Source organism: Dermacentor silvarum, chromosome 11 (assembly GCF_013339745.2).
Source record: "Dermacentor silvarum isolate Dsil-2018 chromosome 11, BIME_Dsil_1.4, whole genome shotgun sequence".
NCBI classification, from domain to species: domain Eukaryota; kingdom Metazoa; phylum Arthropoda; class Arachnida; order Ixodida; family Ixodidae; genus Dermacentor; species Dermacentor silvarum.
The window spans coordinates 67,319,233-67,391,321 of record NC_051164.1 but is presented as its reverse complement, the minus strand read 5'-3'; the positions used below and the strand labels follow the sequence as shown (position 1 = coordinate 67,391,321).

Sequence of the window (72,089 nt, the reverse complement as noted above, 5' to 3'; positions counted from 1 at the left end):
AGCATAGAACACATAGTTTAATGGTAGGTAGTTCATTGTATTGATGCTCTATCAATAAAAAAAGCACACTATTGAGCACATAGTGCTAAACTGTCTGCTTGCTCTTGCTATGGTGTTTGCTGGTTATTGCCAATGTTGCCCGTCAAATGAATTTGATTTCAACTAAACCACACAGAACATTCTGATTGGCTTTAGTGTAATTTTAATAGTGACAATCAACCAACAAACCCTAATTCTACAGCTGTCAACAATTATTTCTAATACTTTGGGTCCCTTTCCATATCTTCTGTTTCATCCTGTGTATTTGGTCAGCACAGCGGGCAGTCAGTCTATTCATTCTGCTTGGCGCTGCTCAGGTCAGAATATGTTGAACCAGCAAGTCCAAATTATAATGATATCTGTAAGACTTCGTTTACTGGGTGGATGAATTGAAAGTATTATATCTAATTCTAAGAGTATTTTTGACAAAAATACCAGTGTCTAGAACAAGCATCATATGCACTGCAACTCATAGTTTTAAGTTAGGTAGGCAAACATCTATAGCTATGTATACTTGTGCATATACTTTCTACATATTAGCTAGTGTTTTAGCTACACGAAACAGCCTATGTTGTCACTACTTAAGTCAAATTTATGGTTGATGCGCCGCTTGTTTTTGTTGTGCCCTTACATTTCTGTGGTGTCTTAAGCACTGTAGACGCCTGACAGCTGAAGTATTACAGCAGTGTCGAAGTTAACTTGCACCTACTATTGCTACAGTATGCCAACAGATACCTATCACTGTATTTGTGCATTTTCTGAGAACCAGCCATGTTTGCTAGATGAAATTTGTAGTGTACTTATGAGTTTGCTGGTCAGTTCATGTGACTTTTCAGGACAGAATTTACACGGGGAGGAAAAGGGTACCATACAACATGACTGCTGCTAACTGACCATTCATTTTGATGGAAGGAATTAAAATAACAACACTGGATGTGTGCTTATATTGTGCACAATTTCTTTCAGAGGGAAGGCGTAAGTTGTAATATAAAGGCATAAAATCACGATAAACTGTATTTGTGTAAAAAGTAAAGTAAATATGGTGCAGACTAACTTCATTCACTTGTCATCCTAGAAAGGACGCCTTTTTTTTTTTTCATGAGTTGATAATGGGGTCTGACTCGCATGTCTTATTTATGTGGTATGCCTCACTGATCTCTCTTGTCAATTTTTCACCATGAGGGAGAACAGATGAATGATCTTAATCCAGCCTGAAGTCCTATCGCGGCAATGCACGGCCAAACTGGACGAGCATGCTGGTCTTTTGAGTGAAATATGGAAATTTATTTGGCACATTTAGTTACCAGCCAGTCTGCCCTGTGTACATTTGACCAGGTGTGAAAGGAATACAGTACACTGCCTCTCATACACACTAGACAAATTTAGTGGTATCTTTAACCAAGCAAACCTCTCGTGCCTGCTCGCCTTTCTCAATTCACTTGTGGGCTGTCGTGCACATCCTGCCTACTTTATTTTTCGCTGGAAATGTGTGTGCATAGCAGTCCACATGCGAATTGAGAAAGGCACCCTTGCAAGCGAGGCTCGCTGAGTTAAAGATGCAACCAAGTTTGTCTTGTGTTCGTCAGGGGTAGCATAGTCTGTTCCTTTGATCATGTATATATTTGGTCAAATTTACACGGGCTAGACTGGCCGGTGCCTCAACATGCACCCAGGAGAGCACCATAATTCACTCAAGGGAGAAGTATGCTCGTGCCACTTGACGATGCATTGACACGACTGGTGCTGCGCGCCAGATTTCGATTGTTCATCTGTTTTGTTAATCTATGGCAACCAATGGACCATCAAAATCAGTGAGGAATACCACATAAAAAAATGGGACACGTGTCAGTTGTAGAGATAGAAGCTGTATTTTGGCTATCACTAATTGCTCAGAGGGTGATTAGAGGCAGTTACTAGTAGAGCTCTTCATCTGGTTGGCTGGCACAAACTGTACCTGTTTCTGCACTTCAAAAAGCTGAAAGACTCTACTTGGGCTCACTGAAACTGCTTATGTGTTGCTTGCATAGTCGTTTGAAACAGGGTAAGCCATATATTTTGTGTGCAGCCCCTACACTAATGCCACTGAACGTACCTGCCATTTCCAGGTGCATTTATTGCACAGTTAGACATACTTCTTTTTGCTACCAGCATTTAATGGCATAAAATCGATGGCATTTGCACAAGCAATAAAAGCACATCAAAAATGCTTGGAGTGATGTCAAATTTAGGTAGGTTCATGTAAACAAGGCATTATTAATTGCTTTAATAAGAAAGTTTTGCAGACTGGGTGGGAATAGAAACTGGAGTGTGAAAGGAGCACGCTTCCCTTATGCCACGGCAGCTCTTTGGTTCTGGCTGACTTAAGGTGTGCCTAGTGCGTGTGTCACATTGCACACGTCAGATTGCAGCCATTTGGTTGACTAAAGGTGCTTTCACATTCCCCCACGTAAGCAGTCTTAATGTGTCTCTGCCATCTTTTATTGCAGGTACACCTAGAAAATGTTGTATACATTGGTAAGGATAAGTGGGACCTGCTCCAGTGCCATGGTCGGGACTCCCTGTTTTGCAAAGAACTGGCGAAACTGGTGTGGGGAGTCCTGGCACTTGGCGTAAGAGCGTCACAGGGGCTCCTTATCGGCGCTTGAAGGACGGCAACGCTGTTGAGAAGCCGACATTGAGCGCCCATAAATTGGAAGCTGTGGGTAGTAAGTACCATTCACATTCTTTCAAGTTAGTTTTTGTAATGTTTGTAAGAATACATGTATTGCACCGAAATGATTAACTTTTCAGATGCATTTGATGCATACCTTTCGAAATGTGGTGTTCCTGAGGAGAAGAAATCATCTCCTCATGCTTGGTTATGGCCAGGCGGTTGAATCGAGTGACAAAGTTTTTTGCACTTAGGTAGCCCAAGAAACACTATCGTCTTTAAAAACAAACAAAAGCAGAAGTAACAAACCAGCTTATTTGTGGCTACCCATGAGTCGCATTTCTTTGTTTAAAAGTGCCTCCGAAGTGGCGCTAACGTACTTATCAGGTCCAGAATTTTCGATTAACGCCGCTTCCAAAAGCTCGCATTCCAATTTGGTTTTTCCACGGCCTACAACTTCCGTATTCCTCATCCACAGATAGCAACCGCAACTTTTGCATTGTAGAACAATATTCAACCCCTCTCCCGATTTGCAACACCTGTAGCGTTGTCGTAGCCAGTCGTTCAGGCACTGGCCGGTCTGTCCCAAATAAACACGACCACAGTGGCACATGGACCACACTTATGCAAATGTTTTGATGTACAACAAATTTATCCTGACTACCCATGATGCATTTGCACAGTTGTGCCAACTTGCATGACGCAGAGAACACAAGATCCACCCCATACTTCCCTGCGACTTTCCTTAACTTGTGCAAAACCTTGTGCATATATGGCACAACCGCGAATGAATACCTCTTCTGCGGGGTACCTGCAACGTTTACCACTGGCTCTTTGTTCAGCTGTTTAAGCAGGGTTTCTGCGACGGCTTGAAGGAGCGGATGCGGGAAACCGGCCTGCCGTGATGCTCTTGCTGCAGGAAATTTTTTTCCAATAAACGTTCACAGTTGACAGTAGCGCTTGTCCCATCCGTCTCGCCTCACTCTGTCCCGTCTTTCGCGCTTCACCATACTCAAATACGCATCACCAACGGGTCCAAAATTCCACTCTTCCGACTACAATTGCTAATCTTGAGGTGAACAAATGAAAAATACACAATTCTGTAATCTCAAAAAGACCATAAAAAGTATATCACCTTCGCACTTCTGGTCTACACACGCCAGTTGCATGTAGCTGCCTCTGCTGAGTATGGCCTCCGAGATCTGATAGCATCCTGAGGGTTGGTTAATGTATACGTAGCATTGTCAATGCAACCGAGTGTGTTGTTGATGCGCAGTAACAGGTACAGTCACCTCTGCTAATTGACGTTCGCGGGACCCGAAGAGTTGGTTGAATTATCCGAAAGAATGAATTAACAGTGGCAGAATAAAAGCAGGTATTTTTGATCACTCGAGTGACCAAAATACCTGCAACAGCGCAGCACACAAGTGTAACAAAAAGCACAAAATTCCATTCGTCACTTATGTTAGCAACATGGTTTAGTGTACCCCTCTTTCTTGTGGTAAACAGTACATAGGTCAAACAGGACGCTGTATCAATGACCGGCTGAAAGAACACTCATACAATGTCAAGAAAAATGTGTGACAGTTGGCTTACATGTCGTTGCAGTTCGTGTGCCTGTGAACCATTGTTTGCTCGGTGTACTGTTGTCAGCAGAAGCGGTGATCAACTAACACATGAAATTATTGAGGATGAAAAGATTGCGCGACTTGGCTGTGTGTGTGTCAGCATCCGTACACTTATCAGACACAGAGTTGACCTTCCTAATGGTGTGAATTACGCTTGTGCAATGTGATGAGTGGCGGCTATAAACATGGGTCGCTGAAAATAAAGCTTTTTGTTGAAAGTTAGCACACGTCTAGTGTCTCGTCTTTTCTGTCTTCAATATCTGTGCTGCAATTCACCAATATGTTGTACCAACAAGTCAAATTTATCACTCACTCAGAACTTTCTTTCATCACGAATGAAATGCGGTTTTGGTACCGTGGTAGAGCATTCACTTCATTTGTTCATTTTTGGTCTCATCCAAGACTGAACTGGATGTAACAAGCAGCCATGGCATTGCAAGGAAGCTTTATGTTAAAGGAATATATTGATACCAACGTCTTAACTGCTTAGTGCAATAAAGGAAGTTGTGGGTATTGTTTCTTGTGCTTTCCTTGCTCTTGTGTCCAAACTTATGGCTATAATGGTCAGGATTTACTGAAATTTGCTTTTGATGTTTTGCATTATTCTCCTGCGTAAGGTCACTATTGTTTGTTTCAGAGTTATGCAAAGCTTAAGTTATTTGTAAGCATTTTTCTAAAAGCCTGTTTTCACAGTAAACTTCAGTTTTTCAGAAGGCACTTCATAGTTTGATGCAATTCATGTCTCTGCAGGTTACCGCATTATTGACTTGGAAACCAGTGAGGTCTCTGGATGCAAGTGAAGCTACCGAGGGAGGCATGTGTGCATCACTTGTGCTGCTGGCCATCCTCTGCAAAAGTGAAGGCTGGCTGTCAGTGCTTGGATGACTTTCTGTTACTCTACCCCCCGGGCTGTGTTGACTACTTCACACTTGCCATGTCTGCAAGCTTAGGCACATGATTTTTAGAGCATGATTTTTCTGTGGCCTAAGCTTAAATGATATGTTTAAGGAAAATGAACATTTGTGGAAGATTTTTACTTTCCTGCTGTGAGAACCTTTATACGAGAACCTCCGCACACTGGACGTGCATGCTGCTCTCTCGCTGTTACAGCCAAAATGAAAGTGTTCTTATGAACCACTTTGCAGCTTTGCATTATGCATTTTTACTTGCAGTCAGCATCTACATGCTGTGCTATGGACAACAGCAAGACAAGTCAGGCAAACCACCACGTGAAACACTTTAATGATTCTGGATTAGGGCGAGTTGGTGCTATATATAGTGCAAGACAAATCAGCTGCCCGTACAGCAGTGCTGTCAGCATGACACGGCTGACAGCACCGCAAACAACAAGAATTGGTGAAAAACAGGATTCTTTTAAGTATATATCTTGTGTATCTTACCACCACAAGGTAAGATATACAGATATCTTGGTAAGATAAGATTACAGCTTGGTATCATGCTGACAGCACTGCTGTTATGTCTACAAATATTCTGCAATGTCATTTGAGTGTTGCTTGAACGTCACATACGTACGTTGCCTAAAAGCTCAAGTGACATTAGGCAACATCCACATTATGTTGTCAGAAAGTTCTGTTAACGTTATGTCAACATCGTGAATGTGCTGCTCAACGCTGCCACAATGTTATGGCCCAACGGTGTCTGGCGATCAAAAAAGCGGACATTAGCAGCATGTAGGCAACGTTATGCACTGACATTTGTGCACATACACAGTAACGTATGGCAACATTTTGTGTTACTAGGGCGACGTGGGTCAGCTTACCCAGCTTAGTGCAACGCCCCCTTAGCACAGGCCAGCTACCATGTTTTAGGCGCTGCGGCGGCGTAGGCAAGCGGCCCTCTGAGTGATGGCAGAGTCCGAACCATGAACCCCAGACCCGGATCACAACAGGGCCGAGATTCAATGCCTAGCTCAAAATTATTCATCATGAGAAAGAAGCCACTACGGTGGAAGAGGCGTCACTGATTGTGACGACGCCACTGCTACTGTTTCAGAACATGCTCAGAAAAACCAGTCACTGCAACACTAGCCGATGGGTTTTCAGTACAAGGTACTACGCGGAGGAGGTTTCACTGCTCACTGCCTCTAAGGAATGTTGGTATCTGCCTATGCTCGGCGTCTGAGAGCCCTGCAAGCTCTCACTCAAGCAACACATTCCAATGGTCTTCTGTCAGCAGACTGGGCGTATTGAAGTACCATTACAAGGCCCAATAAGTAATGCTTGTGAGATGTTTGACATGCTCTTGCTTAAACCGGAGGTCATCAGGATTAATGAAAGCTGAAATGGGTGTAAAGAAAAACCTATGTAAAGTATACTTATCTCTCATCTACAAGTGCGAGCCATTACTTGTAACGCTTGACATTTTTCCACCTCTAAATTACACTTTACTGTAGATCTACGAACCATTACAGCAACACAACATTTCAGTAAGATGAGTACAAGTGATCAAGCATGTAGTACACTTACAAGAATTACATTTGCATACTTGTAGTAAATATGAAAATGAGGTACCAATTTCTTTCAGGGTGCATACTCTCGTAGGTAATATGGTGAACACAGAGAGGTCGTACAAACCTCGTTCATTCGGCAAATTTATGCCGAAAATTGTGTTAATCTTTGTATCAAGCAATGTACCGCTGCAAACAAACATTGTTCGTGTTTGTTCCATGGTGTTTTGTTTTGCTCCTAAGTGAAGTTACGACAAAGAGAGTTTGCCAAAGTCTGGGACCTACTGTGAGCGGCGGGTGTGTTTGTGTACTGTGCCCCTGTGTTTCTCGTCGGACGTGGCGAAGTGATGGAGCAAAACCATTATAAGGATAAATGAGAAAAGCGTGCGCGGATGAAACCAACCTACGAGTTTCTCAACATAAAAGATTTGCGAAATCAACCTCCAACGCAAAGATTCGTTGCTGCCAGCTCAGCGCACAAACGACCGATCGTTGGGAGCAGTGTGATAAGATAGCTGAGCGTCTAGCAGCATCGTTCGAGTGTTGCATAGCACCGTCGATTAATTGCTTTCCACCAATGCTAACAATCAGTGACTAACACGCGCTGCTTGAGCGAATGTCATTGGATTATTAACGGTCAGGCGTTTGGGAGCAGGAGGCTCGTTGGTGGTGTCGTCATCAAGGCGACACACGGCTCACTCGGCAACAAAGGATCGCATTCCGATGTCACCTCACTGGGCTCCATGGCGGAAAACTGGCACGGAATGCTGTGCGCGAACTCAGCGAGATAGCAGGTTCGCAGCCGCAAAAAAAAAAAAATAATAATAATAATAATTAAAACATAAGCCTAACAGATTTTAAAATATAAGCTTGTGCAAACACACAAAAAGTATATGAATCTTATGCTGTTAAGCCAGTGACAGCTTTATAATTACACGCCCGCTGCCGTCGATCTTGCTCCATAGCAGATGACGCACAGCGTTGTAGAAGGCACGGAGTTATGTATTTTTCTCTCGCAATCCGGCATGTGCTGTAGCCATTTCCATCATGATAGTTTTACCTAACCACTCGTCAAGATACACAAATCTTATTTATACCGACAAATACGACAACAGCGTTTTAGAAGCAGTCAGTTTTTTGAGCAGGACTATTTCTTTAGTCGCGGAGGCAATTGGCTGCTGCACTTCGGTGATCTGGGCGGGGCCTCTCCTGTTTTCTGAAGTTGTACCCGACTATAGAGCGAAATGAATGTCCATGCGGCGAGCAGGTAGTAATGGAATGAAATGAATTTTATCGCAGAAACACACACAACTCATTGTGTCTACTTTTTCAGAAAGAACATGCACATATACTTTTGAAATCATATGCCAGCCTTTGTAAAGCAGCCTAGGAACAAAAACGCCAGAGTTAGGAAACCTACTACACTAATTCCTATTCATTATACAGTCGAACCCGGATATATCGAACCCACATATAATGAATTATTGAGTATAGCGAACAGCAGCAAAATCCCCTTGAAAATTCTTGTAGAAAATGTTTGTTTCATGTATCGAACGACCTATATATCGAACTTTTTTGTGATCCCCTTCAGATTCCATATATCCGGGTTCGACTGTATTAGCTACCGCAGAAGCATAACCAAAAACGTTTGCTTCATCAGTCAGTCTAAATACTTTGTTCAAGCAACATTAAATGAAATACTGCCATAATATACCACCAAGCTCGAATTCTGACACATTCAGTAAAATCCAAATCGAAACCAAACGTTGAATGGCGAATGCGATGCATCGCCTCACAACACTGGTAAGCTTGCTATGCCGGTAGTCATCTTAATCAGAGGCCTGTTTTCATGAGTAATTTTCGTTCGTGCATCCGCGTTAACACAACGTTCTCCGCGGTATACGTTTTACTTGTGATCACAATAGTAACGAGTAAAGAGAAGCAGTGGGCGCTTTCACCGACGCGGCTCTCGGCGTCCTCTTTGTCTTGTTGAGCAGGATGTGTCGAACACATGGTTCAACTTGTGATTACTGTGGATGCTCGTTGTCGCAGTGTAGTTATGATTATATGCCAGTGCTCATCATGAAGCTGCACAAACCGCATCACTGATGGAGCTGCCATGTACACAGCGCCCGAGAAGACCTTTTCTGAAGAGAATGTGCACCTGGCAATTGTCATGTGCAGTCCTAAGTTTTACAAAAGGTGCGTAGCTTTCTTTCCCCCTCTTATTCTGTAATATTTGCGTGATTTTGAAGCAGTGTGCGTTGCAATACCTCATATCCTTTCAAATGTATATGGCCCAAAGAATGAAATGTTCTTTACCTCAGTAAGGAATCCATTGCTGTGAGGCCGCCTTATGCCACTCTGAAAGCTTCTATACTGAGGGGCACTCACTGAAGGCTTCCTTGGTGCTTCCTCAGCCTGTTCGGAAGCTACCTTCATGCCTCCTTATGCCGCTCCTCACCCTGAACGAGCGCGTCACCTCACTGCTTGCCCACGTGTTGCTTGCTTGCGCATGCGTGCTGTTGCCAGCCTGCGGAGAAGCGCGAGCACGGTGTTGTCAGCACAGTTAAAAAAGAAATGGCATCGTGGGCGGTCGACAGCGCGGCTGACTTCATGGAATTTTTGAACTATGCCTGTGAGTTCGTGTCTGCAGAAGTGTACCGGTATTCACTGGCAGTGAGGTTACTTGCAGTGAGGTGAACCCCATGGAGTTGTACTGTGAAGAATATTTTGCCTTCAGGTTCCGCTTCACGAAGGCGTCCATGTTGATTATCATGTCAGATTTGCAATTGAAAAACAACACAGACCAAAGGGGAGCACCACTTCCACCGCTGCTGAAGGTGCTCATCACGCTTCGTTTTTACGGCACTGGTACCATGCAGACCGTCCCATTGTGTTTGGGAGATCACGCAAGCCATATGCGTACGTCTGTTTCCCAAATATGTGTGGCTCCCCAGGGCAGCAGAAGCGCAGTCGGTGATGGTCCGCTTCTACGAAATTGGCCGGTTCTCTGGTGTCACCAGGTGTATTGACTGCATACACGTCCCAATCGTCAGTCCTGGGGTTGAGAACGTCGAGGTGTTTCGCCACCACAACAGATTCTTCTCTTCTAACATGCAGGTAAACCAAGTCGACGTAGACTGTTTAAATATCATTCCAGGAACCTCGCAACGCTTGTTTGGTTACAAGAAAAGACTTAGTTACGATAAAATTGCATTTGAAGGGTTCGATTACCTTTATTGCAATTCAAACCTGCCTCCACCCAACCAGGGAGTGGTCACATTGCATTCGCAATCGCCAACATTTCTAGATATTTTTTTTAGTTGAAACTGGCTTCGAGAGGTGGCACCATTTTGTTGCCCTTACGTGAAGTGGCGTGGCATTGCGTTGTGTCTGGTGTAGCCCCGAAATTGACATGGTGGGCAAGAAACCCCAATGCCCAGATTATGTCAGCCCTAGAGAAAGCAATGCTCCAAATGTCAAGGAAGAAGCCACCACCCAAGCGCAAAACACACTCCAAAGACTAAAACCAGTAAGAGTGTGCACACGTTGCAGGCACCGTCATCCCATGAGGGCTAAATCAAAGAATGCTGGCTTCCAGACATGCGTGAAGCGAGGAAGCCAAGCAAATGGGAAGAGCTGCACAGGATGTTTGACTCTAAAAACACAGAGTTGTACGCAGTAGCAGAGACGCATCTTCGTGGACAGGAGGAGCCACCGGTTAATCCAATGTGGCAGTGTGCAGGAAACAATTGCACAGGGGAAGCACGAACAGGCGGGGGGCATTGGAATTCCTATGGTAGAATGGAGCAGTGTGGGAGAAGCTACAGTGCCAGGGCAGTGAACACATGTGGATCCGAGGAGCAAATGTGGGGATTGCCACAATCGGGTGTGTTCTCTACCTTACGGCGACGAATGGACAACATGATGGGAACGTCCAGGTTATGCAATGCATCAAGGAGGACGTCCAGCAATAAGCAACTAACAGAGAAGTGATGATCATGGGACACTTTCATGGCCACATCCAAGAACTAGGTGGTTATCTTGACTTCAACGGAGAACAATTAATGCAGCAGTATGCAAGGAGGCTACACTTGGAAGTGTTAAACCTTTGGCCAGGTTGCGAAGGAGTGTTTACACGGTGTGCCAAAAACAGCAGTATCTGTATCGACTATGTACTTGTGTCACATCGATTGACGCATCGAGTGAAACATGTCAACATTGACGAGGAGGGGGAATTCAGCATTGGCAGTGACCACAACAAGATCAGGCTAACCATCTCATTCTCCGCACGGTGCAAAAAAAACAGCAAGAAAGCCGAGAGCTTGCGCAGTGATTTCTGCCAAAAGCGACCTATGAGAGTATTGCCCAGGAGCTTGAGAACAGCTTCCAGACCTCAAAATCTATGCATAATGAGTATGTGGACAGGGACGTAGCCAGGTATTTTTTTCGGGAGGGGGGGGTGGGGGGGGCTAAGGTTGCATACGCCCCCGGCAATGCCGGAAACAACATAATGGCACCTGCAGCCAAATTCTTTCGAACAACAAAGAGTTTCCTACACGTTCCAACCTCTCGGTGAGAGAGTTCTTAAAGGCCTTCACCTCTACAAGGCCGACACTGAGGCAAGGACTGGACCCATAGATGGCACACAGGAATATTTTAGGTAATAATTTGTAGATTGTCATGATGCTGTTGAATAAGTGAATGAGGCAATCGCACAGCAAGTATGTATGCTGATTTTTATATACGTAAGTAAATGAGTACACTAGTGTATGTGCGTTTTTTACTTAAAGCGAAGTGACGACGATGACAAATTTTTGCTTGGAGTGTCCCTATAATTGTTATCACAATAATATAAGTAAAGTTATAGCACATGTGTTTGGAGGAGCTTACACTTATGAGTCACATGATCTTTTTTTAGAGGAGGATCAGCCGCCTCATCTGTACCATGACATCTCGGGTCCCGGGAGAAGCCCCGAGACCCAACACTTCCTCTCAGGTTTCTTGGAGTACCTGGCAGCTCGGGAGAAGCATGCAGGTGGAGCTGAAGGGTTCTTGAGCGAATCAACAGCGACTGGTCTGTGTGTCCCTATCTCAAGCACTTCCGAGTTCCTTTTGTACCTTGCAAATTTAGGGTATAGGTACCTTATGACATCTCGGCTTATTTGAGACCCTATTGAGAACTTGTTTGGAATCGTCAGACAAGCATCGGGTTGTAATGACCACCCGACACCTACATAATTTCTCATTACAATGAATTGTATGTCCTTTTACAGTTTAGTGAAAACCGTAAGGTGCGGGAATGCAGGCTCATGTGCAGTAAGTGCCTTGCTGGATACCCAAGTGAGCAGCCTTCCCAGCAACAACTTGTGGGATCAGGTGGATGCTCTCATTGCTTCGGGCAATTTACCTGGCGCCACAGTAGCGTTGTCTATAGCGGATCATGACCAACACAGAGAGAAATGACTCAGAATTTACTATGTGTCAGGATAAGTTGCACGAAAGTGCGTAATTAAAACAAACTGCCTCCGCAACGCTTCTGATGCACCCGCTTTCCGACTCACCAACGCGGCTCATGGTTGACGCTTCAACGACGGCAGTGGGAGCAGTGTTGCAACAATACGACGGCAAGGACTGGAAACCAATAGATTTCTTTTCGAAACATCTGAAACAGGCGGAAGTGCGCTACAGCACCTTTGGAAGAGAGATGCTGGCCATTTATTGCTCCGTGAAGCATTTCCGTTTCTTCCTCGAAGGTCGCACTTTCCACATTTTAACGGACCACAAGCCGCTGATATATGCGTTCAAGAACAACAGTTCCTCATATTCGGAAAGAGAACTGCGCCAACTTTCATTTCCGAATTTTCCACGGACATCGCTACATAGCGGGGATCGAAAATCAAGCAGCCGACGCACTCTCTCGTATTGACACCGTTTCCGCGTCCGTCGACGTCGAGGCATTAGCCGCCGCCCAGTGGGAAGACCCAGAGCTAACCAAGATGCAGCAGAATCCACGGTCACTTGTGCTCGCAGAGATCCCACTACCATACACAACGACTATGGTCACATGCGACACATCGCAGAAAGCTCCAAGACCCTTCGTCCCCATCCAGTTTCGGCGTGCAGTGTTTGGCAGTCTTCACGACCTCAGCCACCCAGAAATCCGCACGACACAGAGGCTCGTCCGGACCGCTTTGTGTGGCCAGGAATTAACGCCGACATTCGACGCAGGGCGAAGAAGTGCCGAACATGTCAAGCAGTCAAGGTGACTCGTCACACACGCACAGCACTCCAAGCATTTCGGTCACCAAAGTGTCGTTTCGACCACGTTCACTTGGACTAGGTAGGACCTCTTCTTTCTTCCCAGGGTTACAGATACCTGCTCACATGTGTCGACCGCTACTCACGGTGGCCTGAGGCGACGCAGATTCTGGACATCACAGCCGGGACCGTCGTACAGGCTTTGTGGCCACATGATCTTCACGCTATGGCTGCCCACTGCGCATAACAACTGACCGCAGCCGACAATTCCAGAGCAACCTATTCTCTGCGCTGGCAAGACTTCTGGGAAAGCGGCTCCAGTACACCACGGCTTACCACCCAGCGAGCAATGGAAAGGTGGAGCATCTACACCGCCAACTGAAGGCATCTTTAACGGCCAAATTGGATAGAGCGTACTGGGTGGAGAAGCTCCCTCTCGTTCTTCTGGGCCTGCGTACCGCGATAAAAGAAGACCTTGGATTCAGTGCAGCAAAAATGTTGTACGGCTCTACAATCCGGCTACCGGGAGAATTCTTTGGTGAGAAACCAAGCCCTACGCCGACACTTTCAGAACATATGGAAAGGCTACATTCCTGGTTGGAGCACCTGCAATCCAACGCGTCAGTCGCAACCAAAGAGTGTTTTCCTTCCCAGACATGAATGTGGCAACCCATGTGGTCGTGCGACGGGAAACAGTGAAAGCGTCGTTGACTACTGCGTACGACGGGCCCTTCCGTGTGCTGTCGCGCTCACACGAAACTGTGACCATTCGTGTTCACGACATAGAGGACGTCGTTTCTCTCGACCGCGTGAAACCGGCTCACCTCAACGACGAACTCGCACGTTTGCTTTTTTTTTCCTTGCTCCACGGTTAGGGTGGCTAGAATTCTAGCCACCCTACCGCGGTCTAGGGGAGGAGCCCTTGGAGCAGGCATTGATGCCGGGGATCATGATAATTTTTATTTGTGTGCACATACTGATTCGTACACTGGCGGCACATGGCGCATACGCTGCCAACATGCCTCACGTTATCTCCAGCGCGCCGTGGGAGATACGTAGCCAACACGCCCCTTTGCGTTATCGTTTTCTAAGCATGTTTTTCTTGGCAAATAAACTAGTTCTTGTACCAAACTTCAAGGAGTATAGTCGTCTTCTTTTCGCTCCCGCTTGGGGCGAGTATGCTACAGTCCTTTCCAGGCATTCTATCTTCACCGTACTCAGCTGGAATGGAGCTGTGGTAAAATTGAAGCAACAGAGTTCTTCATGAGAATGAAGTCAGTGATAGCAGTGATGACTGCAAGGTACACAGCCGAAGCTCTCAGACCCAATCCTGCAGGTGAAGAAACCATTAAGGAAATGCTCAGTTTCCTGGACATCTGGGAGCGCCATGCTGATAAGAAGAAATTTCTGAGCGAGTCCACTGCAGAGACCTTAGGAGTCACTAACAAGTACTCTTGAGCTCCTTCACTACTTGCATGAGCAAGTTGGCTTTAGCTACTTATTGACATCCCGACAGAGCCAGGATAAAGTGGAAAACCTTTTTGGAATCGTCAGGCTCTTATCTGGCTGCAACTCACACCCAACGCTACAACAGTTCCTGCTCACTGTCCCTCTTTTTACAACTTGGCACACAATGTTGCAGGCGGGAATGCAGAGAGAGATGTTATCAGTTCTCTTCTTGATGTTGGGGACCGGGAATAAACTGCAAAGCAACAGCTGATTGACGAAATGAAGCTTTGCACAGAAAAACAAGCGGGACCTTCGGGTTTATGTGGCAATGAAGCAGTGGACTTAAGGCTAATTTATTATATTTCTGGATACCTGGCGAAAAAGTGTGCGCTGCCCTCCAAATGCTGTGCATGTACTGACAGCCTCTTACTTCCTACAGAAGAAGGTCGCCGCTGGCGTGCTGCAGAATTCGTGCACCTCAATGACGGAGGTTTGCTCTACCCCTCGGTTGAACTGCTCCGTTTTATCACAAGAGATTTTCACAAATTGCTTTAGTGCACGAAAAGTTCATCGGGAAAGTGTAATGGACATCCTGCTCATGACTCATTGTGCCGCTCCCTTGAAGGTGGGTGTGACAGTGCGCGAAGCCAGTGTAGTAGATAAAGAGAGCGGTGCGGTGAAGACAACATTGACAGCGAATTGGTGCGGCGAAGACAACATCAAGAGCAAGAAGCCGACGACGAAGAAGCGACGCGCATGAAATTTGACGCGCCGTCAAAACAAAATACTAAAAAGAAAGCGACCATTAAGGGCTGTACACGATGGGTGACGTAGGAGAAAAGGGAGGACGAAGAAGAGATGTGGACAAGACCCTAGAACGGCGTGGTGGTGTTCGGATGCAAGCGAGCGCCGAAGAAGCTAGCGTCCGCCGGGAGCGGGAGTAAGCCGTTGGGCCGTGGGCCCGATCTTTCAACCTCCTACCGGCAGAACCTGGTCTGCCTAGCCTCCGGAGCTAGGGACAAGGTGCCACCGCGTGACTGGAGTGAGCTGTCGGGCCACGGGCTCGAGCTTCCAGTTTCCTACAGGCAGAACCTGGACTGCCGAACCTCTTGAACCAGCAGAAGGTCCCCTCTCGTGACAACTGGAGTTCGCTCAAAGAGCGACCAGTGCCTTCCTTCAACAACGGCTCGGCGTTCCTCATCGATGCGACCATGTGTCCAAACTGTTGGTGAGCCGCACCCCGCTCTCTGTACACTGTCCTTGTGTAGTCGGACATACCTAAAAACTGTAGTATTAATTGCCATGACATTAGTTTGTGAGAACCGTCTTTGTTATACGCAGTGTAGAGTGCTCTTTATTTTTTTAACCTTTGTTAATGTGTGTTTTGTTTCCGCTTTCTATATGTAAATATACATTCTTCTTTCACTTCTGAGATCAAACGCTCTCATCCTTTGTCTGAATAGAAAACGTGGATAGCGATATTACTTTAAGTCACTTTCCATAATCGAACCGTGACAAATTGGCGTCCGCGCGACAGGACGTGAGCGTTTGATACAGTTGTTTTTGATAAGAAAAAAATGAGCACGCGAGAGTTAATGACGCTGGCAGAACACATGAGGTTGGAAGGACCGGCACTGCAAGCATGGTTCGATGAGCAAGAGGCGCGAGCGCGCGAGGAGAGAGAGGCGAAGAAGGACCAGCTGGAACTGGAGGGCCGTAACTTACAGTTGAGTCTTAAAGTCACATAAACGGAAGGCCATAGCGGAAAGGCAAGTCAGCGACGCTTGGAATTGGAAGAACGGACGCTTCAACTGCGCCTTAGAGTAGCGGAGACTGATGCCGCAGAGCGAACAGTGGTTGACTCTGGGCTCTAAAGAGGTGCGTCTTGTGGGGATGCGCGGCTCTCACGCGTCTCCTGTAATCCGGCTTCACCGCGTAGCTAGGTGCCGACGGCGGTCGTGGTGGTTGCGGCGCATTGCGAGAGATGACGCGAGTGTCGCGATGCTGGCGCCACCGGGCGGCGGGGTGATTTGGGAGAAAAAGGTCGAAGCTGGGGATCGGCGGCCAACACGCACGGACGCTTCGCGCGTGCGCCGGCCTGCTTCGCACGACCGTCGCGCGAGGCCAAGAGCAGGACACCGGTATGGACGAACACGGATCGTTCGAGCGCGCCACCGTTCGTGTGACTGTACACGTGAACAACTAGGCGATGGTGTCATAGCATGGGGCGAACGTATTCGATCGCTATTGGGTCGCGGTGAGTCGGACTTGATTTGTCGCGCGCCTGTGTGAATGTTCTATTGGTTGTAATTCGGCTAGTGTGTATTAGTGTATGAAAGGTGCAATAAATGCCCTTTTGATTGTTTACACTACTGTGTTGTCGTTTCTTTGTCCCAAGAGCATGTGTGAGATCCCACAGTCTTCAGTCGTGAATCCGCACAATTTTATACCGGTTTTCAACGAGGACCGAGACGACCTTGAAGCCTATCTGAAGAGATTCGAGAGGGTGGCGACAGGTCAAGACTGGCCTCGGGTAAAGTGGGCAACAGCTCTTAGTTTATGCCTAAGCGGCGAAGCTCTGAAAGTATTTGGGCGATTGTCTCCTGATGATTCTCTGGAGTACGACAAAGTTAAGTTGGCATTGCTCCAGCGTTTTCGTTTCACGGCTGAAGGCCACAGGGAGAAATTCCGGAAGAGCAAGCCTCAAGATGACGAAACTGGAAGGCAGTATGCCACAAGGCTTCTAAGCTTTTATTGACCGCTGGATAGAAATGTCCCAGACAGGGAAGGACTTTGATTCTGTCCGTGACTTAATTGTGGCCGAGCAATGCATGGTCAACTGTCACAGTCAGCTGGCGCTCTTCTTACGAGAGAAAACTGCAAGACTCTTCAAACCATGGCAGAAGCGGCTGATATTTTTATGGAGGCAAAAAGATTACGGAACTCACTAATAGTTCGAGATAAGGGAGAAAACACAAGTATAAAGGCGGAAAAAGATAACACGGGTTCAAAGGTGGAGATCAGATGCTTCGTTTGTGGGCGTACGGGACACAAGGCTTCTGACTGTCGCAATAAAGTAAAGCAACTATATTGCCCATACTGTCGCAAAACTGGACATGAACCCAAGAGTTGTACCAAAAAGAACAGCATATCAAGGCCAGCTACCTCTTGTCTGTTGTTGCCTAAGGACGAGACCAGTACGCAGCAACCCACTGACGATTGCGACGCCTTGAATCAAGATGAGGACATCACTGGTACGGTGAAGACGCAACCGCTATCTAGTACACGTCGCATGCCGGTTTTGCCAGGCAAAGTCAATGGACAAAGAGTTCGCGTCTTAAGGGACACCGGAAGTAATACTTTGGTTGTTCGCCGATCACTCGTGCCAGATGAAGCCCTCACTGGCACTACGGCTACTTTGTGGTTGGCGGATGGAAGTAGCATTGTAGTCCCTGAGGCCAAGGTGCAAATTAGGTCTCCCTACTTCTCTGGGACAGTGATTGTCAAGTGTATAACAACACAGCTATACGACGTCATTGTGGGAAATGTAGCTGGGTCACGTGAGGCCAATGACCCAGACGACTCCTGGAAATTTTCTCATCGGAATGATTCCAATAAGAGGGAAGTTCACTCTGTGGACGACGATAACCGGCCAAATTCACTTCTAGTTGGTATAAAAGGCACGAAGAACTTGCAAAGATTGCCATCGGCTAAACTCCCTTTGGGTTTATCATCAAGAAAGGGATTTGATATCGACACTACTTTCTATCCCCTGGCAAAACTTTTCAACAAGCAGTAGTCCCGAAGTCGCTGCGAGGCCAAGTGTTACTTTAAGTCGCTTTCCATAATCGAACAGTGACAGTGGGATGCAGAGCTCATGCAGAGAGTATGACCCCTCGCATAGTCAGCTTTTATGTCCCCATCAAATGTTTTAACAAAGCAAGTATGTTGTCAAAAAGAAAGGTAGCACGGCACCTCAAGCTACGCAGGCTAAATTAGCTGAATTTCTGCATTGCTTGTTTAGTGCATTGAAGCTCTCAAGATTAATCTTGTGCAAACAAAAGTACCTGCAATAAAATTGTGTGGGACAGAGAAAGCAGTTTCGAAGTCGTTTTTCCTTTTTTTTTTTTTGTCTCCGCATCAACGTACTGCGTACCAGACGTGATTCAAAAGTGAAGTGCTTTTATGTGTAAATGTGAAATCTGCTTTAATCGGCCTGATTTCTGTGCATGTGCACCCTCTAGCCGACACTAAACAATGCTTTTTGCGATCGCGAACATCACACGAACATTTGGTCCCACGAATAACCATTGCTTCACACAATTTAGTACTCGCAAAATATTCCGGTATTACGAGCTCGCCTTTGCCCGAATGAGCGACTAAGGGCGAAAAAGAAATTGTTTACAGCGCATCGACTGGCCTTCGTCTGCTACTGGCTTTGCTTACTTTGAGAGGCCCCCAAGATCATACGGCCAGCTTAAAGACCTCTACAATTATAAAATGCCAGCGGAATAATTGCAAACCCAAGCTGAATTACGTTAAAACAGCCGCAGTACATAACTACACAGGCTTTCCATTCTTGTATGCCCCGTACGCTGCAGAGGCGAGCCAGGGCGAGCTTTCAAGAACGGTCGATTGGAGCACTGCCGCTGCAGGTGCCACCACGTGTGTCAGGCAGACAGGCGCGGCCGCGCCACTGGAAAGCATTCTAGTACAGTGTAGCCCTGCCACAGTGATCTGTAATGAGTGGACAACACGATGATGGAGGCTGTTTCAGTCGGGAAAAAAATGGTTGCTGTTGCACTGGACCACCTGTGTTCTACTGCTGAAGACCGCAGAATTACTGAGCTATTCGCATTTGGTCGCTCAATGTGGTCAATGAAATATACGTTGTCTTAAGAAACCTTGAGATGAATGCCTCAAGATGTGTTCACCAGTAGACGTGGAGAAACGAGAGCTCTTTGTTATCCCTCAATTTCTGCATGGTGTTGGGGTTTTGGATGGCTGCCACTTCCCTGTGTCACCTCCAGACTGTTGCTTCCGTTGATCACATAAGAGGTCGTAAATTTTAAAGCGTTACCCATCTGCATTCTTCCTTTCAAATTTAAATCTTAATTTGTTCCATTACATTCTTTTCATGGCTGTCCTTTTACTTTTGTTTTAATGTTTCATATCATTCCAAGTCGCACATTTCTACTTGCACAGGATTTCAAGCTTTCAGCACAGCAAACCGTAGTGAGATTATTTTTTGTCGTTGCTCTATGTTCCGGTACAGCGTGATCCTGCTGGCAATGGTGGATCATCAATATGGATCCCGGGGCATGAACTCCAGTTCCCCAGGGTGGTGTCACGATGCACTTGTGTATGGCAGATGATCACTGTGCAGACTCATTGAAAGAGAAGCGTTTAAACTTCCAACAGCTACCACTTGAGGGCCCCCCTGTGCCTCCAAAGAAAAAACAGGACTGCCTCCTCAAAAACCAAATACTTCAACTTTAGGTGCGCAGTGTCCCCAGTGTATAACGTAGGCGCTTCGGAAATGTGTGCCAATGACCGTAGTTGGGCACAATCGTTCACACGCCAGGTGCAACCAAGGGCAGGGGAAAGAGCATAGGAGATGCGCACAGTATCCACCACAGAGCATTTTTTCCAGAGGGTATGTCTTGCCTGCGAGCTCTGTAGGAAGAAAGCCTGTCCAATCATCACTCCATAGGAACTGCGCAAGTGCCTTCGCTTTATATTGATTTTTCCTAGCGAAGTTCATTTGGCATGACATGATGTTCTGGTAAGTTTGAGCTTGCTGGTGCTTCATATTTGCCAACTAGCACACAAAAAATTACAGTACAATTGATTTTGTACAATATTGTTTGTGTATGAGTACTTTTTTTGTGTGCTAGTCAGCTAATATGATGTTTGTACGGTGCATATTCATTTTTGCCACGAACAAAGTTCTTATCTATAATGATAATTTGAAATATAGTTCATTGGACTACTGGTCGTTCATATACTTGTATATTGATTGTAGTTGTATACTGGTTGTATATTGTTTTGTTGTGCTTCAATTCTGGTTGTATATTCTATTACTGTTATTTATCAATGCCCACCATAGTGTAGACGCAAAACCTACTTATTTTCTGCAGTTGTGCATGTATGACCTGCGTGCCAATTTCAGTCTTGTAAGAGAATACTTTGTGGAATGAAAGCTAATATGGTGCTAGAGGCCTAGTCAGGTGACTATATAACATCACCTTTTGCTCCAACCATCGCGACAATCATGTATTGTTAACCAAATAAATAAATAAGTTGCGCATTGTACCAGGCTGACCAATGTTTGCAAAACCTTCTGAAATGAAGCTCCTCACATCCTGAAAGCCTACACTAACTTAATCATTTCAAGATGTCAAATTAACCTCCTACTACCATCTGCTAGCCTGCTGCAACTCTGCAGTTTTCAAATGAAGGAAAAAGAGGCACTGATACAAAACAAACATGGTACTAGTTTTATTATTCAGATCTACTGGCATGACACTTACCCTAAACAATTTCTCAGAACAGCTGTGGATGCAATTTTTTGAGACAAAATCAAGAGCTTGGCAAAATGAATACAGTAGAAAAATTCCCTAAGCCTACTGAATGTAAAACAACAACCCAAGTGTAAAGAAGATGGTTGCAAAGGCAACAGGTCGCCGCAGTCAGCGTCACAGAAAGTGCACCATCACAAGCGGGTTTGCGTCCGGGGAAGAATCGCGCAGCATTTTCTCCCGCCTAAAAGCTATAACAGGATCTACAAAAAAAAAGTAATCTCTAAAAAGGAAGTGCAGTAATGTCCACAACAAAGTCAACTCCATGAGAGGACACCTGCATTGTCTTAGTAAAGGTCACAACTTGCCCACTCCGTCAAGCAACAGCAGAGGCCAACAATTGTTCAACGTAGTACCAGGGTGATATGGTTGCCATGGCAGATGTGTGCGTCAACAGCGGTGAATGCGTCACTGAGCAGAATTTGCACCACGATTGTGGGAAAGCCGGCAAGAGCAGCTCCTGATCAGGGCAGCACGCATAGCACGATAGTGGGAGAGAAGGTTTACAAGCAAGCATGGTAAAGTGGGTAAGGGGGGAAAGAAAGCGTCTGCTCCAATGCACCCTGGGTGAAATGCGACCAGGTGTTCTCTTTTTTTGAACATACGACCCACTGGCCGAGGGAAGACAAAGGGAACGCACACGATGGAACTTTTAACTTCACGCAGCACAGGCCAGCCTGTGTGCTGACATGTTCTCACGCACACACACACACACACACACGTCCAAAGCTGCACGAGACAAGACAGATACTTGGATAAAAGGTTGTGGACTGCTGACTCCAACAGCAAACAACTACACACTTAGAAAAGTCAACAACTGTCTGCAACGACTGCTGCAATGCCGACGACAAGCTTTGCTTCTCTGCAAGTACCTTCTGCGCACAACAGGTGCAATCCTGTGGCACCGCCATTATATTCCACCACTATTAAAACAGTGCACAATGGCCAGGTGTAGAGAACCTTTTCACCTCTTTGGCAATGGTCAAGGCAACAGGAGAGCATGCACATGCAAAGAAAGCTGTGTGTTCGGTCAAACAATTACCATATTTTAAAGACAATTTCATCTGAATCAAGCTTACATCTGTGGCTGCTAGCTCTGCTAAGGAAGATAAGGTGAAAGTTCTTTCCTTGCTCCTCTGCCATATTGCAGGCATGTAAACATGTGTCATTTGTCCACGGGTCAAGTAGAGTAATGAGCCGTTCGAACCTTCGTTTCGCATCAAAAGCCAAGGTACAACCAACCTAGCAGCACAGCGCTAATTTCATGCAGGCACTTCCAATAAACAGTGCCACTAAAAACCACAAAAAGCTTGGTAGAGGAAAACAAGGCAATAGACCAAACTCTCATGCTTCCCGTGAAGTGCGCTTCTGCTGCCCCACCTGCTGCAGCTCCAAGATCATCACATGAGAAAGTTGCCCTAACGTGGCAGTTTGCTCACAGCCCTCTGATAATTCAGTGTGTGAAACCGAGTCAGTTGGTGCAACCTCACAAAGGCTTAGCTTGTGGTTACTAAAAACAACATTCCGTTTACAGAGGTGTGTGCCAAGCGCACAGACTGAGCATGTAGGCAGGCTCAGCACCAACAACTCGCCTAGCCACTGGCGAATGCGGCGCTTATGCAGACGCCGGCCGCCAGGGCGCAATGACCAATTGTGGTGCTGTCGAAGGCTCTCCTGGTTGTGCAGTAGTGGGCTACGAGGAGCGTCATCCGATTCTCGCCGCGCCCATGGCTCCGGCGAGGCGCTCCTCATCCTCGGGCGACGCCCCCCACGGAGGCGAGGGCCACAGCGACGCCCCTCGCTCCACAGCAGGGGGGAGGTGCGGTCGCTGCGATGGCGTCGACTGCGGCACCGGAGGCGGGCTGCGGACACCACGCACGAGGAGCGGCCCAGAGGGGCACGACGGCGTGACCCGCTGCCGCACCGACGAGCCTGCCCAGCAGTCGCCGCTTCCAGGCGCTGCCTGGTACGGAAGCCCCGTGGTTGGGTCGTAATATCCCGGCGTGTACGGAGGAGGTGGCTCTTCTGCACCAGACAGAGCACTTCGCTGTAGCGCGAGCACCGCACAGGAGGCCCACATGGACCCTGGCACTACCATCCACACCACACGTCAGTTGCTCCTTCACACGAACAGCTTGCCTCGTTAAGCAAGCATGCCGAGCAACGCTGTTTTTTGCTTTGTACCACTGTACCCTCAAGAACAAAAATAACATAAAAAATAAAAATATGCCATCTCTAGAGTCTTCCACTGAAAACACATTTGCCTTGCAAGCCTCGGTCTATGCTTCAATGTGTACAGCAGGGGAAAACCTCCTAACAGAAGGAGCCACACGTGGCATCAAAAGTTCCAGCATCTTGAGGCCTTCAGTTTGTCTGAAATGTACTATAAAGCTGCAGCGATATTCTTGCACCGTGAAGTTCCTCCACTCTAACTTGGCGCCTCTTGCATTCCCTGCAACCTCAAAACAGTCACATGCAGTCCGCAGAGTTGCTCAGTTTCAAACCAGGTCTAAGTTTGGTCTGCAGTCGCAACACTTGTACTTGTGTCTCGACTCAAGGAATGTGTCATTTCAAGGTCCTCTGCATCTTCGTGCCTGCCTCAGAGGCTACAGTTATGGGTATTCTCTCCCAGAAAGGAAGAGCCACTGGTGCGCAGCCCCGTGGTCGGAAACCAAAAAATTCGAGCTTCCCTAGAATGCTGAATTAACTTATGGAAACCAGCGCCTTGGGGAGAGAGCTCGTATGCCAAATGCACAACTAAAAATAGCACAAAGTACAAGAGGGAAACTAAGGGGTAAAAAAAAATCTTAGCTGACACCATAAATGCCTTGAAATTTTTATTTCTCAATATATTTTCGCAACACGAAAGAAGTATGCAACACTATGCTTCAATGTGTACAGCAGGGGAAAATAGGTAAGCAAGAAGGGAGCAGGATGAGTACTAAATGTTTACAATGTGACACCAGAGCCCCCTACCAAATAATGCATTTTTGTGTGCATTACTTGCCCCTGCCCAGAGCTCAACTACAACCCTTGGAAAGTAAAGAATGCGAAGAGATGACTGAAAAGTGTTACGTCCTAAACAAGTGCTTCCGATACACACTGCAGCGGAACCACATTGGCACTTACCTGCTCCTGAACATACTCAAGACCCCACCAGAACTGCCCATAAATTTAACCTCTCTCAAGTTTCTGTCTGCTTCAGCCGTAGCTGCTTATCTCACCCTGATCAGATAAGGCACAGAAGTTTTTGCAATTCAGTGCATAATGCCAACACAAACGTGTTCTCATTTTAGCTCCTTTCCAAGGCTATGGTCATGAGGACCAAGCTCTTAATCGTGGACTGCATCCTCAGCAAGTTCAAGGACGCAACGAAGAAACTGCACTTATGGGTCCTTGATAACGCTGTTCCAATTTCACAACTCTCGACAAGAAATGCAAGTTCAAAAAACGCCCAAGGGCTATATGACAACGATGCCACTGTTTTATGAGCAACATACATCATTGATGCCTGAATGACATGGCATGTTAGTTCCTGCACCACAAAGACCCAAGCAACTTTCGTCATGCTCAATGAAATCAATAAGTTGGAGCTGTCTAACCAGAATGACAAAGACCCTAAAGCTGTGCATAACTGTCACCTGAAATGCTTGGAGCTTTGCAAGTAAAAGTGTCAAAAGGTTTCCTCCAGACAGATGAAAAGATCGGAGGCAATCAACCTCCGCTCTTTGCCGAAGAGGCGTGCTGCGCTTTTCTTTGGCTTGAAACAATATGTTAACTCTTCAAAAGCAGACGTGCCAAGCTACCTCTCCGCAGGCATCCACTTCCACCAAAATTACCGCCCCCAGGAAGGTGTACGCAAGGTACTACGTGTGGCATGGCAAGCCTCACATCCCCATCGATTTAGGCTTACCTGATCACAGTCATTCGTATATCTCCATGAACACTTTTTGTGAAGGTGCCGCTGACACCACTGGCTTTGTCAAGCACGAAGATGAAAAACTCATCTACAATGATTCAAAACAATGCAATGCTTCAATAAATGGTGGGAGACAGGGTATTTTCAGGTAATGTCCAGTGCACAATTTTCCGAGCCCCAAAAGTCAATTGTTCACCAGCAAGTACTCCAGGTACGGAATCTCCACCATCATTGCTGCCACCACATCCCACCGCTTGAACTTCATGATGTCAACATGCAGGTGCAGCAGATTACCGATTTAGTCACAGTGTCAACCTGCTGAAAGTCATCCGCAAGCTTGCAAGCCTCTTCTCCACGATGGTTGACAGTGGACAACACTGCTTTATTATCGCTTGCTAAGTGCGAAACTTGGAGTGGTGATTTGCAAATCCGCAAGGACGAATCCGCTGCGGGTAAGATTTTAGCCTCCGACCATCGTGGCGGCGTAGCAATCTTCGTGTCCCATGACGGCAACTCCGCGATCAGCTGCTTTGGACAACGAAGGAGACGCTGAGAGTTCCACAAGCTCCTAACAGGCTACACACACAAGGACGACCCACTGCTCACAGGCCTGCCTAGAGCTTGTCAAGTGCTAGTGCACAAGGCACGTACTGGCGTGGCACTAACTCCAGACATAATGGAGTGCTAGCCTGCGCATAAAGAAATAAAAAAGTTATCGGAAGATGCTGTGGCTCACTTGTCTCCTTTACAGACGAGTTGCCCTGCGTACAACACAACAGCTGCACCAACAGTCCGACACCCGTTGTGGGACTGCCAAAAGTTCAAGGCCTTCAGTGGAAGCACCGAGGCCAAGTGGTTAGCTACGAATGGAGTATCCGTCTGTCGACGGAAGCCGGCAACGTTCTGCGAACTCTCTATGCCTTTCTGGTAGATTCGGGCATGCTCCGCATCGTGCAGAGTGGACCTCTCGCAGCTGACCCACTTCATTTCCCAACCCCCATATCTTTCTACCCTTTAGGCCCAATGAGCCATTCCTTCACTGGACATCTCGATCACGGGCATCTCGGACGTAAGCTTGTCAAGAGCCCATGACCAGGAGAAATCTCTGCACCTACCCGTAAGTCAGGTTCTTGACCAGTCCAGGAACCTGATTGAGATCTTGAAGATGAAAGCACAGTTGACAGGTCGGCACAACTGAGACACTGGAATGAATGGAGTGGAACCAAAACTTGACTTGTGCTCCGACGCCATCCTACACAAGAGCCGGAACACAAGATCATCAGCCAGCAAACATTCTAGCTACTCGGATGTGCCTGTTGACATGGCTTCCACACCTGTGGTGCAAGAGTTACGAGGACATCAGTGAACAAGACAAGGCTATTGTCTGTGATGAGTTTCTAGTTCTGCCACCTCCCGACATGGTTGAAGGGACCAAGAGTGAAAACTCCAATTTGTCTCGCACGAGAAGGAAGACAGTAGAAACTATGAAAAGGAAGACAGCAGAAAAGCCGACGGCACCCACTCCTCTCTCCCACGACCCCAACGCTCCAGCAAACTGAAGGAGATTTGGTCCGCTACATTGGCGACAATTTCCCATGTGGCGCACCAAAATGCACCTATCGAGGTGGAGACGCCTATGGGTTGAGAACAAACAACCCTCGATAGTGACTTTGTGGCTTTTCCATTGTCTACTTCACAGCATCGGCGCACGCTTACGCGTGCACCATTTTGTTTTGCTATCGCCAACAGAGCATGCAGCCATGACTCGAGCAGTGAAGTTCCGCAGCAAGCACAAATTTGGAAAACAGACAAAGCAGTCATTAGGTGAAAACTTCAAAAAGTGCTCCACAATGACCGAGGAAGCGCAAGATCACGGTTGTGCCGTGCTTGGTGGTGCGGTTGCCAAGCCGGCCAAGCCCCCCACAGTAAACCTAACCATCGCCGGCCCAGCGAACCCGTCTGCTACCGAGAGCACTGCGGACATCGGCCGTGTGCGCCACAATGCGCAAATCCTGCAAGCTCTGCAGCTATAAGACATCTGGGAAAAAGCAGCAACGAAACTTAAGCAGATGTCATCCCTTCCAGCGATGGAATGAAAAAATTTCTTTTCCGAACACGCCCATGCCGTGGCTCGCCCGCCTGATGCTACAACATTCACAATTGTGAGCTTGGAGGCAGTGAACACTTTGCTGATGCTTGCAAAGTGCAAAATCTGCAACGGCAATGCGAAAATCGGCAAAGGTGAGCGGGAATATGGCCTTGCTGTCAAGCTGCTGCTTGTGTGTGCACACTGCGGCGAGATGACAGCGTGGAGTTCGCCGCGCGTCGATGGAGACCAAAAAAAGAAATCCGTTCAGCGTGAAAGCGCTCACTATGCAAGCTACAAGAAACAGACAAACTGCGCTAAATGACATGTTTGCAACAATAAACATTGTACATTGTGGCGTCCATATGAAAACGTGGCGAACTTACGTGAAGACGAAGCTGACGCCTGCCACTAGCCGTGCTGCCGAGAAACTTTACGCGAAACTAAATTAGAACAATTTGGGCAATATTGCGGGTCATGGATGACTCTGGGGCATTCGTCTCACAGGTGTCAGCACCCTTATCGAGCTCTTCAGCGGGCTCATTTTGGACTATGTTGTCCTCAGTAACTTCTGTGCCAGGTGTGAATTGGATCCTAAGAAAGGTAACCCCTATCACAAAAAGGGGAAGGAGAGCCATCTGTGCCAGAATACAGGAAAGAAAGCTGGCGAGATGGAGGAGAGGCTGCGCTTATCTTGTTCAGGAGGTCCCTGGAGCGATGCAACCTCCGATACACAAGTGTACTTTTTGATGGAGACAGCTGAACATTTCCATCGAGAAAGAGGACTGCGTTAACAATGTAAAGATGTGGATTGGAAGTACTCCGTGCCTTGGCAAAAGCCCTGGCTCCGAGAGCCTCAATGAAAAAAGCTGGCTGACGGGCGATCTCATTACTGAATGGAGTTTTTAAGGGGGGACACGGCTCTTCGAGGTAAAAAAATTGCGAAAAAAGCTATTTTTTTAAAGATGACATTTTCAATATCTACAGCTAATAGTCATTTAATTCACCAAGTTGCCCATCTCGCGGAAGAACATTTTGCCCACAGTATCAATTTAGAACATCACTATGAGCTGAATTTTGCGCAAGAACAACCCTTTTTATCGGGGCGCATAGCTCTTTTCCTACGCGCGCGATCGCAGTCGTATTGGTCTCGTTGATAAGAGGAGCCTTTTTTCTTCAATTTCCCGCCAAAAGTGACTCCGCCGGCTCTTCGGTGACGTTCAAATCCGGGGAGAAAAAAAAGTCTAAACGCCCGATCCCATTCGTCAACTAGCGCACGTTACCAGAAACGCGCGCTGTGGTTGGCGGCGTGATGTTCCCGTTGTCTGCTCCACTCCACAGGCAATGCGACATCTCGTTCTCAGTTGTAGGTTTGTGACAAGTGCGCAACGACGTCTGATCCACCAGGGAAGTTCGTCACGAGGCACAAGTTTTGGTAAAAAGAAGCGATCAGCTTATAACTTTCAAAAGTGTTCGATTTCTTCAGAAAACACCGAGAATAGTCCGCCGCCAACCACAAGTGATGCCGAAGCCGCGGACGATACCGAAGTAGGCCTAGCCAGCTCACCAACGCGTGAAAGTGTTCTGGACAGCGGTCGCGTTCGGTGTGACACTACAATGCTGCAGCGTGTAGATTTGCTGCAGAGGGAGATGATTGCCCAAGAAAAACTCCCAAGTTCTTGCTTCAATGCCAGAAACAAAGCGGGAGTTGGATTTTCTCATTCGCACCGACAACGTTGCACCCGCAACAGTCAACACCGAGGCATGCTTCGCTATCGTCAGGTTGGACGCCGTGAACGCACTGATGTGTTTTGTCAAGAGCAAGGCGGGCAGCGGTAGCGTCACTGTAAGCAAAAGCGAACGAGAATATGGCCTTGCCATAAAGATCGTTACCATGTGCACATGCTGCGGTGATATCGCGTGGTCTTGGAGCTCGCCCCGCGTGAACGGCAACCAGAAGAGCAACCCGTTCGTTGTGAATGTTCTTGCCGCGCACGATGCAAGCCACCGGGCATCGGCAAACGGCGCTAAACGATGTTCTTGCAACAATGAACATCTACCATCGCGGTCTTCACACCAAAACGTGGCAGAGCTACATGAAGAAGAAGTTGGTGCCTGCGGCGGCACTTGTTGCCGAGAAGCAGACGGCACTGTACGCGCAATCGGTTCGGGAACTGTATGACGAGTTGGAACTTGGAAATCCCGGAAATATTGCCGTGTCGAATGACGATTCCTGGCTGACGCGCGGCCACTCGTCCGTCCCACATTGGCGTAGGCGCCGTCATAGAGCTGTTTACGAGAGTAGTCATCGACTATGTGGTGCTCAGCAACTTCTGTGCAGGTTGTGAGCGTGGACCAAAGGATGACGACCCGAGGTATAAAGCTTGGAAGGAGAGCCACGCCTGCCAGAAAAAAAAACACCTCCAAGAAGGCCGGCGAAATGGAGGTTGAAGCTGCCCTGATCCTTTTCCAGAGGTCACACTGCAACGGCATAACCTGACGTGCACCACCCTACTCTCGGATGGTGACAGCCGAGCTATTCTTGCGCTGCAGGACGCCAGAGTGTATGGATACATTTCAGTGGAAAAGGAAGACTGTACTAACCATGTGCAGAACCAGAATGGCACAAGCTTGCGAAACCTCATTACAAAGCATAAGGGAGCTGGAATGGAGAGCCTTGGTGGTAAAGGCAAACTGACTACCGAGCTAGTCACAAAGCTAACACGATACTATGGCTGGGCCCTGAAGACTCACAAAGGTGATGTGCAGGGAATGAAAAGGGCAGTGATGGCCACTTATCACCACACAACATCAAATGATTTGGTGTCAGACCACAGCTTTTGTCCACCAGGACCGAGCTCGTGGTGCCGGCAAAATGCAGCGAGCGCTAAGGGTGAGGCAGCCCCTAAGCACCGCTACAATTTGCCTCCATATGTCTGCAAAGCCCTGTTGCCCATTTATGAGCGCCTGTCTAATGAAAGGCTCCTTCAGCGGTGCCAACGGGGCAGTACTCAAAACAGCAACGAGTCTTTCCACTCCCAGATATGGGCACTGGCTCCAAAGGAACAGCATGCTTCACTATTCACTGTGCACTCAATAAACACTCTTCACATTGTTGCTGCGAACAAGCCAGACATCAATGACAGACTCTGGAAGGTGAGACCTCTGCTCAAGAATTTTCAAGCAAGGTGCCACGATCTCGAGGTAGAGGAGCATCTGTACATTGATGAGCAGATTGTTCCTTTCAAGGGCCGTTTGAACATAAAGGAATATGTGAAAGGCAAGCCTCACCCTCGGGGTGTGAAGATTTCATGCTATGCGGCGAGTCCAGCATATGACTTATGATTTTCTGGTACTATACCAGGGCTCTACAACAAAGCTGAATGAGAGTGAAAAACAGCGATATGGTGTGACAGGTGGAATTGTTTTGCACCTGGCCAAGCGAATCTTGCCGTTTGTTGGCCACAAGCTTTTTTTTTTATAATTACTTCGTTGCCCATGCTGCGCGCCCTGCGTGAACGAGAAATATTTGCAGCTGGTACTGTACGCATGAACAGGTGTGAAAAGTGCCCGCTCATGAGTGAAAATCAACTAAAGAAAAATGGTCGAGTCATCTGACAGTTTGTTCAGCAATGACGGCAAGATTGTTGCGACGCGGTGGCTGGACAATCGAGCCCTAAATACTGGCCTCGAATTTTATCGGTGTTGAGGAGGAGGAAACAGCACAGCACTGGAGCAAGGTGGACAAATGTGTCATTGATGTGCAACGCCCAGCTGTAGTCGGAGCGTATAACCGAAGCATGGGAGGTGTAGACAAAACGAACTTCCTTGTTGCCTTGTACAGGACTGCAATTTGGTCCAGAAAGTGGACTCTCAGAATAATTTTTCATTTTGTGAATCTTGGTGTTGTGAACTCTTGGTTAGAGTACAGACATGATGCCGATGTGCGAGGAAAGCCTCGTCGAATCAACAGCTTGACCTCCTGGACTTCACTCTCAGAATCACTGATGCTCTTGCAAAGAAAGAGAAGAAATGCAAGATAACGAAGCGTGGTCGGCCATCCTTGCCTCCACTAGAGCCAACAAAGCTACATGGAAGATAAGCCTATAGAAGATGTGAGGTTCGACCAAGTTCGACATTGGCGAATTCACTCCGACACTAGGGTGCAGCGGTGTAAGATGGACAAGCACAGGAAAGGTTCGAGCTTTTTTTGAAAAGTGCAAGGTGCATCTGTGCTTGACGAAGTCCAGGAATTACTTCAAGAACTTTCACACAAAGAAAATCAATTTGTGCTTACTTTTTAGTGTAAGAGCCGCATGAAATAAATTTAACATTTTTTCATTCATACACCCACTGAGCCCCTATGTCCTTTTTTGAGGACATGAAACCAAATCGGTTATTGCTTCACACACAAGCTTTATATTTTGTAAGCATGTAATTTCGACTTTCAAAGTGAAGAAATGCAAGGGGAAAAAATCTGCGGTAAAAATAAAATTTACAGGGCTGAAAGGGTTAAGAAACCCGAGTCTATTTTCGCCCTTGGTGCGGGACTTTGGTTCCGGGGAGAGCCACGTGGAGCCGCTCGGGGAGAGCCACATGGAAAGCACAGCCGTCAAGTCAAGGGCTGACCCGGAGTATCAAAGCGACCGGCTCCACCCACGGATACCCCACGGGCTCGACCAAGGATCACGAGAGGGACCACGACGACGTGGATGAGCCAGGATGACACCGCAATGCTTCGCGACCAATGCACCCTGGAAGGTGCAGAGACACGTGAACAGGGAGCTGCCGCTGGCCTTGGCCGTTTCGCAGTCGTACAATCGTCAAAACCAATCGTGCGGCTAGGGGGGCCCAAATGCCTGCGTCGACCAACGTGGAATTTTGTGCATTGTGCCACGCCACGGTGTATTACCAGTCATTACACTGGGGCCTTGCATGTGGCGCGCACGAAGGAAGCCATGGAGACGGCTCGTGGGGCTGCGCCCCGAAGAAGCGTCAACCGTCACCACTGCCGGACACGGACCTCGCGGCTCTGTGCCGCCAACGGATACTAGAGAGCCCGGACTTCGCGGCACTGATGGCTGGAGTGCCTGTGATCGAGGGAAAAGCGGGCGTATCATCACATGAGGCCACCCCCATGGACCTGCTCATGACCGAGTTGGCGGACTTACAGTAAATAACGTACATAAAAGCCTCCGTCTTTTTGTCCTTCGTACCCGACCGAGTCTGTCTTTTTCATTTTTGTCTCCCTTTTTGGTACAGAGAGTGTTAGGTTTTTCTCAGTAAGGTAATCTACCTCTGGCCTTTTCTTTATTATTTTATTATTGTTTTTCTTATTTTGGAATATAGCACATGAGAGTGTCTGTCTAAGTCGGAATGCGATGTTAGGAGTACTTGCTGGGCTAAGGTTAGCATTTATAAATGCTTGTGCATGAAAGACTCAATTGTCTTTGGTGCATAAGCCCCTACCAGCTGCTTCGCCAGACTGATAGGGGAGCATAGGCAATCGAGGTCTTCCAGTTAAGTAAGTAGCCCACACAAAAGCATGGATAACATGCACAATTTTCACTGAATGAGTGGTCGCCTTCGACCGGCGCCGGCACCGCAGAAGGCTCGGATGCGATGGATACGTGCTTCGCTGTGGTGAGCCTCGACGCTATAGACAGCTCTGCTGTAGTTTTTCAAGTGCAAATTGTGCGGTGGTGATGTGCCGATGAGCAAAGGTAAACGCGATTACGGCCTCACCATAAAGATGGTTGTCTCGTGCGACGTCTGCGGAGATAGCATGTCGGCGTGAAGCTCGCAGTGTGCGAACAGCGGAACAACATGCACCCCATTTGTCAAAAACATTCTTGCCGCGCGCGCTATGAAAAGCACTGGCAATCGAGCAAACGGCGCTGAATTACATTTTTGCAATCATGAATGTGTCTACCCGCGGCACGCATACCAAGACATGGCAGGCGCACCTGAAGTCGAAGCTGACGGGGCCGCTGCGACTGCAGCTGTCAATAAACGCATGTCCGAGAGCGCATTCCTCACTGTTTGCAATCTGTACAGCGAACTGAAGCTCAGCAACCGAGGAAATATTGCCATTTCCTATGATGGGTCCTGGATGACGGGTGGCCATTTCTCCCATATCTGCGTCAGCGCCATCATGAAGCTTTTTACGGGGTTTGTCCTTGACTACATTGTCCTGAGCAGTTTTTGTGCGGTGTGCTAACGGGGACCGCAAGAAGGAGATCCAACGTACCAGTCGTGGAAGAAGAGGCATTTATGCCAAAATCACTCAAGAAAAGAATCTGTAGAAATGGAAGTAGAAGCTGGACTAATGCTCTTTCAAAGATCACTAAAAAAACACAACCTCAGGTATACCACATTACTCTCGGATAGGCGACAGCCGCACCTTCCTCGCCCTACAGGAAGCCGAAGCGTATGGTTATATTCCCATCAGCAAGGAAGACTGCGTCAACCACATTGAGAAAAGAATGGGAACTGCGCTGCGTAACCCGATTTCCAAGCAAAAGGGGACTGGAACTGAAAGCCTCGGTGGCAGGAGGAAACTGACTGGTGACCTGGTTGCCAAGCTCACTTCATATTACGGCTGGGCTCTGAAGTCCAACAAAGGTGACATCAAGGCCATGCACAGAGCTATCATGGCCACCTGTCACCATGTTACCTCTAATGACCAAGTGTCAAATCATAGTTTGTGCCCAACGGCCCTAGACTCATGGTGTTTGCAAAACACAGCCCAGGCAAAAGGCAAGCTAATCCCTAAGCATCGCTATAACTTGCCGCCACCTTTCTCCCATCGACGAATGCTTGTCAGATGAGAAGCTTCTCGAGCAGGTGCCAAAGGGGGAAAACATAGAACAGTAATGAGAGTCTCCATTTCAGTTGTATGGGCGCATTCACCAAAACAGCGCCATGCATCGTTTTCTGTGCAAGGTGCTGAGGCTGTATTGAAATTCAATGCAGGAAATGAAGCAGCCTCAGCAGCAATCCTGAAGGAACTGAAAGTCAATTCTGGACTCCTAGTCACTAGATGCATGGCAGAAAAGAACCACCGCAGAGCAACAGCATCAGCTCGCAAGTGCGCATCTACAGAGAGCATGCAGCAAGCATTGAAAAAAACAACATTTAGGTGATTCCAAGCAGAAGGACTACACATCTGGTGCCTACTGACAATATTAGAATTGTAAATGATTGTAAATAGTCTAAAATGTTGCGCTTCAGTTGGCTCAAATTGGACTTCTATAAGTCTGCCATCAGAGCAGCTAGCACTGCTATTTTTGTTGTGACATGTAGCTCTATCTGTAGAGCACACAATTGTAGGAGTGAATTTTCAAATTAACACCTCCAAAAATGTTTAATTTTCCACTAAATTGGAGCATAAAGTGGGTGTTTCTGCAACAAACACACAAACACAAAAGAAGCACGGGTCACGGGTCAGAAGCACGCTGCTGGAGGTGGTCACCCGGGCCCTCCGATGAGAGTGGGCCTCCTATTGGCTATTTTGCTGAAAGGCATCTCCCCACTGGTTGCTGCTGTGGCAGCGGGCAAGATGGCAACCACAGTTGTCTGCTTCGCAAACCATGCCGGAGTCTTCCCTTGACACGCCGAACTTGGATTTCTGAGAGCTCCCAGGTTAGTGATGGGTCGTCGCTCGTATGAGAAGAAATTTTGGATGAAGCACGCCTTCAGAATACGGAAGCACAAGCTTCCTACGGCAAGGAAAATGCACCGATTTGCGGGAGAAACAGAGGAGCACCCGACTGAACATGTGGATTACGTCCCACGCTATCTTGCACCGTGTGACTCCAGCAGCGAAGCCGACAATCGCCCTGTGCCATCAGCACCAATAACGCAGTTGACGGAACACATGCCAATGGAGGCTCCCACGCCTCGGCGTACGGCCGCGCGAATCAATAGCCGAGATCACTTCGTTGGAGGCGACGTGGGTCGAAGGTCCCCATCGCTGGCAAAGACGGAGTACTCAGTTTTCCGATGCATTGTGTGACACGGACATGCAGCCTGCGAGCGAGCCCCAGCCGTCGACGAGCTGGGGCTCGCTCGGACGAATTCGTCGCCGAACCCGTCGCACCATTCAGACGCACAACGAGGCATGTTTTGCGTCAGCAGTGATGGCAGAGGCGCAAGCATGCAGCTTTTGCGACTCCCTTCACATGATGTCCGCAACTGAACGGAAGTTCAATTTGATGGACCAGCCAGGCGATGAACAAATTTTCAAAGCCCACCAAACGAAGAGGCAAAGGTGCAAGAAGGTGCCCGACAGCAATGATGCCAAATATTACAGCCCTGGGGCATTTTGATGGACATGTAGTGGCTGTGCAACTTCTTAGTGCCAGTTTTCTCAGAAGTGTGCTATGACCCGACTGTCCTGCTTGCAGAAAGCATAGCACGACTATGGCTTGATGAATTTTCATGAGGTCTGTTGCATTGTATTCCTCAGTAAATTCTCTACACAGTGGCATTCCTATGTTTTTGAATTACTATCTAATTTTTTCACTCTTTAGCTAATTTGACATGATGATAACGACTGCATTATACAAACATGGATATTAATGTACTGTGTAAAAAAAAAAGATCAGGGTGATAAAATTATTTGGAGAATGTCACTGCATGAACCATTCTATGGCTAAAATTTATAAGAGCAACTATGGGCTTCAACCATAATTTTTTGTCAAGCCAGGCTTTCTGCAAGTTTGGTACAACAATGACGCAAAAAAAAGTTTATGTCAAAACTACTGGAGCTATCATAATGAAAGTTTGTAAATTAATCATTCAGCGCAATTCCCAAGCATGCCAAATTTCATTGCTCTACTACAAAAAATAATTTCACCTCTGATCTCCACCTCCCCCTTAAGCTGACTGAGCATAAAGGGGGAGGCTTAAGCTTTGCTTCCACCTGAATTGGATGGAATTGCTCTTTAAGGTCAAATGAATCTTCCAGCGGTCATGAATTCCTTATTTTCCCGATTATGTTGTACACAAAGTGCCATCTGTCAGGAGTGTTCTCATCTTTATTTGCACTGCTGAAATACACAAATCTCGATTTAACGAAGTTTTTGGCGCCAAGTAGGACTTCATTACTATATCGAGGTTCAACTGTATACATACTAATTTCGTGTCAACAAAGTTCTGCCACAACAATTTTTTTTTTTTTTCATGTCCGTGAATTTCGTTGCAGCGGGACTCGACTGTATTCATTATCTCGGCAACTACTATCTACACGCAAAATATGATTGGATATTTAAATTCAACACAAAAAAACTGAATGAGCGCATGCAGTTTTATCAGATTTAATCAAGAAACAATGAAGTTAGCTCTAAAACCAATGTCCCCCCTCAAGGCCAGCGTAGGTTGGCCGAACAGGCTCGAGTCCCGCCCCAGCATCATCGGGAAAGTTGTGTGTGGCGAAGCCGCTTCTGCGAATAATGAAGGTGCTGCTGCGGGGATGTCCGCCAGCCTCGCAGGCACCCTGAAAGACTATGCACCATCCGATATTTACAACACCGATGAGACCAGCTCTTCAAAGAGATGCTAGCCATTTTAAGAGGCTGCGCTGCCACGGAGGCAAGCACAGTGAGAAAAGAATAACCGTGCTACTGTGCGCAAACACGGATGGTTCGGACAATTGGCAACTTTTGGTCATAGGCAAAAGTGCCAAATCCACACTACTTCAAAGGAAATCGGAGCCTTCCTGTCCAGTACACGGCTAACAGCCGGGCATGGATGACCTGGGCTATTTTGAGAGCGTGGGTCCAGCCCTTCGACTGGAACGTGGCCAAGCAAGGCCGAAAGGTTAGTAGAGGCGACCGCCGACTCCACAGCGGAAGAGCTACCTACGCTCGTGTGCTCTTTTGTATAAAGTTTACTCTCTCTCTCTCTACTCTTAGACAATCGTTCTGTTCACATCATAGAGGACGCAGAGCTGAAAAGCATGCAGTTCAAGGTTTTCCCCTGAATTGCACCTCTGTCGTTCAGCCCCCTCGACCACCAAGGGGTCATCCAGAGCGTCAAGCGGGCCTACCGTGAGTGCCTTATTCAAAGGCTGCTTCTGAACATGCAGTTAGGCCGCGAAACAAATGTGGACCTCTTTACGATGCTCCAAATAATTGCAGCATCGTGGTGCGCAACGAGAAGCACCATAATCTTCAACTGCTTCCACCATGCCGAGTTCACCGCGCACGGCAATACGTTGTATGCTGAAGCAAACAAGAAGTGAACGACATAGGAGTCGCATGTCTGGGCGCGGCGATGAAGAAGAAAGGCTCAAAACCGTGCAGCAGAACTCAACTCACCGACGGAGGGGCAGTGGGGGATGAGGCGGTACTGGTAGCAGTGGTACTGCTCGACGCGGTCCTTGGCTCGCTGCACGGCTTGCTTCATGGCCCCCGAGCCTGCAACCAGGACATGGCATCACTGACAGGCTGACACGTAAATGCTACCTTGCGCAGACTGCACAAGAACACCGCAAGTTCACAGCAGGAATGGTAAAAGCAGTGCCGAAAAGACGCTGTCCCAGGGGCAGAGAGAAGGGCAGAACAACTTGTCCTCTTTTGTCATGAATATCATATTTATTCCAATCTAACGAGCGCTTGTTTCCAGAAAAAGTTTAGCGAGAAATGATGTGCACGTTAGAATTGAGTATGGAACCAAAGCTACAATGCTGACATGCTATTATCAGTGGCATCAAAAATTGCTGTAATCCAACAGGCTTGCAGCTGTAAGAGCTGCGCTTTCTGAGGCATTGTGCCCGTGCTGTAAACTAGGTTGTCATGGTCTGCAAGGCGCTTAAGAAATGCAGTATCTCAAATGCTATGGATGCTCTGAGCTTAAGGAGGCCTCCAACAGCAATGACGAATGATGGCCAATATCCTGTAGCTCAGATAAACCAAAAATCTGTTAAATCCCGAATTTCGTTAATTCGAAAATGTCAAGTTTCAACAGTAAAAAAAATTTCACGAATTCTTAGGACCTTCCTGGGGGACAGTATCTGGTCAGTAAGCACTTATAACCAAATTGCAACAAGGTCGGGCCATAATAGCGCGGTTATAAGCACTAGTGCTTGCAGTGCCAATCACGCCGATAGCAATGCATTGGTGCGGCTCATGGCATCCGAGATTTGCGTGTTGCGCTGCAAGGCACCATAAATCTTGGACGACATGGCTAACTGCGCTTAGTGCTCGCAGCTGCCATCAGATGACATCCCTAAATTAAAAAGAAAGTGTGCAAGATACAAATATTCGTCCTGAGAAAAAAAGAAATGTGGCAGTTTTGCCAGAAGGGCGCAGCAATAGCAGAGAGAGAACTACACAAATAGTTTTATCGGTGTTACGCATGCTCAGGCAAATATGAACAGATCTCACTCGATGACCATGAACCCTCGCTGTCACAATGCAAGCAAACACTTCGCACCGCGTCTTGTAAACTTGAGGTTACACAACCGCCAACACTAGTCTCGCAGGAACATAATATATCAAGGCACAATCCATCTTGCCTCCACCTTTGCACTTGCTGCAGATTGCCGTATTTATTCAAATATAAGGCGAAGTTTTTCCCCAGAATTTTCAGCCTCGAAGTCACCCCCCGCCTTATATGCGAATTTTGCCTTTAGGTGTGACTTCACAGCTGTGCGAATTTCGCCTTACAGTGTGGCTTTATGGCAGTGCGTGCCGTGATGCCGTGAAGCCACACTACAAGGAGAAATTCATGCTGCCATGAAGCCACACCTAAAGGCAAAATTTGCATCCGCACTCCGCATGTTGAAGCTCCCTACCCCACAGTGATAATTGCATTCACATCTCCAGTCACGGTGAAATCCGTTTTAACGATATTCTTTGACTGGCACACCAAAGCTTTAAAAACCAGGCACACTGTCGCTGCTGCCAAAGGGCACCCCGATGAGGAGAAGAGGCCTACCGGTGTACTTGAAGTCGTGCAGGACTGAGTGGGGTGGCACGTCTGGCATGTGGGCAGCAATTTCGCGCTGGGCCTCAAACAGCAGGGCCCCCTTGTTGGCCAGGGCGAGGTAGGCATCACTCAGCTGCAGCAGACCCTGCTTGAGCCGGATCAGCTTGACTGCTTCGTGCTCTTGCACCTTCTCCAGCGCTGCACACCGACAAATCGCCACAAGTGTCCCATACATTGCAATCGAACCTCGTCATAACGAAATCACATCTCACATGAAAGCATCTTCATTATATCCAATACCGTCGCAGACCAATAATTCAGACACTGATAATTTGGACAAATGTATAGAGACGACTAAAATTTCAGACATTTTTCACTGGAATATTCGATAATTCGCACTTCATCAAGCAGAAAGGGCGATGTCTTTGTCTTGATACATCCCCAGCCTGGTCATTGGTGATGTTGCTAGCGCCTCCTCAAGACCCTAAGCTAGCAATGCCTAATTGATCCAGTAATCACCTGCCACGCCCATACTGTGAGACAAGCCACACTGCGAGACAAGCCAAACTGCAAAGCTGTAAAGGCTGCATATACAGTTTGTCAGACAAGTGCTGCGCGTGCATCGTTTGTTCATTCGAGTGAGACAGTCCTATCAATTTTTACACCATTGGCACTTCCGACTTGCCAGCTGTGGGCCAGCCAAGCCCTTAGCTGTTCAAAGCAAGATGTCTGCACTGATCTTGCAATGAAATGTTTGTTACAACAGAATAAAAATGAGCACATAACCCGCACGAAAGTGAAAGAGACATCAGTGGTGCTTTAGGCAAAGAGAATGTACGGCTCAGTGACATTCAAGGCCAGGCTTGAGTCTGCTACAGCAGACAGGTCAGAAGACCATTTCCCAAGATGTCACAGTGAACAAGCAAGAACAGAGGAGGCTGCTACGTGCAGCCACTTCTAGTGCACTTTCATACAGACCAAGTGTGGAAACGCCTGTTGACAGGTGCACAGTGAACTATAATAGTTCCACGAAGCTGTCAAACTTAAAAGGAACACACAAATAACAGAGCTGCATGCATTGATTCAGGTGCTTGGGGAACACGGAAACACCTTTCACAAAGTGACAAAACCCTCACATTCCATTTAACTCGCCATTGAAACCCCCATGAGTGCTCATATTTGCTCTTGTGCACAACATATCACTGCACATCGCAAGTTAAAACTGCACTGTTTATTTTACTGCCACTGCATAGTGGGTGGTGAGGGACACTGTAGTAGGGAGCTCCAGATTAATTTTGACCCCCTGGGGTTCTTAAATGTGCACCCAAAGCACGGTACACGAGATTTTATACATTCCGCCCCCCCCTTAGTCCAGCCGTTGCAGCATGAAATTAAGCCCAAAAACTTTCGCTTGGCAGCAGAGTGCCATAACCACTGAACCATCGTGGAAGATAATAGGTTTGTTCAATTCAAAAAAGGTGCACCGCACCGCAAACGAAAAGGTGCAGGTGGTGCCAGTTATGGTGTGCCTCGCTGCACCCACTCACCGCAAGGTTCAAGAGCACACAGCACTGCGGCAGCATCGTGCCTTGCACCCCGTGCAATCGAGCACGGGGGTGCAGCGCTGTACCTCAGGGAATCGAAGGCCTAAGTGCAATGCACCGTTAATAGGTGCAGCAAAACTTCGGCTGAATCAAACAAACCTAATGTGCCACACATGGATCCTGCACTTTGATGCAAAGTAGACAAATGCATGCAGTGCATAACCAGCTTGCAATGGCAAACCGTGCAACTCACTTTCGAACTGGGCAAGGTCCTTGGCCCGCTCGGCCTGAGCCAGCTTCAGTTCCAGGTTGCTAATCTCCTCCACAGTGGCCTTCTGCACAGCACCCCCAGGCACACAACAGTTACACTCAACAGTGCAACACTGCAAACTTCACCTGCTCAACAATCTACATTTTTTTAAGGTGCAGGACAGACCACTAAGGGTGTGCAAATAGCACTATTGAGACTGAATCAAATCAAATTAAATGGTGCTGGGAGTGAATCAAGCATTGAATATGACAGACAGCATTTTTATCTATCATTATAAAACAATGTTCGCATTTCTATGGTCGCATCCCCATGGTCGCTTTCCGCGACCATGGGGAACTCCCCGGCCGGCCCGCAGTAGTGGAGAACAGAGATAAACCGACAACATATAATGAAATTATGCAGCACTTGTATCTCGGCAGAAAAGACTTTCCCCTTCCTCACAAGAAGTTAAATAGAGCGCAGGCATTGACCCTCAGATTATTGCAAACAGGCTCGTATCCCAGCCCGGCTTTATTACACAAGCTTTATCGCGACACTTATGCCAGTAGTTCTTGCAGGCACTGCAATGACTTCGCTAGCTTAGGACCATATGCTCTGGCGTTGCCCCTCGTTGCGAGGCACGGAACAAATAAATGAGGACAAGTGGCTCTCCGCTATCAAGAGCCCCGATGCCGGGGCGCAACTATGGGCTGTCCAGAGGGCCCACGATGCGGCGGTCAGGCATGGCCTGACTGTCCCAACGTGGGAGCGGCGTGCTGAGTCGCGTACCTCAGGACTTTCATTAAAGTTTTACATCCATCCATCCATCCATTTCTATTATTTGCAATGTTAGCCGATTTCTGTTGACACACATTATGAGGCACATATGGAACATTACACAATAGGCCAGGGTAAGACAGGGTGATCACCAGTGACCTTACAAGAGCAGCCTGGAGCTAACGTTTTGACAAGGGACTGTTTTGACAACAGTTTCTTATAAAGTTTTTATGGCTTCCCTACTTTCGGATATGTTAATCCGTTTACTGATGTTCTTTAGACCATGTGATGTTTCTTCGCTTATGGTTTATCACTTCTATATGTTGATCGTTTCAATAAAGACTTATTTGAGAGCTAGTGCTCGTCCTGCCTGCTTGTAGTCTTCGTCTGTGTCCCTTCGCACAGTAAACTAGAAATATGTTACCGTACCCACTCGCCCATCCTTTTGCAGCTGGTGTCAATGCAACGCTGTTTCCCTGCCAAAGACAGGTTCTATTGCCGAAACATTGGCTCTAGGCTAAGGTCCACCCTGCTTGGACCTTCTTCACACAAAACATGGATGCACACATGGCCCAACAGAGGTGCGTGCACTACCTTGGCGGCCCGTTTAAGTTCCTTCTTGATGCGCAGCTCCTTCTGCTCGCAAGCAGCCAGGGCGCTGCGGGAGTGGTCCACCTGCCGCTCCCCTTCCAGGATCAACTCAAACTGGTGCCGGAACGTCTTCAGGTGCTCTGCGGCACACAAAGGGTAAGCAGTGTCAGCCTGCCACACCGCACCGGTTGCACATTGTGCACAAAACAGTGCTCTCGGAGCGGATGACCATTAGTACCTTGGTCAATGCCTTGAGCAGTTAACGAACACCCAAGACAAAAAAAAAAGGAGGGAGGGGCAAGGATCACATGCAAGAACAGGTTCCCAATTGTCGTGCAATCGATGGAAGACAAGGACTAAGTAGTAATAGGACAGATATTTACTGAAGTCTGTGAGCTTGCCAGGCCTTACAAGGGTACGAGCTAAGTCAATTGGAACCAGAGCACATGAACTCGTGCCTAGCTATCTTGTTTAAATGATCGTGGTCAGCAAGGTGGTGATAGTGGACCACTGCTGCCTGTAGTGTTCTTTTTTTTTCATGGTGTCTGGGCAATGCTCATTGTTGATCCAAAGAGAATAATTTTTACAAGGTTAACAGTTTCTTCCTATAATTTTTCGACATACATATTCGTTACGACTCGGTATTGTAAACACACTATTGGCGATGGTGCTGGCGCGTGTCATTCAAAGACCTATATTTTGATAACACTACTACATCACTCTGACAGGCTAGTGGCTCAACAACCATTGAAGCTACCTGTGTAGCCGTGTCTTCTTTGCTACTGAGCCGACAGACTATCGGTTCAAAGACCTTTAATATACCCACGTGACATTATTAGTTCACTACACTGTCTGCATAATGAACTGCGCAGACAGCCATATTACTGTCAAATGATTTTGACTCATGCATTTCGATTACAAGTTTTGGATGTGGCATACAAGGCAAATTTTGGGCTCTCCACGCGCGTGTGGCCGGTGCTGCAGCTGTATCGGCAACATCTTTGCAAAGTGCCGGTAAGCTGGAGTTGTTTCCAGCTTCCAGCCAACTAGAACGCCTCCCTATCGCATGCAGAATGCACTCCTGTCCCGCTGATAGTAAAATATATCACAAGCTCTTGAGGGTACACTCCCTTCACAGACAAAGCAGCTGGAAAGCAACTAGTGATCGACTTGAATGTCACTCACCCACAAAATCCTTCTGGATGTCCGTCCAGAGGGCATTCAGTTCTGCCAACTGCGCCATCACATCCTGCATGATTCAAGCCAAAAAAAATATGTATATATATACAAATCACTCTCTTTGCATTGCAGGTTAGCAGATGAAGTTTTTACTAAAACCAAAAAACAGTCAAGTGAAAGACATGACAATGCATAGACAAAAAAAAAAAATCAGCCAACTTCAGATTCAAATTATTATCAAGCTTTGGATGCTGTGCAGAAAGTGCTCTTGCGTTAGCTAATGTCTAGTATCACTTACAGTGGAACCTCGTTAATACGATTCTACATAATACGCTTTTCGGGGTAATACGTTTTTGTTCTTTTCCCAGCCAATACCTTACAGCAGCAATGTATTTCGGATAATACGACTTTCGGATGATACATTTTGTTTCCTGGTTCCCGAGAATATCGTGTCAACGAGATTCCACTTATTTCAGAAAAATTTTTTTGATTCGCAATGATCTCGTACGGTTTGCAGTCCCTAGCCTGCATCACATATTGTGTGATCACCACACAGACCATTTCCTGTAAGGCCCTCAACATAACTTTCATTTTCAGTCCTGTGGTCCGAGGACGCTTGCCGGTCCTCTGAAAGCAGAATACCATACTCCTTCCTCACAATAAGCTTCAGATTCCCTAGACTCGCGTAAGTTCTTTCAGTAAAATGCACACAAAGAAAACGACACCATCCTCAGTGCTCCCGCACAACAAAAATAATGCATATGAGTACCTTCAAGTGCACCGTCAAAAAGTGTTACACAGACACCACAAAATGCAATTATCGATAGCTAAAAAACTCTTCCGAAAGGTGTTGCAACAAGCACAAAGAAAAACCAGTGAGTGGGCATGGCTCATTCTGGGGCATCAGATCTGAACTGATAATTTCAAGTGCTGGGAGGGGCCTGACATGATTGCAAGGGGTTACCACAACAGGCTGTCAAAGTGCTCTCACACTCAGCACCAAAACACTCACGCATTGCAGCAGGTAGCACGAGCTAGCACAAACCCGCACTCTTCCGACACATTTAAACATGCTTGCAGCCTCTAGAACACGAGCTGACATAAAAACAGCCAGACAGTCTATTTCTGGCCGGTATACTCTCGAGGTTGTTCTCACCTGAATTATCCTGTTCTCGTCAGCCTGGGCCCACAGCACCATGTCCTGGGCCACTGCAAGGACACCCAAAGGACAGCGCTCAACAATCTGTCTCCATGGGGTTCATAGAGAGCATCCGACTCAAGATTCAAGGACTCTGAGGATGACCCGGCAAAATTCAAGGACACCCGAAGCAGGCCCCATTCACAAACGTGAATTCATCAATGTTCACATCCCCTTTATTTCAGCTACAACTTCTACCTCAAAGACCGCTTCTTGCACGGCCATTCTGTCGGAACCTGCTAGCACTGACTAAGGCACTAAGGCACATAAACTACTAGAGGCAACTCTGGCACTGCAATTGCTCAGCTACCGTGGAAATTACGAGTCATACGCAACTTGTAAACTTTCTCCCTGTGGCTCCAGAAATTCTTGTGGCATTATTCATTACTCTTTATATCTCTCTCTAAATTTCCAAGCAATCGTAGTTTTCAAACAAAATGAAATTCTGGGTTATTACGTGCCAGAACCATAATCTGATTGCATGGCATAGTAGAGGACTCTGGATTAATTTTGACCACCAGGAGTTCTTTGAGGTTCACTCACTGCATGGTACACGATTATTTTTGCATTCCACCTCTACGGAAATGAGGCCACTGTGGCCAGGTTAGAACTTGCGGCCTTGTGCTCAGCAATATAACACCATAGCCACTCGTATTTTTCTCTACAAAGTAATGCAATAATTAGCAATACAACAACTTGCACGATAATCGTTACTTGTTGAAATTATGATACAATATTTTGTTGAAAAGGACGCACTTGAAAAGAAAATGACGTTTGAAGTGAGGTAGGTGAAGTTTAGGCAAACCCATGTACTATACCTATCATTTAACTACTGGCTGAGCCCACCGTGCTTGCAGCTTCCATGGACACTATAATGCCGGAGTTTCATCTAGCAATTTTTGTGGGAAACTATGCGTGAAAAGAGATGCATCATGTTTAGCCTTGGTATATGCAAAAGCTGTGCACCCATTCTGCAGCTTGGTCAGGACGGTAGTATGACCGTGTCATGCACCCATGGCAGTCGATTACAAGCATGAGCTACACCTTGAAGTACTTCCGAGCTGCACACTGCCTCCCGAAGCCATGTTAGTTACTATAACAAGATTTTCATTTCTCTATAGTACTGCTTTTCCAGGAATCCGAGAAGAAAATCCATTTTTAAGAAATATTAAGGGCCCCTTAAATTTCCCCGCTTCCAAAAATCAGGGGTGTTCCAAGGCTTTCAGGAATCTTTTAAACCTTCTTCCACCAAGGAAATCCAATTTGCTCGCAATATACTGACCTCGAGGCTACTAGCACAAATTAAATTTACATGTCATGGCGAAGTGAAAATAAGATTTCAAAATGCTACCAGAAAGTGCAAACGAAATTAGGAACACTTGTGCCCAAAAGGAAGCACTCAAACGACAATGATAAAGGCAAACACAATCGTCAGTCATTTGAACGGCTCAAGCCAGTCAGGTATCTATACTGTGCGGATCTGGCCTTAGCGGGGTGGGGGAAGGGAGCAAGGAGGACGTTCCCCCCTGAGCAAAGCAGTCCCCATTCCTGTACACTGTTCGCATCACACATGCAGTCCAACTACGCCCACCTTCCACCCACAAAATTCACGACAATGTTCACGAGTTTTGGGCAAGGATCATAACTCAATGACAGTTCAGTGAAAGTGGTCTCCGACAAAAAGTAAAAACGTGACTGAGCGGCAACATCGAGTTGTTAAAGCAAAAAAAAAAAAAAAGACCATAAGCTCATGTGAGCACAAATAAGAAGCCAGTGCTCCTTCCATTGCTACGACTTCTTTTGATACAGCATTACTAAGCAGTTTCACAGATATCTCAAAAATTTCATTCCGGGGTTTTACGTGCCAAAACTACAATATGATTATGAGGCACACCGTATCGGGGACTGCGGATTGATTTTTACCACCTGGGTTTCATTAACATGCCCCCCAACGCACGGTTCACAGGCGTTTTTGCATTTTGCCCCCATCGAAATGCAGCCACCGCAGCCGCAATTTCGTGCCGCGACCTAGGGCTTAGCAGCGCGATGCCAAAGCCACTATGCCACCACAGCGGATCAGATAACTCAATCACCCCAAAAATTCCCAAAAGAATTGGAGATGCATGGGGTCTCGCCAATTCAGTGGCTCTTAACAATGTGACAGTACTGAATGAACACACAAGTGTGGGGTTTGTGCTGAGATAGTGAAAGGCCAATGTAAAAGCAACGAAATTTCATATTGCCTAAACTTAAAGCTGCAGGGTTGGTAATTCGCTGATTTATTTCTTAACAGCATTCAAATCGCATTAGGCAAATGATACATGCACCTGGTAGTTAGTGGATATGACACAAATGTCCAGGACATGGCCTCCTGAGATTTCCAGTTTGCCACTGGTGCCACCTGATCTCGGAGGACCAGGCACCTTCTCCGTTTCCAAGTTCATTTCCAGCAAGCAATACAGGTGGATGTTTTTTAGTTGTGATAATGAAAACATCTGTGCTTGTTTTTTTTTGTGAAACATCCACTCACATTTAGAAATGCAAAGTCTTGCAGGGAGGCTGGTCCATATAACTATCACTGAAACTAGACTTTTCACATGGTCCGAACATGGCTGCAGTTGACCTTTACGCAATGTGAGCTTATCATTGTGTACTTCTTGCTTATCATCTGTGACAAACTAATGAATATAAATATTAAAAAAAGCAAACTGCATTGATTGCACTGCTGCATATGCACCTACAGCTTACCTGGTGAACCTTTACAGTAAACAGATAGCCACTGAACAAATATAGCCAGTCTTGTCAGTATGGCCCTATAAACAGCAGCACCTCAGTCCAGAGATAATCAAGATTCAAAGGTTGAATCACATTTCAGACAACACAGCTGATCCACAGACATGTACGAGTCACATGAATGCAAGTCTACTGAACACGATAAGTTTTGCTGTAAACAAGTGGTTGAAACAATCACTGCACGGTCTTTGACATTCAATGAAACCGTACAAAGCTGTCACTGTGTTTGTCAAGTAGGCTGTTACAAAGCTCTGCTAGAAGTCAAGGTGACTGCAATCACCATGAAATGAAAGTGCAAGGAATGCGTCCCTTGCTTTTCCATCCAAAATTCACCAATGCTTTCGCACAAAATTGCAAAATGCGTCAATGTGCTTGCATTTAAAACGCATTGAATGCATCATCCGATGTGCCACTATAGCTGCAATGCTTGGCCTTTCGAGGGAACAGATAGCCCCAAAGCAAAAATAGCCACTTTCAAGAGTATTACTGGTCCCACAGTAGCTTGTCAGTCCAGAGATAAGATTAAAAGGATGAATCAGAACAACCTCGGGCAGCGCGGCTAGCCCACAGACATGTATGAGTCACATTGACGCAAGTCTGCCAACACAATGGGTCTCACTGTAGCCATATCTCTTGAAGTAAGAGTTTTTTTTTTTTCCCCTCAACAGTGCACCTTCTGAAAGACTGATGTAAACATGTGCTTGAAACAATCACTGTACAGTTTTCGATGTTCGAATGAAACGTATGTGCAAAGCGTGTAGTGTTGGCAAAGTAGGCTGCCTTGAAGCTGCTTGAAGTCAAGGTAAGCGCCATCACCACGAAATGACAGTGCAGGGAACTCTGCTTCGATGCACCTGACATGTCAATGGGGAAAACGGACTTTCAGCGATGCGTAACAACTGGAACTCGCACTCGGCACTAGAGCAGCGTGCGCCAAAACCTTCTCCTTGGCCAATGACAAAATGCATTTGCTGCGTAACTGTTTTTACGGTACAAACAGGATGTAACCAGCTCTCATCCCAGCCCATGGGCTGGCTATAGTCTGCTGTCCTGACAAACATAACCACAAACTGCTCGCAGTTCATTGTGACGATGAGTGCATTGGCAATTAAATGTTCAGGGACAATTGTATGCGACTACTCTGCCTTTACCAGCCCAAAACGCCAGACCAATGCCAATTTCCACATTTTTTTTAATGGCGTTAGACACGCTGTTTTGATAAATATCAGCACGTTGCAGTCTACAAAGAGACTAAATAAGCTACAGCACGATGCTTTTTGTGAAAATGTAATACACAAGAAAGTGCCTGCAAAGACCACTATATTTTGCCAGTTGTGTAGGACATAACTCAAGAAATGTAGCAGCAAGACAAAAACCACTGACATATTTAAAATCTGCTTGAAGAAATTTCTAATTGGCTCTATTTTAAGATCTCTAGTACAAAAATATACTTTTTTTTTTTTTCGAGTAGCATCTGCCCCTTAAATTACGGCCCTAATGTTGTACTGTAGCTGTACCCTGCACATCTACAAAATTTGGCCAAACAGCTTCAGGGACCCTTTAATGAAACTTCCAGCATAGGTCCAATCAGAAGTGTTTGAAGACATGTTTACTTATTTAAAATACCTTACAGGCTGATTTAAGGGCCTGACTCTGACCCCTGACGAAGCATGAAAAACAAAAAGCAATAGCATCAGAAAAGGCACCGCTAGAATATTGCGGCCGAAGTCAAAATCGCTGAACTCAGGGCGCACCGACGGGGGGGAGGCCGACTTAACCCCCCCTTTTGTTTAACCCCTTTTCTTTCCTTACGCATTTGAGTGCTGCAACTAAGATGTAAGATGCGCAATCGTCTGCACACTCACAAAAAGCGCATTTTTTTACAATTTCCCGTGAAGAAATAGAAATTAGTGCTGTTTAGATGGTATTGACAAACTGTCAAGCCCCCCCTGGCAGAGATCCTGAGTGCACTACTGGCTGAACTGAAGTCAGTCAGCATTCATTCAAGGCAGTGACGAGGTTCAAACCTGTCACATGAACTCTCTGGACATTGAAATGCGCACAGCAGCAGGACATCCAGCCCCCGGTGTCCTTCTGGACACTGTCAATTTTAGCATTTTCCAAGCTCCGATTGGCTGAGAAGGGCGGCTGCACCATCTCCGACTGGCTTAAAACGTCAACATGACAGAATAAGACAGTGTGCAGAACAACATCCCAAGTGTCCTGCTGACAGCTGATAACGACCTGATGGCAGCGACATGATCTACTAACACCGCAGGACTGACCTGCATTCTGTGCTGTAAGGAAGGACTTCATGGCAAGACGAATGTCCCGGAGCTCAGAGATGACCAGGTTCAGGTCAGCGTGACCCCCATTCAGTGCTTTCAGCCGGGCGCCACTCCTGCAACCAGCACAGGGTGTGACAGGCACAAAGAGTCAGTTCCTCCTTGCAGTACAACTCACCTGCCAACCTAGTGGCCCAAAGGCAGCACGCATTATAGAGGGAAAATAAATTCAAATACCGGTTACGGATGTGTTCTAGGACAATGCCCCCCCCCATTCCAGAGTTCTAAACGTTTCCAACCCACAGAGGCTCAAGGTGTCACTTACTAGGATCGTCTTTCTTATTTGAATCCAGAAAAGTTCAGGCATCATGCCACCGATGCAGGGACAACCCGCATTTTCACCAAAATGTATAAGGGAATTTCAAAGTGTGAGAAGAAGCATTCAATAACTGACCAATATGTGACACAGCAACTGCCCTAACGACAGTGACAAGCACCTTGTTATGTTCCAAGGACTCACACTCTTAGCACAGGGGTGGCAAAAAAAGTTTTGCAGTATTCTAGACAGGCATGCAGTCCCTGCTGCACACCAGCAATAACAGGTATCATGTAAAAACGAACATGTTGCCGGTAAAAAGTTTTGGTATGTTGATTGCTACTGTCAACTCAGGTGGCACCATTTCTTCCCAACCGTTGGCCTGAGATGCCACTGCCATTTCACGCATTAAAGAGCTCGCTTCTAAATGCACAGTCCTGGCCTTTGTTTTGTGCGGCAATATACTGCTGCACACCTCATTGGCCGAAAAAGACACCACTGTCCTAGCATAATCTTCTGCAATCATTTGCGATTCTGACGGTAGGCTGACAAAAATTGGCCTATTGACAGACACACAAGCATGAAAGGATGCGCATGCTCTGTGCCATGTCTCGACACCAGGCGCTTGCTTCTTCAGAGGGCGCAAGAACACAGTTCGACACGCGCTCGCAGATCCCGTACTGTAAGGCCCGGTTAATTCGCTTTGCACCACTGTGAACCAGTTCCTGGCGGGACACGAGAAATTGTGGAGGCTAAGTTCAGTGGTGCCAGCACAACGCGGCACTCCCAACGACAAGCTGCAGATGTTTTGTCCGACTAATGTGTGCCATCTGCGCAAGTTTGAGAGGTCCCGAACCAGAGGTACAATTGGCTTCCGAGGCATAACTACACCCTGCACTTGCGTCCACACAGCAGGCGTGCGTAAGCAGGCTTTCAATGGCACTTACTGCACAGTGTGCTGCACTGCTGCTTCGCACCTACGTGTCTGCAACGAGTCGGCGCCAACAGTAGAGAGGGTGCAAAAAAATCATTAACCAGCCCTGCACCTTTTGAAATGGACGGCATGGTTCCGAGGGCCCCATTGCTGCACCGATGAAATGAATGGCAGGGTGCAGCACTTCGTGAGCTGGTTCAGGTGGTGCAAACACATTGAACAGACCCATTTTGTTCCCGCCTGTACTCCTCTAGAGTTGCAGCATCCTCAAAGTATAATAATAATAATAATAATAATAATAATAATAATAATAATAATAATAATAATAGTCACCATTCTTATGAGCCTCTCCTTTCGTTAACGTGTGTCAGACACTTCTGTCAGAAACGTGAGCCACGGGGAAAGTACCTGGCACACTGGTGTTAGGTGAAATACATGCACGCAAAAGTGACGGCGACTATTCTTGTGCTACGAAATGGGACCGTAAATGGTGCGAACATTTTGAAACCGGCGTTCACGTGGTAACATGGGGTGCTAAACAATGCGTGCGCGGTATCAAGCATGACATGCAGCTACGGCTGTGTCTGCGCGTCCCGCGGTGCATTCCAATGGACGAGCAGACGCGCATTACTGGTGTTCTGAACAGTTGCACTTTTCAGCAAAGAAGTTGGGCAAAAAAAGGTTATGATACAGATAAACATGTGAAGCGACCCGCACGTGGCCCAGCGACGGCCCCCATCGACTTCCTCGCGTTACGACGTTTAACGTGTTCTTCAGTACGCTTTGTTTTTTTTTTTTTTTTCTCGACAGGAATCTCAAACACGCGGCCGCTTGCCTAAAACAAACCCGACCCTGCGCCCTTGGAGTCCGCGCCAAACGCCCGAGCGACTCGAAAGCGCAGCTATTGTAAACAAAGCGCGTTAAACCACGACGTTTTGCTCAACGTTTCTAGTGCAGCAAGTCATAACGCGAAATTGTCAGAGTTAACGAACAAGGGCAGCTGTTGCGTTCATTTGCCTTTAAGGCGTTTGGCACTGCGATCCGGCCCCCATCGAGGCCAAGAATAAACGCGGCGTAGTACCGTCGTGCTCGACGACGCACCGGTGTCCTTTTTGCCCGACGCGCTTAGCCGGATGCGGCTGGCGCGCAAGCACGGCACGGCCAGACTTGGCAGCAGCGCCAGTTGCCGAGCGTCCACTCGAGCGAATCGACACGGCACGCGGGCGTGCAAAATTGCTTATTCACGCTCGTTGCCTCCCGGGCGCCCGGCGAACACGTCGAGACGAAGACAACGTGCAAGAGACCTTTCCGAGCACACTCACCGTCGAATGGCCCGGCTGGCCCGATCCATGGCGAGGCAGGGAGGAAAAGAAGAGATGCTGTCGCACTGGCGCTCACGCACTAACACACGCGCACCGGTTGGGAACAAAAGGCGCTCAAGCTAGCCGCATCTCCCCGCTTGGCGACAGCGCAGGTGCGACAGAAAAAAGCCTTCAAGGTCAATCCCAGCTGGCGCAATCCTTCTGGTCTTGCTGGTATGCTGGCTTGTCGGGAGGCAAAGCGACCAGCTGAAGGAGGCTGGACTAGGCCTAGCATTGATAACGCCGACGCAAATAACGATGCGAATGGGTCGACAAGTCCGCGGTCCAGCGCGAAAAATGAACTGCAGGTAGTGCCATTGATGCCGCCCGCGTCCGGAATCACGGCTGCATGCCAAACTGTTTCGCAAGAGCTGCACTGACTCCTCAACTCCGAGCCCGAGCGGCTTTCTTGTAGCAGCTGACAGCGGAGCCAACAACGAGCACCATACAACACAAACCGTTGCGTCCCGTCCGAGGCTCTCCCCCGCTCTCCCGCACTTCCTCCCTTGTTTCGCTGCTGAGCCACAGAAGCCACTAGCGAGCCGCCGAATGAAAGCCAAAGCCGATCCAACAAACGCTGCTGACAGTGTCTTTAGTGTTCCATTCGGTAGTTGCGCCTTGTTTTGGGTCTGCTGCCAAAAGATACCGCTTGAAGCCGCCACGTGCGAGACCCCTGCAAAGCAAAAGTGCCGATGGTTTCGCGCAAATCGTCAGTTTGCCTCCTGTGAATTTACTAAAGGCTGGAAAGCATTGTGTGTGTGATGCGCTAAACTTGACAAAATTATGTCTCTTGAAGCCACAACGCAACAAAATACTCCCACGTTCTACTTGCAATCCCCGGATCAACGATATACCGAAGTTTGGGAGAAAAAAAAAAAAAAAAAAAACGTGACACATAGCGCTTGCGTTATCCTATATACATATCCACACATACATGTTCGCTCCCACTACAATTTTAAGCCCATCAACCTTACACAACGATGTGCTTCCAGCTTGGTGACTGAGTAAAGAAGTGTTCATAGAAAAGCGAAACCAGAGACGGGCCGCTAAGAAAAAGAAGCAATTATCATCGCGTACAGCAGTGACCACAGTTTGCAGACAACGCGAGCCAGCAGCAGTTTGTGTGTACTCGTGTGTGGCGATCATTGTACCCTTTGTGCTAACCGCAAAAGCGGCGTTGGAAAATATTGTCCTGGGGTGAACGTTGGGGCGTCTCTCCTTGCCTGCATTGTAATGAGCGAGACATGAATGCAAGATCCGAGGTTTTCGAGTTGGTAAGCATATGTGCAGCCCGCTGAGCGATCAGCTGTTCTAGCAGTTCTTTCTTTGTTACGTCGTCCGCGCTGACAGATGCCCCGTTTTGATCTCCTGCAATCGCTCGGGCTTCGGAACTTGCTTCCGCGTGCGCGTTCGCAAGACTGTTGAGAAAAGTTTGGGTCTAGGCTACCCTGGACCGTAATCGGGCTAGAAACGAAAGTGCTCGCTGCTCTTACCGCGACCTAAAGAAAGGAGGCACGATGAAGCGCAGCCCGTTGAAAGTGTTTATTTCGTGAATATTCTGCTGTCAGGAAAGCACTGCGTTTGTCTAGATTAAACATGGGAATCTGGATCCCTTGTGCTTAATTGGGCGCGCTCACCCGCGCCGTTGTTTTGTTGTGATGATCGACGCTGTTCTGCTACCAACACCCTCATGGTTCAGCTCTGTATCACACGCAGGGCTTTGTTGACGCAGCCGTGGGGGCACACTTTCACGTGATTAGCGCCGAACGCGTCGGCGCGTATACCTGGAGGGCAGCGTTCCTGGCATGTATCGTGTTAGGAACGCTGTCGCCTGTAGAAGCCGTTGCGTCCTGCGCTAGTCACGCGAAAGCGTCGCCGAAAGCGATCGCCCTTCGAGGATACCAAAAACTGTGTTCGAAATAGCAGTCTAAACGTTCCTACTTCATCTAAATGTCCGAACTGTCTGTGGGCTGATGGTTTCGCTCGTCTTGTGCGTTTTCACAATGTGTATACAAACGTTCAAAATGGGAGTTGCATACAATACTGCGGGGGGTTACACCTTAGTGCAATGCTGGCCTGTTTATAGGTTGATTGGTCGCAGATCAAATAAGCTGCCGTTCAACACATTGCCAACTGAGTGATAGAGAAAGGATACGGCAGGTGCAATTCGTATGTTGATGTTCTCACAGAAGGGATGTGTGTGTTGATTATTCGTATGGTAGCCCATTCCGGAATTTATCATTTACTATGGATCTTCTACGTAGGCACTGCCCGTTGCAGTTATTCCATGTAGCCTGTGTGCCTTGTGGTAAATGAAAAGTGACAGAGATATAAACACTGGTCGAGCGGACTTTTATCTGGTGCTTCATACAACGAAAAGATGCAACAAACCAAGGAAAAGACAGGCGAAAGGAAAGAGCGTCATCTGGTGCTTTCTGCTCTACATGTGTGGGATTAATGGGATAACCGGTGGCAAACAGATAACACTGTTGGAAGTAATCATGCATCAATCGGGCAGACTTGCTCATTGCTCAATTAGTAGCAAGCAGTGCCCTTTACATATCAGACATCCACATGCTGCCATCAAGTCCCATGAGTGAAACATGCCTATCTAGTCAAGTGGGACGCATTTGCAACAGCAGCAAACTGCTTCGTATAACTGCGCGCAACAGCCAGTGCAGGCACACAGCAATGTAACCTGTGAGTGCCTAACCTAATGTGTAAGGCCGTAATTAAATGCAGACACTAAGAAACAAAGTAGAACATCCCTGACGTAATCACTTGAAATTGTGACACGACTGCTTGACATGATGATTGTTAAGCCCTGGCTGTTAAACTCAGTGTGGCAGCATTTTAGTGTTTGTGAGACACTTAGTGGAAGACTCGATTATTACTAACCTCAGTTTAAAATTTAGCCTGCTCTGGTAAAAACAAAAGATACCAAATTGGAAGCTATTTCATTGAAATTTTTTTATATTTGTGTTTTTTTATATTATCCTGTGAAAAAAAAAAATGCGCAGTGACATGCTTGACATGCTGCACTGTTATCGGTTCTCCGTTGATGTCACATGAGTGCTTTCATATGGAGGTTTAGCACGACTTAGCTTTAAAGAAAATGCATACAAAGAAATGAAGGACTCATTTGCTTCACTAGCAGTGCCATCACATGTGTGAAATTGCACCATGTACAACAGGCTTCTTTTTTTTTTTTTTTTTCTGCACTGTGTGTACAAATGTGTATGTCAAAATGGTACATCAAAAGCAAAATAACTAATGAAAATTATGGTATTTTAAATGTGTCGCATACATTTCGAAATGCTTATCAGACCTTTGATACAAGTTTGAGTAATATGCGTAAAGAGTTTCAGTAAAATGAGTTGGAAGGCATGTCATTTGTTTTCACTCTCTGTATGTTGTCATGTGGTGGGTTCATTCCTTTAATTCTTTTGTACAGTGCTTTGCATCAGGTACATTTTTTCAAGTGCCCGTATAGGTGCTAGACATGAAACAGTTTCTGTAGAGAGTTCTTGCATGGAGTCCACATTCTGTAAACTTGATCGAGCTCAATGGAAAATTTCAAATTCTTAATCTGTTCTTCAGCTCTATGCTTTTTATGATTCTGAAGATGCAAGAAACGAGGTGGAACTAAGTTTTCAATGCAAACAGTTAAATGGGTGCGTGAAGAAGAGGTTCAGTTTTATTATAGAAACAATGTGTATTTGTCAAAGAGTTACCCAGGATTTATGGGAATGGTGTCTTGCAGTGCCTGGAAGGGCGCCAGGTCCAGGAGGCCGTCTCGGGCATCTTCCACACACTTCTCTTCCACCGTACGCTGGGAAAGGTGAGTGTACCCTCGTGTACATGTGGGCCAATGCTGAGACCTTGCTTTTGGCGACATCTCTAACAGTTTGTGCCATAGACCTCTGATAGAAAGAGGGGATAAGTTCAATTCTGGAAAGCATGGTAACCAGGAATCAACCCGTCTGACCATGCTCAGACCACATGTGCACGTGCCTTGGTGGTGCTATGATGCCACCAGGTGGCACCGGTACATGTCAGGCTATGCAAAGGTCATAGCTACAACTTATCATCATTATCTATGGCTTTCTTGTCTAACATTTCAGAGTTTCTGATGTTGAACACTTTACTTGAATGCCTCTTGCCCCATGAAATATTTAAATATTTGTGGCTTTTGACAGCGTAACTTACGGTGCCATGCATAAGTGTGTGGTGTGCGAGGACTGACGACTAAAACATATCCTAGAAAATATGCTGCATGCCTTACTGCTGAATACTGTTGTGGTCACCTTCAAAGTGCTCCCCATGGAAAGCTATGCCAGCACCTACTCCATTTTTGGAAGCAATTTTGGAGCTCTCGCCTTAACACCTTCAGTGTCATTAGAATATCTTCCTTTCAAAGCTTCTTTGAATTTTAGGTGAAGGAAGAAGTCATCAAGGGCATGAGGGGTATGAGGAGCATTGAATACAATTTTTTTCCTTCCCTTTGAGCAAACCGTTAGTCCATTTGTACACCACTGTATTTTTTTTTTTTCATGGCATTCTCACCGTATACCTCCATTAACGTTTCTCATATTTCACGGCCACTCTTTCCCAGTTATACACAAAAGAAAATGTGATGTTTGTTCACTGCTGTAATTCCAGCTCAAGCATTTTCATGACCGCGTGCGCACACAGGCATAAACAGTAATGTACAGTCGCGAGCAAAAGTTGCCACGACCAAAGGTGCTACGATTTTTTTTTTTTTTCGCAGCCTGGGCATGCCGGCTGAAATCAAGAGCGCACGCCTACGTGCACGTGTTTGACCAATACAACATATTAAGCCAATTCGAGGCCGCGGAGCTGTGCTTGAATATATTTAAATTTTTTGCTGATGCCATGGTCTCCAAACTTTTGCTCGTGACTGTACATAACTGAGCGCCAACCTATTGTTATTTTATCTTTGACTCTAATCATCTGTAGTGGCACGTTGGGCGTTTATCTAGGCTATCGTCTTGAGCTGCCTTTGAAGCCTCTGTGCCTTTCTCGCGTAAACAACACTGCTGTGAGACACTTGGAAGTACCAAGGTGTCACCGAGCTGCTTGCATGATGATGATTTCTAGTGGCATTCCCATTAAATCGTGGTTGCGGCAAATTGTCACTTAGACTGTGTGAGCTACTTACATGTTACTGTATCATAGTCTAGTACTCCACCTACCTCTGCTTTATCTTGTAGCGTTATCTAAATTTGAGACACTCCCACCCCCTTTCTGTCATCCTTTTTCTTTTTTTTTTTTTTTCGTGAACACTCTAAACATCTCTTGCTTATCTCAACTGACCAGTTAATGCTGCTATCAGCTTCGGGCCCCAGCGCTTCTGGAAGGTGGATGTTCCCTACGGTTATCCTCATCCCAGAAATCCTGGATATCCTCACATTCGATCAGAGAGTGCCGAGTCATCTCCACATTTTTTTCTGCGGCAGACAATGTCTCACCCTGTTACGAATATTTGCTCCCGTATGTTTTGTCCTTAGACTTGGGCCTCAAAAAGCGAGGCACTGTCATTTGTGATACCGTACAAATTTTCTCTCCCAACTTGTTGTTTTCCATCCTTGTACAAATGTGTTGCCCTCAGCACCACATGTCAGTGAGTTCATGAACTCTATTGTCAGGCCTCATAGATATACAGTGCTGGCAACTTCCATTAATCCGACCCTGACGCGACTGGTGAAATTAATCGGAGTATCCGGCGGGTCGAATTAAACAAGAAGCAAAAAATAATGCTGAAGCACACCACCAATTCATTTGGCAGTATTTGCTCAATCCTAACATGCCCCCGAATCAAGCACATACAGCATTGCAGTGATCTGTTCAAAATAGAAAAACAACATAGAAGTGGCATTTCAGCTACTTAACAAGGTAGAAATCAAACGCGCACCCAATGTCTTAGCAAGAAAAATGTAGCATGCCTCTGATTCTGGCAATAATAAACATATTAAACCAGCAAACTTGGAATAGAAATTTATTTACACCTGATGTCCATCGTCATCACTGTCGGACAGTATTTTATCACTGTCTACGAACCACAAGAGGTCCTTCAGGTGGTCCTTCAAGTAGTCCATCTCGCGTGTGTGTTTCTGCATTTATGAAACGACTCCACAAAAATCATGAACGGGGTGTGGCCCAAGCCTAGACTAACCACTTCAGTAGTTCGTCCTGCTACGTGACGCGACTTGTTGCCGCTAGCTAAGCATGTAATGTAACTTATCTTTTGAATGAACTTTCATAATCGAAAACTTAGTGGCGCATCATCATCTCACGTTGCATGAAATGTACTTCTGTCGCCATCTTGAGATGGCAATGGCTATGACGCTGGCTAGGCTGGCTCTGACGGTAGGCTGTTGCAACCACCGCGAACACTGTTTTGGATTCGTATGAGATTGAACTGCCCAAGCCATTTTCGTAAATACTGTAATCATTCATTTTGAGCTACATTTTCCGCTTGAAAATCGTCCTAGGGCAGGCTTAAAATAGGCGTTTTCAACTGGTATGAAATGTGTTCACTGCTAAAGGTGTCACTACTGGAGTCACTATTCTAAAGCCCCTATATTTATAAAAGTAGCGCCATTCTTAGATCTTGCCGCCACCGCGCTCACCCCGGCGCTTCCTCCTCGCCCTCTCTTAGCCGCCTCCTGTCGCCCCAGCCTCCTCCGCTCCCCCATTGGCCAATCCGTGTCACGTGGAAGTTCGCGTTGCGCTTTTGTATATTTTTTTCTTTCCAGCGCGCTCCGACTGCCACTCTCGGGCCTGTGCGACGAAAGTGCTGTACGCACAAACGGATCAAACGTGTTAGGGACAAGAACTTCGTTGTGATGGCATGCTGCTGCGCCTTAAGTTGCCGCAACCGACAAGGCGAGGGCAAAAGGCTTTTTTTGTTTACCATCCGGCGTGCGCAAACGCTTGCTGCACACTTGATATTTGCGCCGTCTCGCATCATCGCGTTGCTACTTCCAAAACGGCATTATTAAGACCAGTTACTGACTGACGAAGCAAAATCGCGCCTCAAAAACGTCTCCGCAGGGCGCGGTCGAAGTTTTCCTCGGATTTCCTCTGGTAGCGCGTTAGCTGTCGTCTGCCACGGCAGGCCCGACGCAGGCGGCGCCACTGTCGATATCGCGCCTCGATCGCGCTGGTCGCGCCGAGCGCGATAGTGGAACGGAGGAGGAGGGAAGTGGATGGCGCTACTTTTATAAATATAGGGGCTTTACACTATTCAGGTCAGACATGCTGACCAGTCAAGTTTGAATTATCCGGCGAAGGACAATTTTAGGATCGAAATAACGGAGCTCATCAAAATGTTTGGGCACTGGCAGGGACCTTCAGTAGGGATTGAATTAACCGAAAATTCTGATTAAGTGGAGTCAAATTAACTGAAGTCTACTGCATGTAAATACAGATTCAATATGAAACTGTTGTCATGTCTATAAAGGCTGCCTTTTTCGTATGAAGCAGCGTTCACTGTCGATTCTTGCCCATTTGCAGTTTCACTACAAGAGGGAAGGCAGCTACTCTGTGGGCACTGTTGGATTTGAAGATGTCACATGTGACTTCGTTGACTTTACATACGTGAGTATTGCTTGCCTGGTTCTGCATTCTTTCCTCTCCTGTTTGTTTGTTTCATTTTGTCCGTGCGACAATGAAAGGAAAGCCAAGTAGCAAAATTTTGGTTGAATGTGCATCCTCATTGTGCCCGAACTCTGTTGTGAAGTTGTGACATCAACTTACACAATTTCGATCCGAGAATTTTTGTCCCCCACCATTTGTGACTAAGTTTGTGCAGCACAAAATAAATAGGACATGAAGAAACACAAAACGACATAGACGGGCACAGACTTCCAACTATTTTATTTTGAAAAATGCCAAACCAACCTAACATACATACAGACATGTTATCAGGCAATGAATAGGTATCATAAGTTACCATTCAGAAACTGCGTTTCCTTGTCTGTGATGTTGATGCTAGGGGGCTCACGCCGATATCACCAGCTTTCTTAATGTGCACTGCTTATGTTATCTCTCCTTGTGTTCTTGTTTTGTGCATGTTTTAGGAACATGGTTTTATCCAAGTGTGGTGTACATCCACACCGGTTGCAGTGATCTGCGATGTGTCCTCCGGATTTGTTCTTTAAGGTCATGTTCATGCACTCTTGCATTGAAGCAGTGTTCCGTCTGGTCAATGTACATTCGACTGCAACTTAGCGGAATTTTGTACTCCACTTGCGTTGCACAATCACTGTATCGATGAGCATGCTTGTTCTTACAAGATTCCTGCTTTTTCTTGGCCCTATGGATGTAGGGAATAACCTGAGGTTTTTATTTGTCCTTTTCCAATTTCTGACCTGGGTCTTTCCTCTTGAAGTCCTGCAAGACTGACTCGCATACAGCTGTGACGAGAGCTGTAGGAAATCCAGCAGTGGCTACACGCTCAACTTGATTGAGAAAGTATAAGCTCCATGCTTATACTTTCTGAGGTGATGCGGTAACAACTTTTCATTAGGGAATCTTTTACAGAGGCCATTGTGATACCCCTTCTGACAAGCTTAGTATGCACAGTTTCATAAGGAAGAAGGTTCTTCTTTGTGTGGGGATTATAAATTAAGCAGACATAGTATTGGGAAAATTAGCTTGAGGTCTAGGAATTGTATGCAGTTATTGCTTGCCTTTTTGCAAATGAGGGTCAGTCTGTGTGATTTCAAAGCAAAAATGTTAGTAATCATCCCAATGACATTTCTGCAATCGGTTGTACACGAGGTGGGCAACACTAACTAGGTAGTCGTCAACGTATCTAAAAAGGTTGATGACTTCATAATCAGCGATCCTGGCCCTAATACATGTGTCAACTGATGCTAAGTAGATGTCGCATAACACCGAGGCTACAGTTGAACCTATAACATATGCCGGCTTTTTGAGCATAATTCTGAGTATTAAACATTATGACAGTTGGCCAAAGAGAAAATTTTAAAAGTTGTGAAAAGTGTTCACTGGTTAAACCAGTTGTATTTCGAAAGCTCAGCTCTCACAATTGTTCAGTGTATTCACGTACAGCACTGAAGAGAGTAGAAGATGTCCTCGACTTTGAAAGAGAACACAGAACAACCATCTTTTAGACCACCACTTTTGAGTAGCTAAACCAATTCCGTTGAGCTCCTCAGCATATAAGGATCGTTGAATGCAATTCACTTTAAATGTCGCTGCAGGTAGATGCTAATCTGCTGCTGCCAGGTGCCCTTTTCCAAAACGATGGTCCTCAGAGGACAATTAGCCTTGTGCATCCTGGCTGAAAAAAAGAAAAACAGCTGAACACAGATTATCCGCTGTTTCCGTGGCTTTTCTCATATTGTTTCTCAGGAGCTGTGGGGACAGGTTCATTCTGCCTTTGCGGGACCTTCTTGTTATACATCTTCTTGCTGGCTGTGCCCAGGTTCGCTGTGCCTCGGACGAGCTGAACGAGGCGGTGTGTCGCGACGTGACCGCCTTCAGTGACCGCCTGCGCAGCCATGATGGTCCACGCACTGGCCAGGTGAGTGTCAGTTATGGTGCCGTTTCAGGCAAGTTTAGGGTCAACACAGAATGCACATAATATGGACAGGGTTGATGCCAAGTGTAACATAGGCAGCCAATCGCTTTAAATTTTTGGGGGGTGCTGCCCTTTCTTGCCTTTGGCGAAATGCATATCATTGAGAACGACATAAAACCAGCCAAAATGTAACTCTCACTTTGTGATATCAAATATTTGATCACAGGCAATCTTTGATTGGCAATTAAAGATCTCCTGTGATCCTCTTCGTAGAGCTCCCAGTACTTCTTCAATGCCTTGCACGCTACAGCGGAGCGGCATGGTGCCCACAACATTCCGCATACTGAACGATGCCACGAAGTTCAAATTTTATTTTGGATGTTCACATAGATGCCACTACTTCCAATTTTGGCACCTATGACTCGCCAAACTCGGGAGGATATTCCTGAGCTTACAGTAGAGTCTGGGCCACAGTGGTCTAGATAGCTAGACCACGTGCGGCTATTCTCACGCCCAGTGACATGAGTAGCACATATTGTTTCGCACTTATGTCTACATCATGGGTTCTCAAAGTGGGTTCAGCGGATCCCTGGGGTTCCGCAAGGCCCTGGGGTTCTCCAGGGCCCTGCTCAGGGTTCCGCGAGCCACTGATAAATTTTCCGTGGTCCTGCGCTCGCCAAGTGGCTAAAACGGCGAACACGAGGTGCGCTCGATCCACAGAACCTTCATTACCCATGTCCGAGTGTCAAAAAGCACATCACAGTGCGTAACGGCAACGCGCGAACTGCGCAATAAATCCGCAGGCAGCTTGCAGGCACCAGCTCCGAAAACTGGCAGCGTGCCTAAGCTTTCGCACTTGAATCTCGGAGGCCGTAACTTACTAACCACCATGCGCATTTCTCCCATTTGTAAATAGGGTAGGGCACGATAGCGTGTGCACTGACGTATACGTCAGAGGAATAAAAAAATTAGTGCACAGAGCACTGCAAAAACGGCGCTAGCGTCCAAAAACGAAGCGGAGCAGTCCGCATCGCCATGGTCCTCAGCGGCAATCGTACGCGATACGTGACTGACAGCAACGCCGGAACATTTCGTGCTTAATTGTGCGCTCAAAGCCTCTATTCTTGCGTTAATCACCGCACGTTATACCGCATTGGCGGCTAGCCATGTTCCTTTATAAGTGTGTAGTCACCAGCTATGATCGCGTCGATAGACGTCCGCAGCGGTTGCGGCAAACAGCAGTTTCGCTTTGACTAGGTGCGCGCGTTGGCTGCGTGCTTTCACAACTGCGTAGTCTCCATCCATGATCACGTCGATAGCGACTGCGGTTTCGTGCGCACATGTTGCAGCTAACGGTAGTTTCGTTTTGGCTTGGTGTGTGCGTCGGCCGCCGGCCTTCTGAACTGCAAGGTCGTCGTCCATGATCGCGTCGATAACGGACGCAGTTTCGGCTGCGGTTTCGTCCGCAGCGGTTGCAGCAAGCAGTAGTTTCACTAGTGCAAAGCTGTCGAAGATGAAGAGCACCGGCTACATCACGATGGACGGACAATTTGTTGGCGGATAGCTCACTAGCGAAAAAATAATCGGGATATGCGCGTGGTAGTGAAAAGTGTCTCAGATGAAAAGGCACGCCGCGGCCGTGCTGCGAAGGATGTCACGAGGCCTTCGCCGCTGTTAGCTCTAATCAGTCATGAGATTACGAGAATGTCAGCTTCTGCACTGCTCTTGTGCAAAGTAGAAACAAGATTTGCTGATTCATTCAGTAAATAAAAGCGTGTGCACGTAGTAAACACTCATTTATTGTTTTCTTGATACCCTCGATAATTCGACATTTGGTTTAATTTGGAAATTTTAATGCGGTTATTTGGGGGGGGGGGGTTCCTTGGGGTTTCATGGAGCTTAGCAGGGTTCCCTGGAACGAACATGCTTGAGGACCCCTGGTCTACAACAATCCCACAATCCACAAACCCACAAACAAACTTAATCCATACTCGCTCCCGCGAGTACGGCGGAACACGCACATCAACTAAGCTATGAATGCCAAACTTCAGACTCCCGTTGAAAGGATTCGTAACGTAATGAGCTTCAACCACAATGGCGACACACGTCGAGGGAGTGCAACTTGGGAAGCAGATCACCTGTTCGTCAGATGTTGGCACTCAAGCATTGAGTCACGTCACCCACAGATACCAATCAGAGCATGCTGTTGTCTTAGTGAGTCACAGGAGCTCAGCGAGCGCGCTCATCTGCTGTATCTACACTACACTGCAGATGCGGCTACTTGCAACTGTAATGTGCATGACAAGGCTGGAGTGCACGCTCGCGCTCATGTGCTCCAGTCTGGCCAGTGCTATTTGGTGCAGACCAGCTCTGTCGTGCACCAGCTTGACCTACAGGTGGTAGCCACATACAAATTGCGCAATAGCTCAATATGAAGCTAAGTCTGCCAAGGCGTCTATCCAGGAGCAGCCAGGAGTGAGCGCGCGCTGGCAGGGGTATGTCTGGTCTGACCTTAATTTCGCATGGTTTGAGGCTACTTGAGTGTTAAAAACTAATAGAAATTAGCAAGACCCAACGGCTATGACACTGATAAGCATTGTTGCCAAAGTTTCATTCATACGTGGGCAGGTGTGGCCAAGTGTTCACAGACGATAGTTGGCGATAGTACAGTAGTCGTACTTCTGGAAGTACATGATTACTATTGAAATTCAGCATGAAGATTTTCACTTACTTCAGCCTGTTTATTTAATGGTGTCAATAAATATACACAGTAACGGTAGGAAGAAGTGCACTGATCCAAACACTCTTCTTGATTGATGTCAGCTATTGACCAATAGCAGCCACATATGGGAATCTGCTATGTGGCGAAATATAGCAGCCGTTGTGGGGTCTCACACGTGCTCTTGGGACAAAGGAACGACAACACTGTAGTGCAAAAACAAACAAAAAGGCATTTATTGCACCTTTCATACACTAATGCACGCTAGCCGAATTACTACGCTGATGGGCGCGCGACAAATATGTTCGCCCGCATGCTAGACACCAAAGCCTAATCGTTCACGTGTACGGTCACGCGAACGGTGGCGCGTTCGAACGATCCGTGTTTGTCCATACCAGTGTCCTGCTCCTAGCCTCGCGAGACGGTCTCGCAAAGCATGGATCGGCGCACGCGCAGAACGTCCGCATCGCTCACTAACGCCAATCCAAAGAAAAGAGGAACAGCCTTCTCCCTTTTGCGCCCGCGTAACCCCCGCCGTCAGGTGGCGTTAGCAGCGCAACCCTCGTGCCCACTGTTGTAACATCCATGCTGACCGCCGCCGGTGCTTAGCCACGCAGAGGATACAACATCAGCGGACGCATGAGAGTCGCGCATCCCCACACCGTAAAAGAGTGAGGAGATTGAAAAGAGGGTGTTTAAGAAAAAGGTGACTTTGCGCTCCACTTGTGAGCTTTGCGCACCGTGCCCGACTGCAAAATTTGGCTGAGATATTCACAGCAACGTATGCTATCTGCGAAGTGTGTTTTCCCACCAGGCCCGACGGGTGATTCAGGGCCCCCTTTAAGCCGTTTTGGGCTTGATCATATCTCGAGAAGGAGACCTCCTGGGAACACTGGGTACCTTTCTGCCACAAAATATTTCAAGTGTCCACTTTGGCATCGAAAAACTGCCTCGAGGCACGCTCGGCATTTTTATTCTTTCTTCAATATATGCCGTAGTCGGACATAAAGCATATCATGCTGCTGGGCACCTCTGTATTGCAAGGGTAGAAATTGTTTTTTTTTTTCTCGTGACAAGGGGTGCTAGCTTTTCTCATGTCCTGCATGACTGCTTCTCCTGGTGACTGTTCTACAGATCTGGCTGGAGTTCTTCCAGAAGAAGCGCACCCATTGGCTCTTGCCCACAGAGAACATCCCCTGGGAGGTGTGGAGCATCCGCATCAACGTCATCACCTTGCCCAACGAGCAAGGTATGCGCGGTATTCCTTGTGTGTCGCCATCTTTCATCATTGTGCCAACAATATCTTGATTTTGTGCATGCTGACGTTAAATTAATGTGGCCATAAAACGCCTAATTTCTCGTACAGTTTGACAAGTTCGGCAGCTTCGTAAAGTTGCATTGCGCTGTTAAGTGGTGCATTGCCTTTGTTCTTTATTGTGTCAACAACCGAGCACGAACTGTACAAAGGCAATGCGCACTTACCTCTGCACTGCATTGCCTGCAAGTGTGAGCCACGGCTTTGTGAGATAAAAATATTGGACAGAAGTGGTGACACATTGGCACAATAATTGTTGGCGGCTTTCTATATTAAGAAAAGAGGCACGAGCTGCATTAGCCTGTCTATCTCTTCGGAAACAAGATCCAACTGTTGGACACAATGCTGTGACTTTATTAGCGCGTCTGCTACATGTGTGCGCAGGCGTTGTGGCTCTACAAATAAATAGTTTAACTTTAGCACTCGCTCTGTTCTCCCTCCTGTTAAGTCTTTATTTCCACATAGCACTATGTACACCTAGACTTGAACCAACTCGCCGAGCAGCATATTCTACTCGATTATTTGGACATGCTCGATTAATGAGACAGCTTTGCAGCACACCACTCACCCCATAGACAAAATGTACGAGTTTGACCGAAATTTTCGACACCTTATACGGTGTGCCATTAGATGACTCAAACTCCGTCCACATGACTTGCATGCCAATTCGACCGCCGTCGTGAGCAGAAACAGCTTTTTCTTGCTTTGTATTGATATGTTGCCGGCACCTCGTTAAAATCAAAAGTAGTAAAACCAGGAGTCCCTCGGGACAAGCCAGCCTGCTAAGTCATTGAGGCTGCATTAGCAAGTTTGTTGTGGGCATGCCACTACTGCACACACAGCTTTTCTTCCTTTACATGCTAGAGACACGGTCTTGGGTGACTTCGTTGTCTGCAGTTACAATAGTTCACCGCTGAGAATTATCACGCAACTTCAGTTGACATTGAGCCCACCCTCCATGTTGGCACTGACAAGGGCCACAAGAGCAAAGCGAGGTGTGGGAAAATGACTGTTGCAAAGAAGCCCACAATCATTCGACTATCAGAGCTGAATGGAACCTCTGTGCAATTTGTCAGGCAATAAAGATTTAGTGTACACATTGACCGTGCTTTGGTCTATCTGTAGTGACAGCACGGTAATGGTTGAAATGCAGACTGGCCAGATTGCATGCAAGCGTATGTGCACTTGCATGCAATTTAGCATGCTTTTCTGGCCACTTGTGGAATAAACAAAATAATTTTCTAGTGAATCCATTATTTTGCACTCGCTGATATTTAGATTTTTAGATGGCCCTCACCGAGCTCGAATTACCTTTCAGTGACTGTGAAGGAGCCCCTGGTCTTTTAAAAACACTGCACTGCTTCTATTTTCTGGTGCATTGACAGAACTTGGTGATGAAATGGAAGGAATTGTGCGTGCTATGAATGTGTTTCAGCTGTTACTTCAATTTGATGCAGTGTTGAGTAATTTAATAAATTGTTCATTCAGCTTTGTGCAAACAAAAGCTGCATTGGATTTTTTTTTTTTTTTTTTTTTTTTTGTATCTCGTCTGCCCTTCGTAATATCAGCATTGTGTTGGCGTGTGCCTTAAATGGCCAAGCCACTTGGAACTGTCTGAGCAGCCTGTCCTCCCACAGCATTGTTGCAAATAAAATTCTATTCAGTTTGCAGAGTGGCAGCATGCTTGCCTGGATGAGCAGCTAGGTGAGAGTATTGTCACCAATAAAATTCAGCGCAATTCAATTTGCAGAGCGGCAACGACAGCGCGCCCACCTGGGTGAGCAGCTGGCCGAGAAGGTAGTCGCAGTGGCGGCCTCCATCAACCGGCACCAGTACCTGCCCCGGGTGCCCAGCGAGCCAGATCTGGAGCTCGTCTTCGACACCCGCTATCCAGACGTCCAGCCGTACCACTTCAAGGCGAGTCCCCAATCAGGGGCTGCTTTCCAAAGCAAGACCATTTTGTTGCCAGTAGCTTTGGCCATTCTCCACTGTTGAATAAGCAAACGAGTTCTGCATAACTTCACGAGGTGGAATAATTTCGTGCAAGGAAAATTCGGCCTCCACTTGAAAGTACTAATGAGCTACAAAGAAAACCCATACGGGTAGCCCAGAAAGTTTTACAGTTGTAGGAAAAAAAAATTACCCTGTTAGGTGATCAAACGTGGCACTGGCACCTTATTGGTGTATCTGTTTCACCAACTAAGCCAAATAGAGGTTTAGCAGTTTGTTTGAAGAGAGCAAGTTATATAAGTCGAAGATAGGTACTTTGAACAAGCCAATGAGTTGTTCATCTGCTGTTTCCTTTTGGGTTTCTGTACCTGTGGGACATGTCATACATAGGTTGGTGTCTTTTCCAGCAGTAAACTGACAGTGCCGTGATAAGCAACTAAACTTTGCTCTTGCTGTTGATCTATAATCTCAAAAGTCCTGTGTGTGCCGAGTATTCCAAGAAAATGGTAGTCCCTTTTCTCCTAAGGAATTGCGTCTAACAGAGAATGCAAAAGGTGCATGTTCTGAAGTCACAAATTGTACATATACATGTGACCTTCACCAGTGCAACTGTACAAGTACACGATTGTATCTGATGTGGCTGGTGCACCAGTGAGATTCCACTGAATGCTCGCAGGAGTCAACTGTCATAACTAGTAAAGCAAAGATTCAGTGGTGATTTAGCTGTAAATGCGAGAGCATTATGTTACACTTCTTTGAGGTCCCAGATCCATGCTTTAAACCCCGTTCACCACATTCCAAAGCGTTGTTCAGAAGCTCACTTGACACACGTCCTACCTCTTCGAGAAGCAAAGTGCAACTGACGGGCCAGAGCAGATCGCAGTCAGTTGTACTATACAGTACAGTCCACTTATAACAATATATCAGTTATAACAATGAGTCGCCTTACGAGTATCAACTTATGCATTAGGGCTACGAGAAAAAAAGAAAAAGCACGTATGATATTTTATTCACAGCATGTAGGATATAACAATCAAGATTTTGCCTTCTGGGCAGTGTTTTCCATCCAGAATGATCATGACATTTGCGTTGCGAAGTTCCCCTTAAACAAATGATGCTGAGACGGGATGAAACGTTTGCCAACGCGAGTTCATACCTGCCGCCATTACTGCCCAGCGCGTCGTCCCCCATCGTGAGTATCGCGAGTTTGCACAGCGTGCCATAAGCTGGCGCCAGCCGCTTCGCGTTTGCATCGCCCGTGATCGTGCTCCAGACGTCCAGAGGAGAGAAGGTAGAAAAAAGAAAAGCGAAGCAACCTGCTCTTTCTACACTGTCTCAGCGAGCGTGAAAGTGCGCTACGGAAGCAGCCCCGAAGCAGTGGACAGCCCACTTAGTAGAAGACGGTGCCGACAAAGCGCAGTGCTGCGTCATTTGAGAAGAAGCTGCAAATTTGTTAGACTCGAAGAAGTAAGAGCTCGCGCAGGATACATCTATTTATAGCGCAAGTGGCAAATTTGGTTTCAGAGCTACAAAGGTGTGTTCGGTGTCTTTTCCTTTTCCTTTTTTTTTTCCGGCAGTCCTTATATAGCGATGATCAGCTATAACGAATGAATTTTTTTTTCTTCTTGATATCATTTTAAGTGGACTGCACTTTATATATATGATGTGTGTGTGTGTGTGTGTGTGTGTGTGTGTGTGTGTGTGTGTGTGTGTGTGTGTGTGTGTGTGTGTGTGTGTGTGTGTGTGTGTGTGTGTGTGTGTGTGTGTGTGTGTGTGTGTGTGTGTGTTAAAAAAATTAAATTATGGGGTTTTACGTGCCAAAACCAGTTCTGATTATGAGGCATGCCGTAGTGGGGGACTCCGGAAATTTGGACCACCTGGGGTTCTTTAACGTGCACCTAAATCTAAGTACACGGGTGTGTGTGTGTGTGTGTGTGTGTGTGTGTGTGTGTGTGTGTGTGTGTGTGTGTGTGTGTGTGTGTGTGTGTGTGTGTGTGTGTGTGTGTGTGTGTACATACACACACATACATACACGCACACATACACTCTTTTCTAAGCTCTCCTATCCTCTCTCTTCTCTACCACATGATTGACTTCCCGCACTTCAGACAAATATGACAGTTCTCATGCACTAACAGATGCTGATAAGGCATTAACAGACACTGATGCAAAGGTTCTAGTCCCAAAGATACTCAGGCACAAAAGTGTCGCACTACCACAGGTACACCTACCGATGATTTCCTCTACAGACATAGTTTCGTGATGTCATATCAGCAACAGTACTTTCTCATGACTTCAGTTGATAAGTAAAGGAAGTGCCAGGCAGTGACTGTTGCAAAGAAACCTGCAATCATTCAGCTATGGATGCACAGGCAACCTCTGATAACGTTACCAGTGGATAGAGATTAGGTGAAGACTTTTATCTACCTGTAGCCACAGGATGACTACTGTTGAAATACAGACTGACCAGGTAGCAGGCAAGCGTACATGCGCGTAGCAATGCGTTGACAAGCTTTGTTGCCCACTTGTTTCTACAATTTTTATTTTTTTTCTCGTGAATCCAGTATTTCAGGCTCCTGATTATTAAGACTTTTAGGTGGTCCCCTCCCCGTTGAGTCGAAATTGTCAGTCAGCAACTTTAGCTGGAAATTGCTGGGAGAGTCAGGTATTAGCTATAGTTTTGCGTGTGTTTGTTCTTTCCTTTTGTGAGCTTGCTCTAGCGCCGATCTTTTAAAATAAAAATTTAAAAAGTGAAATAGGCTGACGATGATCATGGTTCCCACTGGATCTTAAATGTTTCCCTGTGGCACCTGCAGGTGGGCTACCAGACATCCGGCCCCTGCAACAACCCATCGATGGGCAGCACCATGCGGAAACTGCTCAAGGACACGTTGGCCTTCTAAGGAGGCCACATTGGCCGCTAGACGATCACATTTTGGCGCATGTACATATGCGGCTCCACTGCCTGCTTGTTTCTAAGCTCAATGGAATAAACCTTTTGTTTGTTTTTTCGTACTTAGCCATGTGCATGGCTTTGTGCAGGCTACTGCAAGTGGTTCTGCTAGCACTCGACACGCTTGTTGAAATACATCCTCGGGAAGCCAACGGATAATGTAGCCAAGGAAAGCATAGGAGAAATTGACTGTTCCTTTGATCTAAATATAGAAATATATGTTAAGGCAAAAATTAAATCAAAGTGAACGAAAAGACAACTTGCCGACAGTGGGAACTGAACCCATACCTTCTGCATTACGCGTGCAATGCTCTACCAATTCAGGTACGGTGGCAGCTGTCTTCATGCCCTTTTTCTTGGGTACTTGTGTGCATGTACCAGGTCTAGCTCTGGCAACGTTAACCAGTGCCGCACATGGCTAATGGCGGTCGAAGTGGCACGTCATTTCATATGCAGGCATCGAATACAGTAGAACCCCGCTGTTACGTTCCCGGGTGCTGCGTTTTCCCGGCTGTTACGTCGTTTTCGGCCGGTCTCGGCACAGCTCCCATAGAACCCAATGCATTGGTAACCCCGCTGTTACGTCGCAACTGTGGGACCGTTCCCGCATCATACGTTGCGAACTGCCACACCGCGCTGGCCCGAGCGGCCATTTTGACTTTTCATGTCGCTTGGCTTGGTTGCTTGACGATGGCATTGGCCGCCCAAAGTGCTGGGGGCGACATTTATTACGTATTTTCGGTTTCCGCCAGCAAAAGTATGGCCTTTGATATCCGCTTTTGCTATCTAAAGATGATGTCTATGACGCGTTGCGGCCCTAAAATTCGTTTTGGCTCATAGATGTTCCGTATAAAGTCCAGGGGCGATAACGCCGTCGCCGCGCGCCATATGCTTTCTTTCGCGCGCGAGACGCAGTCGTCGGCTCCCCTCGCACGCTTTCACTCGCACATACAGCATACGTCGCCGCGCGCCGTATGCTGTATGTGCGAGTGAAAGCGTGCGAGGGAAGCCGCGCGGCCGTATGCTGAATGTGCGAGTGAAAGCGTGCAAGGGGAGCCGACGACCGCGTCTCGCGCGCGAAAGAAAAGCAGGGAGGAAGCGCGCCTCCTTCCGGTGCGCTCGAGGCACCAGTGAGGGAGCGAGGGGGGGGGGGGGGGTAGCGGGCAGCGTTGTGTTCTGGCATCATACTGCGCGGCGGCGCGCGCGCGGTCCCGCGGGCCCTATCTTGAAAGCGATCTGCGTGGGGGTAGATTCTACGCAGTGTAGGTGCGTCGGCGGCTCGTGGCTTTGTGCGTGCTGCGTGTTCTCGGCGCTCAGTTAGGGTTGAAGCGAT

The 72,089-nt window shown here is 47.0% G+C and overlaps 2 protein-coding genes across 2 annotated transcripts; one reads left to right on the top strand and one right to left on the bottom strand.

Annotated features, from left to right (window-relative positions):
- Positions 1-20,974: 20,974 nt before the first annotated feature.
- Positions 20,975-52,751, bottom strand: LOC119433361 (uncharacterized). Its single transcript, XM_037700521.2, has 9 exons — positions 52,207-52,751; positions 49,635-49,750; positions 44,515-44,567; positions 43,365-43,428; positions 42,183-42,319; positions 40,815-40,896; positions 39,027-39,215; positions 37,406-37,504; positions 20,975-23,103 (listed from the first exon to the last, which is right to left on the bottom strand). Exons 1-9 carry the CDS (start codon positions 52,233-52,235, stop codon positions 22,784-22,786), a joined length of 1,089 nt encoding a protein of 362 aa, XP_037556449.1. The 5' UTR covers positions 52,236-52,751; the 3' UTR covers positions 20,975-22,783.
- Positions 52,752-53,213: 462 nt separating this feature from the next.
- LOC119434154 (autophagy-related protein 101-like) lies at positions 53,214-70,818 on the top strand. Its single transcript, XM_037701480.2, has 7 exons — positions 53,214-53,519; positions 56,009-56,086; positions 59,785-59,868; positions 61,724-61,822; positions 65,673-65,787; positions 67,604-67,770; positions 70,620-70,818. Exons 1-7 carry the CDS (start codon positions 53,490-53,492, stop codon positions 70,704-70,706), a joined length of 660 nt encoding a protein of 219 aa, XP_037557408.1. The 5' UTR covers positions 53,214-53,489; the 3' UTR covers positions 70,707-70,818.
- The last annotated feature ends 1,271 nt before the right edge of the window (positions 70,819-72,089 follow it).

Coding starts and splice junctions, on each gene's coding strand:
- LOC119434154 (XM_037701480.2), top strand. CDS start 53,490: ATGAATGCAAGATCCGAGGTTTTCGAGTTG. Junction 53,520..56,008: donor GATCCGAGGTTTTCGAGTTG/GTAAGCATATGT, acceptor GGTGTCTTGCAG/TGCCTGGAAGGGCGCCAGGT. Junction 67,771..70,619: donor TCCAGCCGTACCACTTCAAG/GCGAGTCCCCAA, acceptor TGGCACCTGCAG/GTGGGCTACCAGACATCCGG.
- LOC119433361 (XM_037700521.2), bottom strand. CDS start 52,235: ATGGATCGGGCCAGCCGGGCCATTCGACG. Junction 40,897..42,182: donor AACTTAAACGGGCCGCCAAG/GTAGTGCACGCA, acceptor GGTGCTGTGCAG/AAGGCCACTGTGGAGGAGAT. Junction 39,216..40,814: donor GGACCTTGCCCAGTTCGAAA/GTGAGTTGCACG, acceptor GTCGGTGTGCAG/CGCTGGAGAAGGTGCAAGAG.